At 42.2% G+C, this 72089-nt stretch overlaps 2 protein-coding genes across 5 annotated transcripts; one reads left to right on the top strand and one right to left on the bottom strand.

The window, feature by feature from the left end:
- Positions 1–23968: 23968 nt before the first annotated feature.
- LOC147605504 (uncharacterized) lies at positions 23969–25974 on the bottom strand. The gene is made up of 3 exons (XM_086793610.1): positions 25792–25974; positions 24714–25148; positions 23969–24532 (listed from the first exon to the last, which is right to left on the bottom strand). Exons 1-3 carry the CDS (start codon positions 25972–25974, stop codon positions 23969–23971), a joined length of 1182 nt encoding a protein of 393 aa, XP_086649736.1.
- Positions 25975–35213: 9239 nt separating this feature from the next.
- LOC147605503 (S-adenosyl-L-methionine-dependent methyltransferases superfamily protein) lies at positions 35214–59046 on the top strand. 4 transcript variants are annotated; one of them, XM_086793254.1, is made up of 9 exons: positions 35214–35294; positions 35632–35753; positions 35852–35978; positions 55703–55764; positions 55958–56119; positions 56780–56924; positions 57044–57115; positions 58494–58602; positions 58726–59046. In XM_086793254.1, the coding sequence occupies exons 1-9, from the start codon at positions 35248–35250 to the stop codon at positions 58825–58827; spliced, it is 948 nt and encodes a 315-aa protein (XP_086649380.1). In that variant the 5' UTR covers positions 35214–35247; the 3' UTR covers positions 58828–59046. The 4 variants fall into 4 exon arrangements, with proteins under 4 accessions (XP_086649380.1, XP_086649381.1, XP_086649379.1 ...); XM_086793255.1 differs by having other exon boundaries at positions 35217–35294; positions 35635–35753; XM_086793253.1 differs by lacking the exon at positions 35214–35294 and adding an exon at positions 35301–35496 and having other exon boundaries at positions 35635–35753.
- The last annotated feature ends 13043 nt before the right edge of the window (positions 59047–72089 follow it).

The following is a 72089-nucleotide window of genomic DNA, read 5'->3' as shown; positions in this document are numbered from 1 at the left end:
TTCATAACATGATAATAACATCTTATTGTTTTACCTTAGTCAACTTTCTCCATTGTTGATGTTTTTTTCCTTAAGAGACCTCTAGCAATGAATTAATTCTTTCTTGAATGCACACTTAAAATTTGGCCCTCCTCCATTGTCTTTTGACACCTCTTGTGCTAGTTGAGTACCTCACTCAAATGTGTGTGATATTCCTTTGTGCCAAATTCCTTAAGTAGAATGTTGAAAGTTGACACTATAATTTTCATGATCATGTTGAATGCATGTAGTCAATCAAAGATGCCAGCCTTCTTCTTTAACTCCTACTCTTTTTACGTGTCTTTGAATTCCAAATGAGGCCTTGTCTATGGTGTTAAGATCTTTTTGTTTTTTGTTTTTTGGAGAAACTCCAAAGCAGTACGACTTGTCTATATAAGTGCTTAGGTGGATTGTTCATCTATTTAGAAAAGGTATTTTTACAAGGGCTTTGTGAAGAAAACATAAGGTAACCTACCAAATAGTCGTAAAACTCATTTGTTATGATTACCATTGTATTAGCAACCTTGGATTGAGGTTTTCTATCTGAGCATATTTAGCAAAGTTTTTCTTTCAAATTCCTTTTTTTTTTTTTAAATTGCGAGGGGTATTTTAGAGACAAAATTGACAAACCACATGCCATTAGGCATGCAGGAGAAGGGGGAGGGTATTGAACGCGGGCTATCACGGTGTAGGGCAAGAGCCCTTACCATATGTGAGTATATTTAGCAAAGTTTTTCTTTCAAATTCTTGAAAAGCAATAAGCTTGGTACCTATATTATTAACAAATACTTTATAGAAAGATATTTCTTGAATGTTAATAGAAAAAGAGCAGATGCATTCTCTAAAGACAATGAAATTCAATATTTGGCCATGCAAATAGTTAAAAAAAGTCAAATATTCAAGCCATTTGGATCAACTATTAACACAAGGATCCCCATCTAGGAATTTGCAGAAGACAATATCTCGAGAAAAATAGTTATTCAACCATTCAACTTAAGCTATTGCTATAAATTCAACATAAATCAAGCTTTAGAAATTAGCACATGAAAATACATGAAAATACTTAGCTCTTGTATGACACAAACAATGGGTGCAATCTTTTCCCCTCATGTGTGTAGCATATTCCCCACACATGTGTATTTATAAGTTTTCAATTGCTAAAATAGGCCATAGCCTCCAAAAATATAAAAGATATGCTTTTTCTTGCACGTTGCTGCTCTGTCTCTTTTCCCAAAATAGAGAGCTCTTCGATATTAGATTACTTGGAACTAGGGGAAAGCTTTTAAGCTTTAAAAAATAAATATTTGCAAGTCTATGCTTCAAGTACGAGCTTGTAAAAATAAATAAATGGATGTGCACAAGCTATCATAAAAATACAAAACTTGTCTAAAATAATGAATGCCTTCTAAAATTATTAATTTATGTGCTTTCACCTCAATCTTTTAAGTCCTCTTCACCTATAAAATATCCAACAATAAACTGGTAAATAATTATTCCATAGGCATACAAACCATCACCATACACATGTTCATCAAGTGTAAGTACTCCAAGAATCACCATGTCATATAAAGCAACTACAACAAACATAGGCAAAGTCGCATACATCAATGTGCACTAAACGTATTAATATTTAAAATGGCATCACCCATGATATTAAGATAATTTGGCATGATGCAAAGATAATCCAAGCGTCCCCAAATTATCTAAGCGGGTAAATTTTTTAAGAGGGCTTAAAATACATTATCATAACATTCCCTCTTGCTCTTGAGTTTGCAATTGCCCTCAATTGTAGGTTTGTTGAAAAGAATGGAGGATCTCAGAGAAGGAATGGAAATATTTCTCACACACCCATCTTGCATCTTCACATGGATGATTTTGAAAAGTCATTAAATATTTAATATATTGATTACCAGAATGGGTCAACATAATCTGTTGGTCAATGATAATATCTGGAATCAAAACTTCTTCCTCACCCTTAATAAGAGGTGAATCCTCATATATAGGATGAGTGGGAAGTGATCCCCTAAAAGGTTTAAGCAAACTAACATGAAATGAATTATGAATCTACCAATGAGAAGGTAATTCTATTCTGTAATAAGTAACATCATTAATTTTGTGAATTACCTTAAAAGGTCCATAAAATCTTGGGGCGAGCTTAACATCTAGGAATTTTCCAATCGTCTTAAGTCTACGTTTCCGAATTAGCAAAAGTACATAATCTCTAATTTCAAAAGAGATAGCTTTACGTTTGCGGTTTACTTTCTTAACATATTGCTCTTGAGCATGTGCAATAGAATATCTTACGTCATTCAAAATGCTACTAAAATCAATAATGAATTGATCAGCAGCTTTAATTTTATGGGAAAGTCTAGTAGCCAAAATAGACAAATATTTTCCATATATAATCTCAAAAGGTGCTTGAGTGGTAGCCAAATGAGGAGTATTATTGTATGCAAACTGCAGAAGATGAATGCAATTATCCCATGAACTAGGCTATTGGGCAACATAGGCTCTAAGTAGATCTAAGATAGTGCTATTAGTAACCTCAATTTGTCCATTCGTTTTTGGATGGAAAGCAATGGAGGAGCCTATCTTAGTGCCTAAGCTGGAAAAAAGAGTGATCCGAAAATGACTGTAAAATCTAGAGTCTCTGTCAGAAACAATGACTTTTGGCAACCCGTGATGCACAAAGATCTGCTTGATAAACATAATCACGACTTACTGAGAAATCAATGTTTTCTTACAAGGTAAGAAATAGGCTTGCTTCCTTAGATGGTCCATTATAGTCCAAATTATGTAATTATGACTAGATATAGTAGGCAAACCCATGATGAAGTCCATTGATACATGTTTCCAAGTATCATTAGGGATTGATAGAGTTGTGAGAAGTCATTGGGTCTTACCTTTATAGCTTTTAATTTTCTAACAAATAGAACATTCAACCACAAATTTTGCTACATCTTGTTTAAGATAAGGCTAAAAGAATTCTCTAGACACTATTGTAAAGTAACAGAAACACTTGCATGACCCATGTATGATGGTTGATGCATTTCCTCTAATATAAACTGTCTAAATGGTTGTGTAGCACATAATCTCTTTTGAAAGAAAAGGTAATCATCATTATACGAGTAATCACCAAGAAGGTTCCAATTATTGTCTCTAAACCTGATCCAAACCTTAGAGACATTAGGACCATTCTTATAGGACTCAAGGGTAAACTCTCAATCAGAGAGATGTTATGGACATTAGGACGTCTACTTAAAGCATTTTCCACAACGTTTTCCTTCCCTGGTTGATATTTAATCATGGGTTGAAAACTTTGGATAAATGAAGCCCATTTAATATGGCGATCAAAAATCAAAGGTTAGGTCAGTAAATGACGAATGCTTTGTTGGTCAATTTTGATTAAAAATTCAAATCCCATTAAATAAATAATGTTTTCAAAGTCTCAAGGCATGAACGACAGTAGCTAATTCTTTGTCATATGTACTATAATTTCTTCCTATTGGTTTAAGCTTACAATTCTCATTGGCAATGGGATGTCCATCTTGCATGAGAAGGGCACCAAAACCTTGTCCACTTGCATCAGTAAAATAACTACCACAAAGAATGGTCCTTGAAAACCCGATAGTGTAAGAGTTGGTGTATAAATCAAAGCTTTCTTAAGCTCAAAAAAGGAACGATCATGTCTACTAGTCCAATCAAAGTGTCTAGCTTTCTTAAGAAGTTCGGTTAAAGGATGTGCAATACATTTAAGATTTCTAACGAACTTCCTATAGTAGCTACATAAGCCAAGAAAAGATCGAAGTTTGTGAATATCATGCAATTTGGGCCGATTAACAATGCTTTCGATCTTTTTAGGATCTACTCGAATACCATCAACAGATACAATATGTCCTAAGTATTCAATTTCCTCTTGAAATAAATTGCTCTTATCAGGATTGACATAGAGCTGATTCTCTCAAAAAAGTGAGCACTTTTTCCAAAATGCAGTTCGTGCTCTTGACAATTCTTAATGAAAACTAAGATTTAAAAAAAACAACAAAATTTTGATGTTTCAAGAATATTCTATTTATCATTTTGTTGAAAGTAGTCGGGATATTAGTCAAACCACACAGCATAACTAAAAAATCATAGTGACCGGTTTGGGTTCTAAAAAATCATAGTGACCGGTTTGGGTCCTAAAAGTAGTCTTGAAAATGTCTCCTTCATCTATACAAATCTGATGGTAACCAGACTTGAGGTCAATTTTGCTAAAAACTTGTGCTCCCTTGAGCTTGTCTAGCAAGTCATCTAGTCGTGGTATCGGATATCAGTTCTTCACGATAATCTTGTTTAAAGCACGATAATCAATACACATTTGATATGTCCCATTCTTCTTTTTGTGACGAGAAGAACTAGAGCACCAAATGGAGAACTGTTGGGTCTAATCAGTCCTTTCTCTACAATTCTTCTACTTGTTTCTGAATCTCTTTCTCCATGTTAACTCGATAAGAAGCTCTACATGGCGAAGAGCTTCCAGGGTTTATCTCAATTTTATGATCTTTTAGACGAGATTTAGGTAAACAAGGAGGGAGGTTATCTATAAAATAGTTAGAGAACTTAGAAATAAAAGGATCATGAGACATGTTTGGTTTGGAGTCAGCCCCTGAGCACTAAGCTAGTTGTTGTTGTTGGCAAGAATAAAAAATGTCTTCTCCTTCTTTCTTATAGCTCTTTAACTTGAGTATGATTTAAAAGAGGACCTAAATCATCCTTAGTTTGATACACACTGAAGACAAATTTCTTTATCATCTTTCATTAACCATATGGTATGGGTGTCATAATCAATATGAGGGTTATGTTCATGTCTCTATGACATTCCTAATATGGCATCAACACCTTGCAAAGGAGAAACTAAAAATGTTATGTTTTCTTTCAATGAGTTCATTTCCAATTCTAGATTCTTAACCTTTTTAGTGTAATTGCATTTAGTTCCTTGAAATAAAACTTTCACTTTATAGCTAGAGTGCGATGTATCTAGGTTAAGTGCAATGTATTTAGTTCCTTGAAATGCAGCTTTCACTTTATAGCTAGAGTGCGATGTATCTAGGTTAAGTGCTTTTAATGCCTTTTTTAAAATGAAATCATGACAACTACCATAATCATGTAAAATATAAATTTATTTTTCTTTTATTCTTCCTTGAATTCTCAACAAAGCATAAATAGGAATCTTACCTTCATCCGAATAGTCAAGATCAGAATTACCCTCTTACTTGAGTGAATCATTGTTGTCATCTTCAACCATGGTGGCACAAGCCACATGTGTGGAGTTCTTTTCCTTCTTTGGATATTTGGTGCAATGTGCCCTCCCTCCTTGTGACATTTGTAACACCTGATGATATGATCCTTCAACTTGCCATTTGAGGGTTTGTCAATGTTATTATCTTTTGAACATCTCCTTTGGCTACATCTTTACCCTTATTGTTAATCTCATTTGGATTAACAAAATGATCCTCAATTAGAGGACATTAATAAGTGTCATGAAAAGGCATTATAAAATGTTATACATTATGAGATATTGGCCACCCAAGGCCTAGTAAGTAAGTTTTGGGTGCCCAAGTGTGAATAAGGGCCAATTGTATATAAGGGCCAAGTTTTGGGCGCCCAAGTGTGAATAAGGGCCAATTGTATATAAGGGCCAAGTTTTGGGCGCCCAAGTGTGAATAAGGGCCAATTGTATATAAGGCATTTTCTCATAATGAAAAGGACACAATTCCCTTTGTGCTATTGAGAGCTCTCCCCTTGCTACTTGAGAGAGAGAGTGAGGAGTGAGAGAATTCTAGCATTGTGCCTCTTTCATGCTTGTATGAGAGAGTGAGAGAGAGGGCGATTGGTCTATGTGATGGTGTGAGCGACTCCATGGTGACAGTGTGGAGGTGGAGCTTGGAGTTTGGAGCTTGACAAGAGAGCTTGGAGGCCAAGGGACTCGAGATCCAAGCATTGGAAGCACCCCACGACGGTTGAAATCTATTTCTCATCCATTAGGTGAATGTGTAGAGTTCCCTCTTGGAGGTGTGGTAGCCCATAACATTTTTGGCATCGCTGTCGGGGGGGGGGGGGGGGGGGAAACACCTTTGTTTCTTCCATCCTCTTGAGTTTCAGCTCCCATTGCATAGTATTCATTATTGCCTTTGCATTCTGGTAGTGCATTGTGTGAAAAATGAAGGGATAAGGTATGTGTGGTAGAAAAAAAAGATATGGTTTTGATGCTGTGAATGTTGTGGTGGAGTAGTTTAGGAAAGGATTCATTGGTTACTTTTGATAATTTTGAAGTTAGCATCACTAAAAACACCAACGTGAAGGAGCAGGTTGAGTGTTGTTTTCTTCTTTTTTCAAAAATTTTATAAAAATCAAAAACATAAAGGACCATTGATTGAGCTAGGAACTTGTATTTCATTCCTTAGGAGTGGCACAATCTAATTTTCATCATTTGGATAAGTATTATGCACCCAAAACCACAGACTGCCGACGCGGGAATTCCACATGAAAGTGCAAGAAAGTTGTTCACGTTGTGAACCATTTCTTTGAAACGATCCAGCCATGGACCTTAATGTGGCCACAAGGGCAGACCTATTAAATATGGCAGCAGAGATGGGCCGGGGGATGGTCAGGGAACTAGGCTCTACTCTAGAACCCCGACCTTCCCAGATGAAACCCCATATCATTTCAAAGCTTGTTCAAAAGTTCTCTCGAGACGGGGATCCTATCCAACATGTAGAGATTTTTGAATCCACATGTCTGCAGAATCACGTCCTGCTGATTCACGTCCCACTGTTTCACGTGGTTGTGTTTCACATCGCACAGTTTCATGTCATGATGTTTCACGACGCACAATTTCATGTCATGATGATTCACGTCATTGTGTTTCACGTCCCACAATTTCACGTCATTGTGTTTCACGACTTGCTGTTTCACGTCTGCACAACCACACCGCTAAGTTTCACGACTGCAGATTCACGTCTTGCTAATTCACGTCTTGTTATTTCACGTCTGCACATTCAGGTGGTTGTGTTTCACGTCGCACAGTTTCACGTCTACAACTTCACGTTCCACTGTTTCACGTTTGCACATTCACATCATGGTGATTCATGTCCCCTCCACTGTTTCACGTCATGCTATTTCACATTGCACAATTTCACATCTGCTGCAACTTCACGTTCCACTGTTTCACGCGTATATTTTTCACGTCTGTATATTCACAGGAATGGGTTTCACGTCATTTTCACACCTAGTAACTAATCACTAGCATACCAATACACTAACATTCTCTTCATCTAGACTACTCCCACTAAATTTCTAACCAAAAAAAAGAGAGAAAAAAGGGAGAAAAAGAAAAAGAAAAAAGAAAAAGTAACTACCCACCAGTCATTCGAGTGATTGTATATGCTGATATACAGATGTCGGTCTTCGAATCCAAAGCCCGCGAGCAACCATCCACCATGCAAGCAGTGCTACGGGGTCCCCAGCCAGCCACCACCGACAACAAGGATCAAGCAAGCTCAAGACAAATTTCTTGGGCCCTTATGCCCAATCATTCCAGGGAACCCTCGTCAAGAAAGAAATCATCACACCCCCCACGGGAAGGTGACTACGCCACAGCCCAGAATGTCTCCACTTGCTAGAAGATGCGGAAGTCAAGGCAAAACTTGACAAAGTAGGCCTCGACAGAATGGCAGAGGTACTGCCCCGTGTAGTCGACACAGGCCTCTGCGCCGAATACCTGAAGACATACGACAAGCAAACAAAGAGAGGAAAGATTACAAAGGCTGATGTCACCATAGAATAGCTCCTCATCACAGAGGACTTAATCAGAGAAGCCTTATAGCTCCCAGCTGCATTGAAAGCCCACAAGCACAACATTGATACGATGCCTATAAATGATATGCTCAAGAAAGATTCTTACAATTCAAATGGATCAAAATACGACAATATCAAAGATGAAGCTACAGAGAAGGCATGCAGAGCGATGTCCCTCCTGCTGCTGTAAATAAAGCCTGTAGACAGGTACAACAACAGAGTGGGCTTAAACAAGATCGCAAAATCTTATGAGGAAAAGGAGGAGGATTGGGCTTTCTATATGCATAAAGAGATGGAAAATTACTTGAAGGCCCATCAATCAAAGATCAGCAATCCATCCTCCTTACACAGGTACTTAACCATGTAGCAAAGAGGCCTCTGAAAGAGCCTGAACTAGAAGAGCACATGCAGTTAGCACTCATACCCGACCAACCTCAAGAAGCTACTGGCAAGTTAGAAGAGGAGCAGGCAATAGTAATGGAAACACAGGATCTCATCAAGAAAATCAAAAAAGACTGCAAAAAGAAAACAGAAAAAAAGATGAGAGGAATACTTGTTAATGTAGCAGCAGAATCACAACAACTGGAAGCAGTGGTGGCAATAGAAATCCGCACATACCAAGAGGCCCTTCAAGAAAAGATACTTGGCCCTCCTGTACAGAACCACAGCAACAACTCACCCCTCCAGCAAGCCCCGCACAACTTATTTTTAAAGACCTCTCTCCTCTAAACAAGCCTAGAAGATACACCAACAGAGGCAACTGAGGAACAAGCACTGAGGAACCAAGTTGCAGAGGGGCGAGTAGTAGAAGAAGCAACAGTCACAGTACAAGAACTCGAGGCTCCCCAAGAGTCAAGTAAGAGACAACAAACGCCAGAACCTTCAAGTCCAAGTAGAAGGACAAAGTTGGAAGATAAAGAGCAACTGCCCTAGCTAGCCTCCTTTCAAGACATGGATTCTCAACAATTTATCCAGGAAACCATGGAAAGCCTAGAAGCGCTCCTTCATGATCCACTTAAAGAACTAGAAGCTGAGTCAAGAACAAACTGAGAACAAGAGCAAAAGGTATGGTGTTGCCACTCTGATTAACAACACACATGTTACATGACAGGAACGTCGTCCTATGATGGAAGCAACTGAAAGATGCAAATACACAAGTACAAAGCGTAAAGGCAATCCTTGAGGCAGCAGAGTCAACTCATAGGGAGGTTATCATGAAGATTTTAAAGGCTGCAAAGAAACAAGAACAGAGGTACAATTCCTTGGAAAGTAATAACCTTGTCTTAAGCCAAACAATTGTACAGAAGATCAACGAAAATGCTGACTTAAACGCAAAGCTAGAGCAAGCAAAAGATCAACTTCAAAAAGAGATCGCGCACACACAAAACCTCACAACTCTGCATGCCCGACAAATCAAAGAGTGCCAAGACAATGCAAAGGCTAATGAAGATGTGCTTCACCAACAAATCGAGCAACTAACAACCCAACTCAAGGCAAAGCAAGAAAGAGTGCACAATTTGCAACAAGAAAGAGAAAACAAGTGAACAAAGCATATGCAGAAAAGATCAAAGCCCTCAACGAAACCATAAGTGCAAACCAGGCAAAGGTGCAAAAGAATGAATTGGAGCATCAAGAGGCCATATCTCTTAGCTTACAGTGCAACTACAAGACACTCAAAGATTGGCGGCACAAAGGCTCAATCAAATTACTGAAGCACAACAAAGGGAAGGCACTACCCGCGATGAGCACAAGAAGATGCAACAAGGAGATTTGAAGAGATGGATGCTGAAAGGACGATCCGCTAAATGACCATCTCCAACCACCTCAGCAATGCCGACTCTCTCCTACATGATCTGGCACGTCAACTAGCGGCCCAAGAAAGGAATCAATGCCCAGAGCCGATCGATGATCTGCGTATCCTCCTTGAGTGCACCTCATAGTTGGGCCAGCTCTACCAGTAACTCCTCGGGCCCCTCCTCACACTCTTACTTTGGTTTTATCTACACTAACACTCTCATTACTTTAGTATGATATAAACGTAGCTGAAGATATAGGCCTAGGTGAATTGACACTAATTAAACAAAATATTGAACGCGATGCTAACCCAACAATCATCATGGGCATTTTGAGGGGCGACCTTATATTAACTAACCCTCAGGACATCTTCTTCTACCCCTTACATCCTATAGTGCTAAACCTCCGTAGTTGGTGTGGTGTGCTCCAAAATTCAGAAATCTTGGATCGAAAAACTTGACCTATTTGTTCCAGATGACATACCAGAGACGCCAGCCAACTATGAGGTGGTTGCAAATACTTATCAATGGGTAATTAGTCATGGGTGGCTGGAAGTGTACAATACTCACCAACATTTGAATCTCTGTGAGTCTACATTATATCACCCTGTCGGCATCCTTAAACTCTATACTAATATCCACAAGCATTTAGAAGCTATGATCACTAATGTAAGATATAATTTTGATGCCACTCACATAAACTACATTAATCGTGTTCATCAGCCTTTGGAACATGGCTGGTACATTGGTTAGGCTGAATAGCATAACACGATAAGCATACACCCCACCTTCTATAGAAAATATTGTTTATCTTGGTCCTCAGGTGGTGTAATGGAAATTTGATTAGCCTAAAAGTCCATCAAAAAAGCTATAAGCTTCCTTGCATGTAGCTTACTCTAGCACATGTTCATAATAAGGCAAGGGGTAGTGATCTCTGTGGCAGCAAGTGGTAGCATTCACCTTCTTGAGATCCACACACACTCTAAGTTTACCATTTTTCTTAGGCACAACCACAATAGGTGAAACCCACTCTGAGTGTTTGATCTCATAAATGAATCCGCATTCAATAAGTTTGTCAATTTCTTCCTTCACAATTTTGGCTTACTTAGGATTCATTGGATAGGGTCATTGCTAAACTGGTCTCACATTTAGTACCATTGGGATGGTGTGTTGTACAACACTAGTAGGCACTCCCTTCATGTCATAAGAATTCCATGCAAAGCAGTCCCTATACTCCTTGAGAAGAGCTATAAGTTCAGCCTCCTCGGCCTTATTTAAGTCCTTGGCTATGTAGACAAGCATAGTCTACTTGCTTGACCTCTGTAGGTCCGTCACACTCCTCCACTCTCACTTGTGGGGTTACGTTTGGCATTATCAAACACTAACTTCTGTTCCCCTATGGTGTATGACTTGTAATGCTCATGTGCTAAGCGTAAATCAAGTTCATTTTCCTTTCCTTCATCAGCTGCTTCTTCAACTGCAATCTTAGCTTCTCACACCTTCTATGCAAGTTCACGATTTTATTTCCTCTTGGCTGTGTGACTCAATTTTGGTTCATCAGAGACTTTCACCTTAGCTATATCAATTAGGGGTAGCCTACAATACTTGACCTTTTCTATCTCCTCTCCCCAATCATCTATAAACATTTGATGTAAGTCTACTGGATCCATGTACTAGAGCCATTGGGTGGTAATTGTTCTTTCTTACAGCCTTCTATGATGATTCGATGCATAGCATTTATGTCTCTACCATCTTCAGAGATGCTCCTTGGTGTTTTGAAGAACTTCATCCCTTTCTTCAAATTGGGAATCCGTATCAGATTCGGAGCTATTCCTTGTAGTTTCTTTTTATGTTAACTCTATTTTTCTTGTGGTAACTGAGGAGTTGGTGTCGCTTTCAGTATCTCTTTAAAACTCCTCACCACTATTGGTTCTTGAGCTTGAGTCATCCCATGTGGACTCAAGTTCACTATAACAAATCCCCTTGGTATCAGAAGGTAGAGCACGAATCATTCATAGGTGCACAACCTCAGGGAGCTCCTCACCATTAGGTGTAACCCATGTAGATCCTCTAGCTGGGCATCTATTGATTGTAGCTATCATATGTATTAAGTTTTGATCATCTCAGGCTTAATTGCTTGTTTTTTAGCATCTTTGTAGGGTGGGTCCTTCCCTACATTGGTCTCCTCTGCAAGTATAGTAATATTGCAAAGGGGTTGAATGGATGGTCGTATCAGATCTCTGCAAAGTATAATAATATTGCAAAGGGATTGAATGGATGGTAGTATCAGATCTCTAGTCGAATAGTCCACCACTACCCATTGGATGTGTGTGACTAGTCAAGAGGTCTACTCTAAGGATTAAGTCATCAAATTGTAGGAAGACATGGTTTTTGGACCAATCATGGACCATTTTAGCTTCACGCATAAATGGTCTTCCTAAGATCATTTCATAAGAATTGGGTTGCTTGGAAAAGTCCATCATAATGAATGTATGCCTCACTTGATGTTTGAACACCTTGTTTTTTAGATTGCATAACATTCCCATTGGTTTGATACCATTTTTTCCAGCATTTTTTGGTGATTATACTTGTAAGATTTCTCCCTCCATCTTTTAAGGTGTAAAGGTATAAGAACATCCCCTTCTGTTCTTGTAATTATTCCCCTCTCTGAAATAGAAGAAAGATCTTGTTTTACCCTGTTTTGGCATAGAGAGAGAAAATGTCTAGAGAGAGAAAATTCTAAATTGAGATATCTTTGGATATAAAAATCCCCCTAGTGTATAAAATGGATTCCCCTGAAAGAGAAATTCAAAATAAACTCTCCAATGTGCATTTGGAATTAATTGAAAATGTGTATAAAGGACCTTAGCCTAAGGGTCTACATTTTCAGAAATTTTTGGATTATAGTCCAATTAAGGTTCCAATGGGCCAATTGGATTAATCCAAGTGTGGGGATGAGATAAATCCAAAAGAATAAAATAAAATATCCAAAAATGAGTAAATGCTCACATAAGATGAAGAGTTGACTGAGTACAAGGTTTATTAGTTAAAAACTATGAGATATTACTAAAAAATGAGTATTTTAAAATAATGATGCGTTTTTGACACCTTGGTAAGGAGAGGGGGACTCTTGAGGTAGGCACCTATTTCACATGTGTGGAAGGGTTTTTAATTCAAATAAATTGTGATATTTTTATCTCTCCTCTCTCTTGGATCAAACCAAATCAAAATGGGAGCCAAACTGATCCAAATCTTGTCCAAATTGAGTCAAACTGAACGTGGAAAATTCTAGAACCCAGTTGGACTTAGTTAGTGGCCTCCCTCACCTATAAATAGATCCTTCGTCTTTTGTGTGGAGCTATACCATGCCAGTATTATATTAAAATAATATTTTCTATTATCCCTTAAATTTTTCTCTCTCTTGGGAGCTTGGAGCTCTCTCTCTCTACAACAACTCTTGGAGTTGCTCTTCTCCTCTTGGTGGACCAATTGATTGGTCGGGGGCTTCACTGTAATTAGAGAATCAAGCCAAACTTGGAGGTAAAATCAAATTTTATAGTTTTTGTTAATATTCTCAAATGATTTCACTTCTCAACCCCTCTCAAGCTTGAGAAGTTTCTAATTAGTTGTTTTAAGTTCAAATCAAGCTTCCCCTAAGAATTTTAATGAGTAATCAAGAAAAAGTTAATCTTTATGCTTAATTAGAATGTTTTCTTATGTATATCTCTCTCTCCAAAAAGAATAGTCATTCCTATGGCTAGTTCTTTAGCAAAAGAATGCTTGTCATTGATAAATTCTTATTACAAAACCAAACTCTAAGCTTGTTAAGCTAGAGGATAAGAAAATGGTATTTTTATGCTTTAATGTTAACAAAATAATGGTGAATTTTTTTAGATTATTATAAGTAGTTAAAAAGCTACTTTAATTGATTCTAAATGTGAAAGAGATAATCCTATCATTTTGGGAAAAGAGGACTAATAGAAATAGCTTAATCTAGTAGAATAATCATAATTAAGTTTATGATTATGGTTAATTTATGATTTAATTTCATAATTTAGATTTAAGTTTAAGAATAGATCTTCTATCATAATTGTATTACAATGTCTTATTCATTTTTAGAAAAATTGAAAATTATCAGTAATAGTAGCAAAGCTATGGCAAAAAAATTTAGAAAATAATACGTATCTTATTTTTATGCATAATGCTAAAAGAGGACTTCCTACCATATTCTAGGATTGGACATCCTATGCAAAAAGAATGATTTTCATCATATTCATGAGAAATAATTTTTTTATAATTATGCATAATTAATTGATTATAAGAAAATAATAAATTTTGAAAAATTTATTTTTATGCAAAAAGAGGAATTTTCATAATAATTGAGATCCAAGTAATTAAATGGTAAAAGAGGAATTTTTGATAAATTTATTTTATGCAAAAAGAGAAATTTCCATGATAATTGAGATCCAAGTAATTAAATGGTAAAAGAGGAATTTTTGATAAATTTATTTTATGCAAAATTCCCATGATATTTGAGATCCAAGAAATCAAATTGGTAAAAGAGGAATTTTTAGCATAATTCAAATTATGAGCATTTATCAAAAGTGGAATTTTGAGCATTATTAATTTTATTAGGGAATATGGGTAGAATTGATTTTTGTAAATCCCATGAATTTTTTACTCAAAAGAAGAATATTGAATATATTTCACTTGAGAAATTTGAGAAAGAATATGAAAATATCCATCGAGAAAAAGTATCTTTATCTAGGCCAAGTAATTGGCAGAAATTTAGAAAAGTCCCATCGGTATCAAAAGTAAAAAATGTTACTAAATGTGAATAGATGTGAATACGATGTGAATAAGATGTGAATACGATGTGATAAGATGTGAATGCGATGTGATAAGATGTGAGTGGATGTGATAAGATGTGAATGCGATGTGATAGGATGTGAGTGGATGTGATAAGATGTGAGTGGATGTGATAGGATGTGAGTGGATGTGAATGCGATGTGATAGGATGTGATAGGATGTGAGTGGATGTGATAAGATGTGAGTGGATGTGATAAGATGTGAATGTGATGTGATGTAAATGGATGTGGACATGAATGTGGTTGTGATGAGATCTGGATGAGATGTGATGTGATGTAAATGGATGTGGATGTGGATGTGATGAGATGTGGATGGGATGTGATGTGATGTAAATGGATATGAATGTGGATGTGAAGAGTTATGGATGGGATGTGATGTGATGTAAATGGATGTGGAAGTGAATGTGATGAGATGAGATTGAGATGTGATGATATGTGAAAGGATGTGATGTGATGTAAATGGATGAGAATGAGATGTGGATGTGATGTAATGTGGATGGAATGTATGTGATGTGATGTGGATGCAATGAATGATAATATCTAAATGGATGTGATGTGATGTGGATAATATCTAAATGGATGTGATGCGATGTGAATATGATATGATGAGATGAAAATGGATGTTAGTATGATGTGACGTGAATGGATGAGATGTGATGTGGATGGATGTGATGTGATGAGATGTGGATCTGAATGAATATAAATGAATGTGATGTAATGTGAATGGATGGATGAGATGTAAGGTGGATGAATGTGATGTGATGTGGATCTAGGTAGATGTGAATGGATGGGATGTGACGTGATGTGATGTGGATATGAGGGTAAATGTGAATGGATGAGATGTGATGAGGATAGATGTGATGAGATGTAATATGATGTGATGAGATGTAATATGATGTGATTGGATGGATGTGATTGGATGAGAATGGATGAAGACAATGGATGAGAATGGATGAAGACAATGGAAATACATATGACTGGATGTGGAATAAGTAATGTGAATTGATGTAGAAGAATGTGGAATAATGAGAAATGATGTGGAACAATGTGGAAAGATGAGAGTTTGTTAGAAACTGTATTTATGACCTATTTTTAAATGACTGTTTTATGTCAAGAATGTTGGGGAAGCATTTTGACCATCTTATGAATGAGGTCATGGAGACCTAAGTGATAAAGTTGCAACAGCTGACAGAGAGTCAACGGAGAATGTCTCGCGTAGCAAGGTCGGTAGAGGTCTTGACCAGCCTCGGTTCAATTTAAATGGTGAGCATTCTCGGTCGGTGGATGAGGGACCAAGTAAGCGGCCTATGAGTGAAGCGCTAGGTGACCTACGAAGGAACCTAGAGGGTGCTGACCATACGGTGCTCGGGCTCTGGGTCGCCGAAGATACCCACACGTACGTCGAGGAAGAAAATAGAATAAGGAGTTAGAGTTGTTTTCTGAACTCGGGCATGGATCTGGTTGATTGTCCTTGCTGGTCCTCAACGGATGAGTCCATGGCTCTTTTATATGGATCTGTTGGTTGATCTTGCTGATCTTCAACGGAGAGTCCATCTGGATTTTCTTATGTGATTATATTGCCGAGTACTATGAGCTAGGAACTATTGAAAAGGCCCCTGAGTGAATAGGTGGTGAGCGTTCTAGTTGCCAATGATGCCATAGGTACACCGATGAAGGAATGATTGGAAATTAGAATTCAAGCTGGATATTTTGGAGGATTATGATCAATGATACTATGGTTTCATTAAAAGATTGTTTTAAAGACAACTGAATCTGTGAAACATGCAATTTCATATTGGGTGTGTACGTGGTGTGACTATCTTGAAGTTTGCTTGAAGCGCCGCTAGGGGGCCTGGGAACTCTTTTCCTTGGTACCCGGGGCAAAACATAACCAAATTTCTAAATGGATCCTATCACTACAGTGGTTGGGTGGTTGGCTAACCCATGGGATTGGATGGGGTTATAGGCTGGACTAATGGATCCCTAAAATAAGACTCAATTCTGTTAAGTTACGATAGTTGAAGTAAATCCCGGATAACCCCTTGTTCTATGAAAAAGAATCAACGGCTGTGCCTCTTGATGAGGAAAAAAGTGTTGGACTCTATGATCCAAGTGCAAGACTCTTCCTTGATCTGACCATGAGACTTACGGGTTTGGTCGAATCAGTTTGGTTAGTGATGACCCTGACTACGTTAGAATAAATTTATATCTTGGAGGAATCACCTATGTCTGCTAGACGAGGGAAGTTTTTTCGGGTTCAGTTTTGGAAGAACCGAGGGATTAGTCTCTTGTCCGGATATCCGTGGGCGAGGCCCTGAGTGAGAGGTTCTGCCCTGTACAAGAAGTGCTACTTTCGCTGCTAGCACCCCGGAATTCGTTGCGCCCGCACCACCATCAAGGACTCCCATTACTGTGATGCCCTTGGCGGTAACTAGTAGTAATGCATTGGATTCATCACCTTTAAAGCATTGACCCAATTTATTCAATGGAATTTTGACCATTGATTTGGCATACTCATCCTCACTTGGGTTACTCGATCTTCTATGACTTAAGTCATCAAAATTCCATAGTAGGGTTGAGTCTTGTGGGTTTCTACAAATGGTGATAGTCCTATGTTGAGTTCTCCATTTAAAAGAGCTTTCAATGCTCTAAAGAGTTTGAGATCTCCACACAAGCACATAGTCATTGTTGTCTTTGTTTCAGAAGCCATGAACTCCAACAATTTAGGGATGTTCAAGGGAGTATCCGTCACCTCGCTACAATATGAGGGTGCTGGTGATATTGGAATTTCCACCTCTTGAATGGGTTCAAGGTTCTCATACTCAAACATTCTCCTAAAGAGTTGTTCTAAAGAGTTGAGAATCCATGCTTGGGGCAAGTGAGTTCTCACTGACCTCAAGGATGACACTAGGTATATCCAAGGGTTTGTGGGTTATCAGATAGGCTTTAGGTTGTTTTTATAAACAATGTCAAAGATGTTTACTTGTTTTGGTCTTGGTTCTAACTCCTCATGAGTATGTGTTCCAATTCTTTTATGGGGTCAAAGTATAAACCAACTTTCTCTTTGTTTGGTTTCTTAAGGGCGTGCATCCTTTCCTTTTTAGTCTCCTTAGTTTTTGTTTAAGTGTCTCTAGTTTTCTCAAAACCAGCATGTGTGTCCACATCGAATCAGAATCCTCATCAGTATCATTCATGTAGACTGGTTCATAATGTGTTCCTAAGTTTACTCATTCCGTTTTCTCCATATTTCCCCATTTTATGGATTTCTTTCTTCTATGGCCCCTCTTCTTTTTGGATCCCACTACTACTGAAGTAGCTTGGTTTTCTACTTTCTTTTCCATAGTGGGTGTGTTTTGATCCATGAGTGAGTCTTGTTATTGCATTTACAAGTGGGTTAGGAATTCTCAAAATTGATCTCTGAGTTTGACCACCCAGTCAAATCATGTTGAGAGGTGTGATGGTAGGAACATTCTCCTAATTTGCAACCACCATTTTCATTGGGCAATCTTTAATCCAATGATCTATGCCACGATAATTACAGGTTGTAGGTGACATGCTGGAAGATACAACTTGGGTGATTGGTTGGTTTTTGATGGACACTCAAAGACTCGGTGTGGTCCCTGATAGCATTGAAGAGGCATTCTCTTGACAATAGAGTTGATGTCTCGACCTCTTCCTACTACAGCTAGTTGGTATATGGGTTTGACTCTGCCTCTTGCATCGACTACATAGTAGTCCGGATAAAGCTCCGTGGACTCCTCAACAACATGTGAGGCACTCTCCAAGTCAACCTTGTATTTTGGACACTTAGAAGGTTCCTCGAAACCTAATTTATTCAATGGTGTGATCCTCAAGGGTGGAGATTGAGGTCCCAAAACTGGTGGAGGTAACGATTTGTGCATTGTAAATCCCCCTTGCAACAATAGGTTGTTGTGCAATTTGCTCAGTATTGGGTTAAGGTGTTGTAGTAGGCATTATGGCTTGTGGCTATGGTGGAGTTGGTAAAGCTAGCTTTTGAGGTGGTCTGAAAGCATTAGCAAGGGTTTGCAAATGCATGTGGCACTATGAAGCCTCATGACCATAACATCCACAAAAAGTATAATTACCATTATAACGTGCCCTTAGGACTGGGCACTCACTAGTAGAATGCCCTTGTTGGAAAATCAAGCACCATTCAAGCTCTCTCCTTGGATACATATGTGTGTTTTTTGGAGCTCTATTGGCCTTCATTGCCTCTTGGAGTGCTTTCATAAAATTTGTGAACTTCATCAAAATTAATCTCTGCTAAAGTGTTACCATTAACCATGGGTTTAAATGTAAGAGTGCTATGTCTCCTAACTCCAAAAGCAACAAATTTAGAATCCAATGCTTTGTCTCCCTTGACCATCATATTATCTTTTAGTTGGATGGCATTTTTTGTGACTTCATCCCCATGTAGTGATCCTTCTAATGACTAAGCCATTATAGATCACTTCATGTTTAAGCCCATGGATGAATCTATCAAGCATTTGATTATTCAAATAGTTTTCATGTGGAAGGAAACAAGAGTTCAAATGCTTGAGACGGCTAATGAAATCTCTAATCGAATCCTCTTCTTCCTCATTGGCTACACCCCATAAGACTCCTTCACGCAAAAATTTCTTCAAGAAAAATCTCCTAAGAGCAGTGAAGTTTAAGCGTTCCTCGACCTTGAGAGTTTTATACCAATCCCCAACCTTACCATCTAATGTTAGACTAAAGGCATTGGTCTTGGAGACTTCATTTTGTTCTCCTAGTGCCTCACACACTTGATCAAATACCTCCAAATGTCTCCTAGGATCACCATCTCTAATGAATTTATGAGCTAGCTTGGCTATCTGGGCATCATTTCCATGGCTATGTCGGCCCCACCATCTCTCACAATAGATGCTATGCTCTCCACTACCGCTCTTCCCAAGGCTTGTGCAAAAGAAACTTGGTTTGTGTGTAGAGCTGGTGCTAGCATAACAGGAGCAATGATAGGAGTAGGTGGAGGTGCAACACGTGGCACTACATGACGATGCATTGGTCTAAACCTTGGTGTGGGGGTAGATGTGCTACATAAGATATGTGTCCTGTTAGCACCCCAATAGGTGCTTTAGTTATATGGGCATTAAGTGCAATCCGTTTCTGCAGGAGTTGGTAGCACAATCACTCTAGGGAAGGGATGTTTCATGGGTGCACTAGAATGAGATGTGACCCCTCTAGGAATGGCAATACTAGATATGCCGGGCGCAAGGGGGTCCATGTGTGAAGTGGTGATGGCTACCGTGGTAACCGTGGTAACCATGGGCATGTGTGGCTCAAAGGTAATAATGTGTCAATCATAGTAGGTGCCATAGTTGGTAGTGTGGTGCTTACCACTAGATGAGGCAGTATACTAGCAGTGTCTTAGTAGGTGGGGAAACTCTAGGATCTAAGAAGGTGAAGCTCATGCTAGAATGCTCTTGAGTCCCGGCATGGCCTTGTGGGTTAGATGATGTGGGTTGGTCTATAATCGCATTTACTTCTTGCAGACATAAGCGATTACGAGACTGGTTACCTTCATTCACAGCATACTTATCTTACAAATGGATAAAAGATTAAGTCAACAGCATGACAGATTGAAGACAAGTATGGAGAAATTACACAGAACATTGCAATAGATTTGATTGATTGATAATTCCCCTTGATTCGTACATACAGTTACATCCATATATAGGAATAGTATCCTGTGATCCGAATAGATACATCTACCAATGACATCCCCTGGAATCCCTAACTGATTATTGCGCTTTACAGTTTACCCAGTGCGGTTGCAGTGTGCAGTTAATGCCGCAACACTTGGCATGCACGATGGACTTGCACGAACCCAAAGAATGGCCCTTGATGATAGAAGTCAAGTGCCTTATCCATCCAACCGCATTTGCATCTCTCTTTAAGCTTCATCATCTGAATCCAAAGTTTCCACTTGTTCTCTCTTTAAGCTTCATCATCTGAATCCAAAGTTTCCACTTGTTCTCCTGCAAAACCAAAAACAGCTGCATCCTCCGCAGTAGTAACTGCAACATGCTCTCCCGTAGACTGTGGAACTCTAGCTCTATGTAATTCATCAATTTCCTGCACCAGATCCGTGTATCTTTCTGTTACTACTACTGGCCGTGTTGCAGGCCACTGCGTGCAAGGAATCCATTGTTGCACATATTCATTCTGACCGGCCCTCCGTTCTTCAGGTGTAGGTTCCCTAAGAATGACCCTTTCAACAAGAGGGGCTTGAAGCTGAGCAAAAGGCACTTGGTGCTCATAATGCTGGCTAAGATATGAATCAGCTTCAATCCAATACGGTGGTTGAGGGGGTAATGCTAAGGAAAATGAGTGTCCCATCTGCTCCAGCCAGAAACATAGGCGCTGAATTTGTTCCTTCTGCCTATTCACCAATGAAGAAGCTCTGCGCCTCTTAGCAGTTTGCTCTGCCAAAGCACAGACTGCATCGTCATGTTCCTGGACAAGCTTGGCAATATCTACATCTAACCAAGCAACAGCCAAAAGAACAGACTGTGAAGCAGAACCTTCTTCCATAGGAGCCTTACCCCGATCATTCTGTGCAATGGGCACAGAAACAGTACTAACATTGGAAACTTATGATGGCTGTTGTTATGAAACACTGGTCTTCCACAGAGCAATTTGCTCTTCCCATTGATGAGCAACTTCAAAACTGAGCGTTAAAGCTAAGGACTCTAAATCTTCCATATTAATCAGAACATCCCTTGGATGCTGCTCTGCAAATAATTAGCTAAGGCCTCATTAGTGCGGTGTCTGGCTAGTTCTTCATTAATAGCTCTGCAAAATACTTCATGATTGTCTCTTGTTGCCTCCTCAACACTGCTTTCAGCCACCTCTACAACCGCTGCTCCAGAGCAGAAATTCTATTCTGAAGACCTGGAATACTATTAGATTCATGTGCAACAAATTATCATTTTGAGACTAAAGCCGCGCCACCTGTGCTTCAAGAGCAGTTATGCGAGTAGCTTGAGCACTAGCTTGAGGAACATTGCGATAAAAGTCTACGGTACGCTGAAGTAACCGCACAACACTTTCCAGGTGTGCTGGTTGAACCTCCACAATATGTAAATGTAAATCATATATTGCAAGTGTTAGAAGATTGAAGTTTTACCTGGAATACGTAGGGTTTCCTAGGGAAAAGGGAGAACTGTGGTAACCATCGCATCAGTTAAGACTGCGGTCCCCACCCTGAAAGCTGAAACAGCAGGCGCGCCGTGAGCTCAATACTGGAAGGGTAGTATTCGGCACAAGTACCACTGTCGTGCTTACCAGTGACCGCTCCTGAATCTGTTGGCGTCACCAGTGAAAAGCAGAAACCCCTTGTGGTGACATTGCGACCGCAGGGTGCACAGGAGTACCCACTGCTGGCACAGCCGTAGTGACAGAAACAGTGCCATCAACCCGTTCAGCCTCACTGGCCACTTCTACATGTGGGCGCTTTTGGCCTCTAGAACTGCTACTGGCAACTAGTACTCCATCAGAAATGATGACTGTTACTGAAGCACTCGTAGAGAATGGAGCCGAAAAATGATAGGCAAGCCGAAGAGAAACCGAAAAATTGGCGGGCAGAGGAAATAGGATCTGCAGTATCTGCCCCACCTTAGAGTGTACTACCTGCCCTTTCTGCACCACCTGAGAGCATACCCTCTGAGCCTCAAATCTAATTCTATCCTTCAGAATGCGAGCCCAAGAAACAAGGCCTCAGAGGTTTTGATAAGCTGTTTCACCTTCACTGACATAGTGTAAGTCTTTGCTTGGAGCTAAATGGCTTCTAAAAACCATCTGTAGCATTCCTTTGCAGCCAAATCAGTGCATCCAGAAAGTTTATACTCCCCACTAATTTTTGGACCAAACTCTGCCTCCATCTCGGCTGCAAGAACCGCCACCGTTTTGCTAGCAGCAATAGCTCCGTCTATGGGCAAGTGTAGCTTCTGCTGAATGTATTCCACGGTGAGCTCCACCGCTGCATCCTGTAGGTCCACCACATCACTGATAGGCTAATTGCCGTAACAAGGGCAATGACTGTGGGTGTACCTGCACACGCTCCTAATGGAAATCAAAGTAAACGCGGATGCGCTTATCCTTGAGCCATGCATCAATAGCACGCCGCTCAAGGTGAACGATCGGCGTTACCGAAAAGAACTGCGCAAGAGAGGCAGTCATGGGTGGCTGCCAGAAGAAAAGAGCGCAAGGAAGAAAAACAAAAGGCAGGCAGAAAAAAGAGAGAGAAAATAGAATGCCTTTCCACAAAAGAGAGGGAATTGTTGCATGCAAAACCCCAAACGCTTTTCGATGCATGAATGTATGACACCTGGAAAAAACCACAAAAATGAATTAACGAAAGCCGCCTTTGATGTGGAATGACTGAAACCATCATGAAAGAAAGTGTATCCTTCTCAGAAACCAAAAAAGGGCATTGAATAGGAACTGCCGAAAAATAATGACGCATCTGAAATTATTGATCGGAGAAGAAAGAACTTCCCCATGAAGATTTGCGAGGAAATAAAAGGTGTGACCGCCGCAAGAAGCATACACCCAAAATGGCCCGGTCCACCGCACCTTCAATTTTGCGGGTTTCTTGAACATGCGGGAAGAAAACACCAACACCAATTGCCCTCTTTGGAAAAATTTCTTCTTCGAATGCCAATCCACTTGCCACTTTCTGTGACTTTGAATTTCCTGCGCCCAATAAAAGCTTTTCATCCTCTCTTCATATAATTCCTGGATGACATCCAGTCTGTATGCCAATGAATCCGCTGGCAGCAACAATCTGTCCGTAAACCGCAAGGCGCAAACTAGGAAACCACAAATTCGACCGGTGTGATGGCCTCCATGCCAAAAGCAAGTTTGAATGGTGTCAACCCAGTTGCGACTTTAAATGCTGTGCGGTAAGCCCAAAGTGCGCTCAGAAGCTTCACATCCCAATCTGTCCGATTAAGACTGACCACTTTAGTCAGAATGCGGATTATCTGCTTATTAGAAGATTTCATCTGCCCATTGGCCTGAGATAATACAAGGACAATTTGCGATGCAGCACAAAGTAAAACCCCGTCATTTATTTGATGACTTTATTAATAAAATGACCGCCCCGATCACTGACCAACTCCACTGGACAACCAAACTTGGTAAAAACATCCTTAAAGAGACACTTGCCACAAAGAAAGCAGTATTATCTCGCAAAGCCCATGCTTCTACCCACTTCGTACAGTAATCCGTGGCGGTGAGAATATACCTGTTCCTGGTTAGAGCCACTACGGGTTTGATTGGGCCTATAAAGTCCAGACCCCATTTTTGAAATGGTTCCAAAGGAAGAATCTTATGGAGAGGCATTCAATCCCGCTGGGACGGTTGTCCCATGCGCTGACAAACATCGCATTGCCTCACAAATTGCTATGCATCCGCATGAACAGATGGCCACCATAATCCACTTTGTATGACCTTCTTTGCGATGAATTTACTTGAGAAATGCCCACTAGTAACTCTGCAATGGGCTTCCCACAACACTGTCTCGTGCTCATGGGGCAAGATGCATCGCAACAGTGCGTCTGCAACATTGCGATAATAAAGTTCCCCCACACAGACTTCAAATGAGCGGCTCCGCAAAGCACGGCGCCGCCGCTGGTCCCTGGTTAAATGAGCAGGCATCTCACCACTAGAGATAAAAGAAAACATTTCTTCATACCAGGTCCATGGGATGCTCAGGAGAGTTGCTCCTTCCTCTTCAGACTGTACCCCCCCAGCATTTGGCCGAACCGTAAACAGTGAAGCATCCAGAAATTCATCATCCACGTCGACTGCTAGCACCCCTGAATCCAATCGAGAAAGGTAATCTGCCACCACATGCTGAGCACCAGGGCAATGGATGACTTCAAAATCAAATTCCTGTAATAATAGAATCCATCGAGCCAATCTGCCTGTTAAATTTTGTTGCCGCACCAAGTAAAGAAGAGCAAACTGATCCACATGGAAGAAAAATCATTGGCCCAGAAGATAGTGTCGAAACTTCTGCACAAAGTACACCATTCCAAGGCCTTCCCGCTCTGTAACCGAATAATTCTTTTCAGTAGAAGACAACCGACGACTGGCATAAAAAATTAGGCGCAGTCTACTCGTGCATCAAAACACTGCCAATTGCCACATCCGAAGCATCCACAAAAACATGAAAATCAACCCCCCAATCAGGAGGAATCATCACTGGTGCTTGTGAAAGTTGAATCTTGAGCCAGCGACGATAAGCCAAATCACAGTCTTCAGACCAACGAAAATCCTTGCGGTCAGAATGAGCGGCTGCATTTAAAGGAATTGCCAAATGTGCCAAAAACCGCAAATGACGACCATGCCATTGAATTTGGCCCAGAATTCGCATACAGCCTTTAGGATCCACAGGTGCAGGTACTTGCATAATAGCCGCCACTTTGTCTGGATCTACCGCAATGCCATCATGGGAAATGATGTGACCCAGCAATTTGCCACTTCGCACCGCAAAAACACACTTGAGCGGATTAAGACTGAAGGACACCTCCCGACACAGCACTGAAAACAGAGCCGCAAGTGCCCCAAATGCAACACACTAGTGCCAAAGACACTCAGATCATCCAAAAAAATGCGCATGAAATCAGTGAGAAAGGGCCCAAAGATTTCATACGTCGCGCTGGAAGGTGGAATGTGCATTGCGCAATCCGAACCACATGACTGTGCACAGAAACACCCCCCATGCGGTGATGAATGCAGTTTTGGCTTGATCCTCTGGTGCCATCCGGATTTGATTGTAGCCGCTGAATCCATCAAGAAACGAGTACATTTCATGCCCTACTACATCATCCAGAATGGAATCCATGTAGGGCAAGGGAAAAGGGTCCGGGACTGTGGCCGCATTAAGCTTTCTGTAATCCACACAGATGCGTGATTTTTTGTTCCTTTGAGACAATGACTATAGGAGAAATCTAGTCCGGGTTTTCAATAGGTGCTATGAATCCCACCCTCAGCAAGCGGTCTAGCTCTTCCTTGACTTGCTTGGCTACATGCGGGTTTATACGATAACGCTGCTACCTAGAGGGTGTCGCATCCGGCTTCAAGTAAATGCTATGTTGGTAAAACTTCGGGTCCAAACCTTTCATGTCAGCATAATCCCAGGCAAACACATCTCAAAATTCTCGTAGAAGTTCCACTAGATTAGTTTTAAATGCGAGTTCCAGCAAGGTACTAATTTTCACCGGCTTAGTCTCCTTGTCATCTCCTAAGAAAATGGTCTCCAAGACATCTCCTTTAACATGGGTAACGCAGCTCATTTGCGCCTCAAAGGTGCTCTCCTTTTCCAGAATGTCTTTCATGTTATCTTCAGGCGCATACTCCTCAGTACTCAGCAATTTTTCCCCAAAGAGTTCCCCTTTGTCCATGGTGACTGAACACACCGCAGATGTAGGCCTGAGGTATCCCGCAGCAATATATGCCACATCCACTGAGAAGAATGGAATCAAATCCTCATTTTCTTGAAAGAATTTTCCCTCTTTCATCCAAGCCAACTGCCATATTCACTGTTTCCGCAATGACAGGCCAAACTAAATTGCTCAGTTGACGGCGTTCCCTTAGAGCAAATTTAACCTTCCTATGACCCCGATGGATAGTCATCAGATTATGCTCCCAATTATGCCGGACCTTTGCCTAGCGCAACCAAGGACAACCCAGCAGCAAATTGCACTCCTCAACAGAATCCTCCATGCTCAGCACTACAAAGGACATGACGAAGGATATGCCGGCCACCTCAATCACCACACCTTTCAAGACGCCCAAGGGTCAGACTCCAGGAAACTACTTTCCCTTATACTCTTATCTCTTTATGTTAATGGTTGTAGAGAAGAGAAGAAGATAGAAGAAAATTCAACCATCCATCTCTTTCGTGTGTCTTGCTCTCTCTTGTGTGTGTGTGTGTGTGTGTGTGTGTGTGTGTGTGTGTGTGTGTGTGTGTGTGTTTGCTCTCTCTCCCCTCTCCCCCACATTCTCTTTATGTGACAGCAGAGCCATTTTGTTTTACTAGTTATGGCATAGTTATAGCATCGGCTTATGTAGTCAGATTCACACTATGGATTGACCTTTGTATGTTAAAGTAGGAGAGTACTTTCCTTTATAGTATGTACTCTTATCTTCTCTATATATCTAACCCGGCTAATGCCCCCCTCCACGTGGAGGATTTTTTAGGCATCTCCCTCTTTTCTAGACTAAACTAGCCTTTACACGTCCTCCTCCGTCCCTCTTTTTCCCTCATTAAATGAGACCTTGGGCCCTCATCACCTGCCATGTGTCAAAAGCTTCTATTTCAAATTTTGAACTCCATGCTAGCTCATTTTGAGAGAGAGAGAGAGTCGTTTGGTTTCTCTGACGTTAGAAGAGGAGGTGCAAAGAAGCATCTTCTAAGATTAGGTTTAAGCTTAGCGAGGCTTGGCTGTTTGGTTGGAGTTGCTGTTGTTGGCTGTGCAGGCCCCTCTTGAGTCCCATTAGGTAAGTGCTATCAGCTCAAGTAACACGAGGACGACCACGCTTTTAGCCTGCAAGCAACCCATCCTCTGCACATGCTCATCTTCACAAGATGGACGGCCACACTTTCAGCCTGCGGCAACCCATGCTTTGTGCCCACAAGAAGGTACTTAATCTTATAATTAATGTGTGTATAATCACTCATTTAGTGATCTAATCTACACCTTAATCTCTATGATCACCGCAACTGATTATTAGCATGCACGACAAGTGGGGAGGTCTTTGGGCATTTTTCGTTTCCCAATTTGAAAATCAATTAAGAAATTAAATTTTTCTTATAATTTCTTTTTTTTCTCGTTTATTTATTTTTCAAAATTACCCCCAGGTTCTTTCTTTTCAACGAGATCTTTATAGGACCTTTTTTTGTCTTGGGTGTTTTCACTCTAATTGAGCCATTTTTTGAAAAAAAATAAAATTTGAAGCTTCTCAAATCAAAATGATGGGGTGATGTGTGACATGGGCTCACTGCATAAAGTCGTCAATAGAAAGAGGGGCATCTATATCTTGTTGGACACCAAGGCCAAGTTTATTAAAGGTTATCCAAGAAGCTCCATAGTAGCAGGAGAGCAAAACACCCTCTATGTGTCCATATTTTGATCTACAATAGATTGCAAATATATGGCCTTTCCTCTCATGACCATGTGTAATCGTCTCCTCGCAACATCCTCTCTCTCTCCACCTCCTAGTGGGAGCATCTCCGTTACCACCAATTGGAGTCCCGTTACCACCAATTGGCGTCACACACCTCCTAGTGGGAGCATCTCCCTTACCACCAATTGGAGTCACACACCTCCAATTGTCTCTACACAATGGTATTTGAGATTGAAAATAGTAATCTCTATTTTGTGACTTTAAGTGTTGCCAACAAATTTATTGTGAGTTCTATTTGCATAAATGCATTTGTCTCTTCATGTGAAGTGTAAAAGTAGTTTTTAAGAGCGTTATTAATGTCCCAATAGCCTTCTTTGGGCATACTCTATGGTATCCGTACTCTATGAGAGAGAGAGAGAGAGAGAGAGAGAGTCGCGAGAGAGAGAGATAGAGATAGAGAGAGAGAGAGAGAGAGAGAGAGAGAGAGAGAGAGAGAGAGAGAGAGAGAGTCGCGAGAGAGAGAGAGAGTCGCGAGAGAGAGAGAGAGAGAGAGAGAGAGAGGGAGTGTGTTGATTTGTTTTTGAAAGAGCTTCTCTCTCTCTCTCTCTACGCTTTATCTCTCTCACACTCTTACTCTCTCTTTACATAGGAAATGCAAAGAGAGTCTGTGTCGATCTGTCTATGTGTGTGGAGAAGAGAGAGAGAGATCAAAGAGAGAAAGAGGGAGGGAGAGCTATGTATTTTTGCATAAATGCATTTGTCTCTTAATGTGAAGTGTAAAAGTAGTTTTTAAGAGTGTTAGTAAACCATAATAGTAATATCCCAATAGCCTTCTTTGGGCATACTCTATGGTATCCATACTCTAAGAGAGAGAGAGAGAGAGAGAGAGAGAGAGAGAGAGAGAGGTGTGTGTGTGTGTGTGTGTAAACGAGAGGAAGAGAGAGAGATGTGTGTAAAGGAGAGAGGGACACTCGCCCATATATATAGACATAGCTTCTCTCTCACTCTCACCCTCCAGTTTATCTATCTCACTTACTCTCTCTCTACATAGAAAATGCAGAGAGAGAGAGAGAGGGGGGAGTCTTCTCTCTCTCTCTCACTCCCCCCTCTCTCTCTCTCTCTCTCTCTCTCTCTCTCTCTCTCTCTCTCTCTCTCTCTCTCTCCATGTGCTTTATCTCTCACTCTTACTCCCTCTTTACATAGAAAATGCAAAGAGAGACTGTGTCGATCTGTCTATGTGTGTGGAGAAGAGAGAGAGATATCAAAGAGAGAAAGAGGGAGGGGGAGCTATGTATTTTTGCATAAACGCATTTGCCTCTTCATGTGAAGTGTAAAAGTAGTTTTATAAGAGCGATGTCCCTATAACCTTTGTCGGGCATACTCTATGGTATCCATACTCTATGAGAGAGAGAGAGAGAGAGAGAGAGAGAGAGAGAGAGTGAGAGGTACCTGTATGTGTGTAAACGCGAGAGAGAGAGAGAGAGAGAGAGAGAGAGAGAGAGAGAGAGAGAGAGAGAGAGGTACCTGTATGTGTGTAAACACGAGAGAGAGAGAGAGAGAGAGAGAGAGAGAGAGAGAGATGTCTGTAAAGGAGAGAGAGAGAGGCTCGCCCATATATATAGACATAGCTTCTCTCTCTCACTCTCTCCCTGTGGCTTATCTATCCCACTCTTACTCTCTCTCTACATAGAAAATGCAGAGAGAAAGAGAGAGAGAGAGAGAGAGGGAGGGAGGGAGGGGGAGTGTGTTGATTTGTTTTTGAAAGAGCTTCTCTCTCTCTCTCTCTCTACCTTTGCGCTTATACAAAGAGAGATTGTGTTGGTTTGTCTATGTGTGTGGAGAAGAGAGACAAAGGGACATCAAAGAGAGAAAGATGGAGAGAGACCTATGTATTTTTGCATAAATGCATTTCTCTCTTCATATGAAGTGTAAAAGTGGTTTTTAAGAGCATTAGTCCCAATAGCCTTCTTTGGGCATACTCTATGGTATCCATACTCTATGAGAGAGAGAGAGAGATAGAGAGGTGTAAAGGAGGGAGAGAGAAACTCGCCCATATATATAGACATAACTTCTCTCTCTCACTCTCCCCCTACGGTTTATCTATCTCACTCTTACTCTCTCTCTACATAGAAAATGCAAAGAGAGAGAAAGAGGGAGTGTGTTGATTTGTTTTTGAAAGAGCTTCTCTCTCTCTCTCTCTCTCTCTCTCTCTCTCTCTCTTTACATAGTATATGTATGTGTATATGTATATACATTATATATGTTTATGTTTGTGCCTATTCCTAAAGTATACATGTATGTGTGTATGTATATGCATCTCTATATTATTTTGTCTCCGCATGTATGTATACACAGAATTGCATGTATATATATTTATATGTGTGTATATTTTGGCTAGTCAATAGCTTTCGCATAAGCAAAGAGATTTTGAGTGCGTGTGTAAACATGAGAGAGAGAGAGAGAGAGAGAGAGAGAGAGAGAGAGAGAGGTGTAAAGGAGCTTCCCATTGTATAACTCCACAAAAATGTATCCTAGGTTCATCACAAAGACCGGGGCGAAACAAGAAGGTAGCTTTGTTGCTGATATCTCTCAGAGTCCATGGCGTTGGACAAGATTGCGTTCAGGGGAGGTGACGATGTGCTTTGGAGCATCTCTTTACATCAGCTCGATTTCTCCGCGGTGATGGTGTGGACACCGGTCTGAAAGCAGAGCGGTGAAGAGGCTTGCTCCGAAAGAGATGAAGAAATGCTCTGTGAGAGAGTTTAGAGAGAGAGAGAGAGAGAGAGAGAGAGAGAGAGAGAGAGAGAGAGAGAGAGAGAGAGAGAGAGAGAGAGAGAGAGAGAGAGAGAGAGAGAGAGAGAGAGAGAGATTAAGCGTCTACTTAAGACCCAATGGGCCTATGAGACCAAATTGGTACAATAATGTCCATGGCATATCTCATCATGGAATGGAAAATAAAACAGAATGAAAACATAAATATAGCTATCTCCCTGGGGTGATACAAAACTGTCCATGGAAACTCGTCATGGAATAATAAAAACATAAAAACATGGGAGCAACATCAGCTCTGAGTAGATGGTATACCACTCTCCAAAATGTCAAGCATGGGGTTGACAGGTATGGCCGAGAGGTCTCCCTCAGCTATGTCATGTGGAAAGGTAGCTCGATGGCAATGGAGCATGTCCTGGATCTGGAGCTGATGAGGTGATCGTGGGCCAACGGGGAGGTCAAGGGCGTTGGGCACACTGGAGTGCAGAGGCTCGGTCCGAGGTAACTCCTCTCGAGCGAGGTAGGTCCATAGCAGCTCATGGAGGGTCCATAGCAGCTCATGGAGGGTCCACAAGATCCACTATATCGGTCTCCTCCACCTCCTGGGTCCGGAAGAAACTGGTGATGGTTGGCTGCGGAGGGAGGGGGCGGGGTGGCTGGGGCCTGTGTCTCAAGAAGGTGTCCCTGTGGCTGCGAAGCTCAAGCAGGAAGAGGCCCAGGCAACGCTGGTCCTGGAAGTCAATGATCCTGGAGAGTGGACCGAATCCCTCATGAAATAGACAGTGAAACCTCCCGCGAATCTCATAGTATACTGGGCAGCGGCATATGTAATGCTCCTCCGTCTCAACCTCTATGTGGCATAGTCGACAGATCCTCTCCTCTTTGGGTGTCCGTACGCGCTTCCCGGCCCACTCAGCTCTACCTGTCTCCACTCTGAGGCGGTGGGAAGAAACCCGCATCTGGCCAATCACAATCCGCATGGCATGGGACATGTGAACACTTAAGTAGCCCGGTTGTTGCTGGATGAATCCATCCTCAGTGAGTGTGAGGAAGTGGTCTCTGTAAAAGTGCATCTTCGTGGTGGGGAGCTCCGGGGGTGTGATCCATGTGCAATGTGTGTAGAGGCTAAGAAGATCTGACCGGATAACCCGGTTGGTATCCTCGTGAGACAGCCAGAAAAAAGGGGGGTAGGCGGTCCATGTAGAGCCCATATACTGAGAACCAAGTGGAAACTAGTGCATACCATACTCCAAAGTGCCCCTCAAGTGCTAGCTATCTGGAGGACTCCAGGGCAAGCCTCGGGTACCCATGGGGATCCATGTGATTGATGCGATGAAGGTATGTGACTGTCTGGAAGAGTGCCTCCACTACCATCGGGGCTGTAGCAAACTCTGCTTGGATAATCTGGTGTGGGAATGATGGGGATCATACGGGAGAATATCATGACCTGGGGCCTCTCAAGTCGCTGCTGCCAATCCTCATCAGATAAATCTGGCCCCCAGAAAGCTGCTCCATACATCAAGGCTGGTGTGACGAGGGTGTCAAAAATCCAACCCTTCATCCTGGGCTCCTGGAAATGTGCCTGGAAGCACTGCCGCTCAAGTAAGCTCAAGGTTGCATATCCCCGCGTCACTCTGGCATGTGCTACGGGAAGCATGGTAAAGCGTGGGACACTGAAAGTGACACCAAGGTAGACATAGGATGAGACAATCTCCAGAGGATCCCCTCTATATGTGAAGCTCAATCTAGATTTGACGGGGCGAGAGGTATTGAAGACCATTACCTTGGTTTTACCAAGGTTAATAGAGAGGTCTTGCGCTGAGTGCAAAAGTCATTTAAGGCATCCAACTGTCTCTGAAGCCCTTCGATTGAGTCTGAGAGGAGGACGATGTCATTTGCATAAAGTAGTATGGGGATCAATATGCCTGCCAATGTGGGACCAGCCCACCTAATCCATCAATGAAGCTTGAGATCTCATCAATGTAGAGGCCGAAAAGAGTGGGTGATAGAGGGCAGCCCTGTTTCACCCCAAAGGTGCTGGAAATCTCATGTGATGTACCTCCTGGCAATATCACTCGTTCGGTGACAGACTCATGGAGGGCGATGATGCTCCAAACCATGTCAGATGGGACTCCGATCTCCTGTAGACGGTGTAAGAGGTGGGCTCGGGGTACAGTATCAAAAGCTTTGCGGAAATCCACAAAGCAGCAGTAAATCCTTTGGTGTCGTGCTCTACCCTCCTCGATGATGGTGGCAGGGAGGGTGAAGATGTGGTCAAGGTTAGAGTAGCTCCTCCGAAAGCCAGCCTATCCTAAGGCTCTGCATCCTTGGCTCTCTGTCTGCAAATGAAGTGAGCTCCGCCTCTAGCAGTAAATCCTTTGGTGTCGTGCTCTACCCTCCTCGATGATGGTGGCAGGGAGGGTGAAGATGTGGTCAAGGTTAGAGTAGCTCCTCCGAAAGCCAGCCTATCCTAAGGCTCTGCATCCTTGGCTCTCTGTTTGCAAATGAACTGAGCTCCGCCTCTAGCACTGATCCATAGAGTTTGGCCAATGTGTGGCCAATCATGATTGTCATGTAGTTATTAGGATCAAGTGGATCTCCGGCTTTGAGGATGGGGGTGATGGTGTTGGTGGACCACGAGGGTGGAAATCCTTCACAAAGGGCTCTATTGAACATGTAGGCTAGTAGGGGCGCTAGGGTATCATGGCCTTGAGGACCATGCCCTTTGTGAAGAAGGTGGAGGTGGTGGGGCGGGGGTTTGGTGGTGGGGATAGGGGTGGCTGATGGGGGATATGATAGAGGGAGCGTGCATAGGAGTGCCATGTGTTTGGGCAGGTGATAGGTCTGGGAGGGTGATGTTCTCAGAGTTTCCCCCATGCCTCTTTGTAGTTCGGCCCTAAGAAAAGTCGGTATAACTCATCCTCTTTTCGAGCATAGAACTCCCTTTTCTTGCGCTGGGTGAGCCGTGGAGAAATTCGTTACGCTTGGTGCTTTGTGATTTGCCCAATCCGTACCTCATGCTTAAGACGGGAGCGTGTGGCCTGACATTCGTCATCATACCAACATGGAACCGCAAGGTGGCTTGGCAGTAGACCGCCGCGTGCAGATGAAATAAGCTGTGGCGGATGTGTGGAGTATGGTGGTGAGTTGTGTTGTGAGGGTGGAAAGGGGGACAATAGGTTCCACATCCTGGAGTTGGCGGTAGATGTGGTTGGAGTAAACAGGGTCAAGCTCATGGATCAAAGAGGACCTGAGTGTAATGTGAGATGGGGGGGTGGTGGAGGGATGGGTGGTGTGCAGGTAAGAGTGAAAGAGAGGTAGGCACGGTCAGCTTCAAAAGGGGGTGGCGGAATGGAGAAGTCGGGGATAAGGTGTGCCAAAGTTGGAGATCCCATAAGGTAGTCCACAGTGCTAGTACCTCCTAAGCGAGGGAAGGAGGTGAGGGCGCTGGAGGAGGGCCATCGGGACATCACGTTATAAATAACGAGATCATGTGCAACTCCCTGCTCTAAGAAATATCTCCCGGACACTGTGACCTCCTCACGGTCCTGTGATGATCGTTGTAGCCCTGTGTCAGTGATGTCCAGCTCCTGTAGTCTGATAGGGTCGTCTAGATCGAGTAGTGGGACCTGCTGACTTCCCGTCGTCATGGCGTTGAAATCCCCAGGCAGGAGGACTTCCCCCAACTGTGAGAACTCCATGATATCCTCATATAATGGTAAGTACGGTGACTGGCCATGCTGTGCGGCATAAGGGGAGTGGCGTGGTGCAAAATAAGAGAGAGAGAGAGAGAGAGAGAGAGAGAGAGAGAGAGAGAGAGAGAGAGAGAGATAGAGAGAGCTCTTCCCTCTTGTCCATCACACAAATTTGAGAGGCCTCTCTTCTCTTCCTTATGCCTCAACATCGGCCATCAATCTTCCTCGTTATAGAACATCGAGAAGAGTTGAATGGGTTGGAGCCTAGTGGAGGAACTACATGACAAATCCTCTCTTGTCAACCATGCTATTTTTATAAAGATTTCTTTCTATCAAGGACCTCTAACAAAACTTTGAAGCCAAAAAAAGTAGGAGAGAATCTCATGAACAAGTTAATGAATACTCACCAAAAGAGCTTTTCTGTGCCATATATTATATTCACTCTAATAACAGTTATTTTTTTCAATGAATTGATTACTCATTACTATCTGTTCACTCTATAGTACTAATTAAATTCACTTCAATGCAGTTCATTAATTTATTGAGCTTTTATCAAGGTTGAACCTTAGCTGAACCTTAGCTCTAAGAGAGAGACTCCTTGCTTTGCCTCTTGCATAGTAGAAAACAAAGCGAAAATCATTTCACACGACCCTCCTCCCACCCCCCGCCCAGCCAATCCCCCCCACCACCTCTCATGCAGTGGAGATTCATAGAGAGGTCGAAGCTTGGAGGACATAAGAGGGAGGGAGACAACTTTGGCACATGAGAATGTCATACAAGCTCAACAAGACGCAAGAAAGACAAGCAGATCAAACATTAGCGGGGAGAGAGAGAGAGAGAGAGAGAGAGAGAGAGAGAGAGAGAGACCTCCCTATTGTGCATGCATGCCACATATATTAAAGAGGGGATATGTTATTATCATCATCATCATGACACAAATCTCCCGTGTAAAGGTCAAAAACCTTAACACCCAAGAAACACCTAAGGTCTAATAAATTTTTAATGTACAAATAAACTAATTAATCCCCAAAAAACGATGTTGGCTAGGCTAAAAAAGTTTATTGTGTAAAAATATTTTACCCGATGAACCGAGCGCGCGCGCTCTCTGAGTATCAGGCGATGATGCGGGGGTAAGGCTCACTTTCTCTCTCTGCAAACCATGCACCGGAGCAACACCACACGGATGACCCATTTTCTATGCAGTTAGGGTTTCCAATTAGGGGAAAGTCATTACCAGTGGGGGCCTACAGAGGAGGCGGAGGCAAGGGCCATGCAGGTTTATACAGTAGAGGACCTCTGTAATTGGCGCAATTATGCAGTGCTTGCAGCGAAGTATGATCTGCATAGGCAGCATACAGGGCAAATTTGACCTTAGTTTTTTATATATTAAAATTCTGATTATGCACTCTCATCATTTTCAATATAGTATGCATGTTTGTACGGGACCATGATGCTTCAATGTTGCAGCAGAAGCTTGAAGGCCATCGCTGGAAGGGGGATCACTGCATTCAGGACTCGTTGCCTACATGCTGCTTCTTCTGCTACCTCTGAATCGCAGGCGCACCCCCAATCTCGTACTGCTAGCTTCGGTAAGCTCTCCCAAACACAGAGAAGCTCCGTACAGTATTGGGTTTCCATAGCCCTAGAAATTAGCCTTTTTTTCCCCCTTAAACTTTTGTGAACACAGGGTTCAGAGAAGTTCCAGAAGAGGAGAAAGAAAGACTCGTTGGGGATGTGTTCAAAAGTGTGGCTTCCAATTATGATGTCATGAATGACATAATGAGTGTGGGGTTACATCGCCTTTGGAAAGACAGGTTAGGCCGTGTATACTTGTTAACAGATATAGGCCAGGAGAAAGTTTGTAAAATCTTCTGAATTTATAACCTCTGAATCCCTGGAGATTCAGAGAGAAACCAATTGATCAACCTTGGGTGTAAGCTTTGGTTAAACATGCCTTTGGAGAGAATTTTGTTGAGTTGATCAATCGTTCGTTTAGAGGATTTGATTCACTATGTTTCACAAGATCTAGAATGGATTGTGGATTTTCATGAGTTTGCGAGAGGAATAGGATTATTTTGAAGTTGCTAATCAAGTGGAAAATTCTTACTGAAGATGATCGCTCTTAGAATCTTTGGTTAGCCCCTTGACTTTTTTGTTTGTTTCTGCTTCAAGAAGGGGGTGGGGATTATGTTATGGCCTTAAAGGTCATAACATGGTTGGTGTGTATTTTGAGGCTAGGCTTATATCTAAGGTGGCCGAGATGGATGTGTAGGAAACAAGTGAGTTTTGGGCGCTTATCGGCAAGAGTTAATGTGAAAAGCTGTAATTAATTATATTTATTAATAAGTGTCTTTTCTTGCTTTATCACTAGCCAAAGCCTATATAGGCTCATAAGTGCACATCCCCACTAGGGAGGACTCTCTAGGGGATCAAGACCCAAGGCCTAGGCGATGGCTCTAGCCACACTTTGGTTGGTGGGATGTGCATCTGTCATCCTCTAAGTTCCCAACATATTCTCTTTTAGCAAAAGAGGAGACTCACAACAAATTCTTCTTTATTCTAGGAACATACAATACATTTGTAGTGCATAGATTCGAACCATCGGCGCTTGTGAGTATAATCTCATCAATGCCTTGGACTAGATTGTTTGCACTGTGACTTTCTTGCCATCTGGGGTAGCGCTTATTGAAATGAACGAATCCATCTTAGAGGTAATGTGATTGGAGGTGTAACATGCGGAAGCTTCGGGAGAGATCGGTAACTTCAATGCTCAAAAATCAGCACACTTTTCACGACGGAACTAACGCACAAAACTGAATGAAGATGTGCAGAAAATAGAGAGAGAGAGGGGGAGAGGAAAGGACACAGTATTGGGTCCCAAATACCCTCTGTAGGGCCCCCACCACGGATGGTGTATTTGCTTTATTAGAATGATGTAAATCTGAAAAGAAAATACAAAAATCTTGACCTTTCTTGGCTGAGAAATCTTTGCCCTTGACCTGCAGTCCTTCACCCCTTTGCGTTAGCAACTTCTTGGCTGTCCTGGCCCTTGTTTGCTTGAGCACTTTGTGAATTATGAGTTAACACAATGACTTGTGGGCTCACCTATTTATACTCCCAATACATAAAAAGCTGTGCTTTTCTTCATGGCTGGCTGGGCATCATGCGCCTGAATCTCTAGGGGCTGGGCACTGAATCCCCTCTGTTTTGAGGGCTGGGCAGCCTATGTGGGCTGCCCCACACTTGCCCTACAGCCATCATAACACTAGATGTCCTGTCGGCTGCCCTTGGCATGCCCCTAGGGCTGTCCTACAGCCTCTCCATGGCTGGTGGGTTCAGCCAGGGCCTTCCTGGCCCTCATGGGGGTGGTTTTACCCTATCCCCATGCCCTCACAATGACTTGGGGTAGCCCTATGGGCTGGCCCCTCTTCCTAAAAGCAAAACCTAACTATCTACACAATGATCGGGCATCCGGTACCATACCAGATACACAGAATCACTGGCATCATTCCAGAGGGACACTCACAGCGCGGACTGGCACTGTTTCATGTGCAGGATAGTGCACACCTGACCTTGGACTCCTGTGCAGGACAATGCACACCTGACCTCGGACGACTAAGATGGATCCCTGGCTGACTTGTCCCGGACTGGGCTCACATGGGACCAGTTTACCATCCCAGGTTCTGCACCTTCTGTACAGATATGTCTACGTGGCATCCAAGTGCGGGATGCACGTGACATCCCCTTATGCTTAACTTGACGGAAGCTGCATAGCCTCCAAATAATCCGTCAATAATGCCGGATAGTCTTCGAAAAACTCTTTGTCAAGCCATACCGCTTCGTGGGTCCCTCGGTCCTAAAACTTCGTGCGGAACTGTCTTTGTCTTCGGCTTGAGCCATTGTCACCATTTGGTCCATCTCCATTTCTGGAGCCACTTCTATGGGATTGTCGCTCTATAGAGCGGCCAGATTTGTGCCATGTTCACATGGGGCCAGGCTAGTGTCCCATGTGAAAGGGCCAGTTTTGTGGTGTCACATGGACGGGAGCCAGATTAGTGCCACCCGTATGCGACCAGTGCTGTGTCACATGGACAGGAACCAGTTTTTTGTCACCCGTGTGTGATTTGCTTCGTGCTGTATGGACGGGAGCCTGTTGGTGCCACCCGTGTATAGCCAAGATAGTGTCTTACCTATGGGACTGTCACTCCATAGGAAGACCAGGACATATTTATTTATATTTGTCGCGCCAGTTTTGTGCCCGACAGGAATCTCTTGTACAAGTTTCATGAAAGGGAGATTTCGTCCACTATTTGTGCACATGCATTTATGCCTGCATGCATAAACTTGTTTTTGCATGACTTGTTTGCGTGTGTCTGCTTGTTATGCCGTGCCAGTACACTGGATGGGGCCGCCCCCAGTGTACCGTGGAATGCTGTTTGCTGACTTGGTGGTGTGGCGTGTGAACAGGTGGTAAGTATTGTCATTTTGCCCTTATTAAAATGTAAAATCCATAAGCTAAAGTTAACTTTATAAGCTAATGTGTTCACACACATTTCAAACAAGGGCTGGACATTTCCTTTTGATGGTGCCCATAGTATTAAATTGAATCTAAGGTTTTATAACCTTTGATAAGGCTTTTGCATGGAACATTTATTGAAAATTCCCCACGTGGTGGGTTGGTGGTTTCTTTCTCTCCATCGCCTGCAGCCTACTCCCCATCGCCTGTATCCGCCTGAGGTTGCCCACACCTGAATTTTGCTGTGGTACCTACCTGCTGTACACGCCTGTTGGCTGCTGAATCTTCAGTACTTGCTGTCCACGGCTGTGCCAGCCCCTGGTGTACCTGCTGTCCACGGTTGTACCAGCCCTTGTGTACTTGCTGTCCATGCCTGTTGGCTGCTGAACTTGCAGTACTTGCTGTCCACGCCTATACCAGCCCCTGGTGTACCTGCTGTCCACGGCTGTACCAGCCCTTGTGTACCTGGTGTCTCCATGCCTGTTGGCTGTTGAACCTGGAGTACTTGCTGTCCACGCCTGTACCAGCCTCTGGTGTACTTGCTATCCACGATTGTACCAGCCCTTGTGTACTTGCTGTCCACGCCTGTTGGCTGCTGAATCTACAGTACCTGTTGTACCCGCCTATACCAGCCCTTGGTGTACTTACTGTACCTGTTGGCTGCCCCTGGTGTACCCCTCGTACCTGCTGGTTGTCCCTGGTGTACCTACTGTACCTGCTGGCTGCCTTGCTATACCTGTTGTACTTGCTGCTGCATGTACAGGTACCTAATTTGAGAAAGCTAGGCTTCGGAAGAGGCCAGGACGAGAGGGATCATATCCAAAGCTTTCTACTCGATATTATGGACCCTTCCAAGTGATTGACAAGATCAATGAAGTGTCCTTTAGGCTTGCTTTACCTAGCCATTGGAAGATTCACAATGCTTTTCATGTGAGTCTTTTGCGGAAGTATGTGGGGCCAGATCCACAGGAGCGTGTTTCACAAAAGATCCGCCAGAAGTTGATGAGCTTGAGGAGATCCTTCAGCCAAAGCAGATTGTATTTCACAAGGAGAGAAAGTTACCGCATGGGAAGCTTTCCAGGAGATACCTTGTGAAATTTAAAAATTATTTACCAATTGATGCAAAGTGGGTAGATGAGGATTATTTTGTTGACTACCCTCAGCTTCTACAGGCATATCTTGAGGCTTTTCAGTTGAGGTCAACTGTTTAGAAGCCCGAGGGGATGTCACCATTTGGTCCATCTCCATTTTTGGAGCCACTTCTATGGGATCGTCACTCCATAGAGCGGCCAGATTTGTGCCATGTTCACATGGGGCCAGGCCAGTGTCCCATGTGAAAGGGCCAGTTTTGTGGTGTCACATGGACGGGAGCCAGATCAGTGCCACTCGTGTGCAACCAGTGCTGCGTCACATGGACGGGAACCAGTTTCGTGTCACCCGTGTGTGATTTGCTTCATGCTGTATGGACGGGAGCCTGTTGGTGCCACCCGTGTATAGTCAGGATGGTGTCTTACCTATGGGATTGTCACTCCATAGGAAGACTAGGACATATTTATTTATATTTGTCACGCTAGTTTTGTGCCCGACAGGAACTTCTTGTACAAGTTTCATGAAAGGGAGATTTCGTCCACTATTTGTGCACATGCATTTATGCCTGCATGCATAAATTTGTTTTTGCATGACTTGTTTGCGTGTGTCTGCTTATTATGCCGTGCCAGTACACTGGACGGGGATGCCCCTAGGGTACCGTGGAATGCTGTTTGCTGACTTGGTGGTGTGGCGTGTGAACAGGTGGTAAGTATTGTCATTTTGCCCCTTTTAAAATGTAAAATCCATAAGCTATAGTTAAGTTTAATGTTTATAAGCTAATGTGTTTACACATTTAAAAGAAGGGCTGGACATTTCCTTTTGATGGTGCCCATAGTATTAAATTGAATCTAAGGTTTTATAACCTTTGATAAGGCTTTTGCATGGAACATTTATTGAAAATTCCCCATGTGGTGGGTTGGTGGTTTCTTTCTCTCCATCGCCTGCAACCTACTCCCCATTGCCTGGATCCGCATGAGGCTGCCCACGCCTGAATTTTGCTGTGGTACCTACCTGCTGTACACGCCTGTTGGCTGCTGAATCTGCAGTACTTGCTGTCCACACCTGTACCAGCCCCTGGTGTACCTGCTGTCCACGGCTGTACCAGCCCTTGTGCACTTGCTGTCCACGCCTGTTGGCTGCTGAACCTGCAGTACTTGCTGTCCACGCCTGTACCAGCCCCTGGTGTACCTGCTGTCCATGGCTGTACCAGCCCTTGTGTACTTGCTGTCCACGCCTGTTGGCTGCTGAACCTGCAGTACTTGCTGTCCACGCTTGTACCAGTCCCTGGTGTACTTGCTGTCCACGGCTGTACCAGCCCTTGTGTACTTGCTGTCCACGCCTGTTGGCTGCTGAATCTGCAGTACCTATTGTACCGGCCTGTACCAGCCCCTGGTGTACCTACTATACCTGTTGGCTGTCCCTGGTGTACCCACTGTACCTGCTGGTTGTCCCTGGTGTACCTGCTGTAAGTACAGGTACTTGGCTGGTTGTACTTGCACACTTGTGAAGTACCTAAAGTGCTTGATTGTACCTGCTACAAATAGTACTGGTTGTATCTGGAAGCAGTGGCCACCGTCTGGGCTGTCCGGATGTATATCATCGCACAATGTGCGCCTTTCCTGACTACTCGCTTAGCCTGCAAGTGGCTTATGAGCGGAAAGTTCGGAATTCCTGCCTCACACTTAATGGTCACTGGGGCGTTCGACACATTCTGATTGATGTGGAACGTGTGCTTGTCCCACTTAACATCATGAAGAAACTTGTGAAACCACTGAATGCCCAAAATTATGTCTGCTCCTACAAGAGGGGCAACCATAATCACGCACAAATTCTATGCCCTGAATAACTAACTTAGCACCTAGAGCTTCATACTCGACGCTCGTTGTCATGCCTGTGCTAAAACCCTCAACCTGTTTGTCCACCGAAGTCAAGATGAAACGGGCACGCCTAACGGCCTTCGTGACCACATCCTCCGTGCTGCCGTTGTCAAACAAGACGGCGACTCTCTGGCCACCTATGTAGCCAAAGGACTTGAGCAATTCGTTGCGCTCATACTCCTAATCATGGGCGCCCTTCTCCTTATCTTCGAGCTCCCGGCTAATAATTGCTCCAACTGAAGCACCGGGATTTGAAGAACTAGGGGCAGCCACTGGGGTCTGTGTGGGAGCTGAGCTCACCACGGAAGCTGTGTAGACAGTGGCGGCGGGCTTTGGAGGCTTCTTAGGACACTCCCGAGAAGTATGTCCTTTTGTACGACAAAAGAAACATCTACCCTCCTCCTTGTACTGAGAAAGCTCCTCAGCACTCAACTTGCACCTGTCTTGCCTGCCTCCGCTTTCTGGTCTGGAGTAAGCTTTGACGCATTGTTCGAGTTCTTGGAGCTAGAGGCTCCCGAGCTTTGTCCTGGGGAAGACCCCGTCTGGTTCTGGCTTTTGCCCCCCGAGGCAGGAGCCCTGGGAGAAGCCGGCTGGGAAGTCTTGGGCTTGCCACCATTATGTTTCATTTCTGCACTCTGCGCAAGCGAGAGTGCGTCCTCAAAGGTGGCTGGCCTAAACATACGCACCTCCCATTGGATTTGTGTGTCCAGGCCATACAAAAACTGCCCTTTCTTGTCCGTATCAGATAAGCCTAATTGCAGACATAAAGTCGAAATTCTATTGGCAAACTGAAGGACTGGTTGCGCGTTCTGACGCGCTCCCCTGAACTCGTCTTCGAGTCACTCAAGGTAGTGGGGCGGTAGAAACCGCTGCTTAATGTCGCGGACAAACTCGTCCCACACATAAGCTGCCATACCTGCTCTGGTGTGGGCATGAGCCCACTGAGTCCACCAAGAAATGGCCTCACTTTCCAAGTACCAATTGGCTAAGATCACTCTGTCAATATCTGTCTTTCTAACTGCGGCAAAGTAAGCTTCAAATTGATGCAACCATGAATAGAGAGTTGTGGGGTCGAGTTTACCATTATGCTTACTGAAATTCATTTTCTCGAGAAAATGATTTGAGGGCGCCACTGGTGTCAATCTGGCATCCAAAGCTTTGAGGTAACGCTCATGTTCCACGCTATGTCAGGAGTAGGGTTCTACCTCTGAGGGGGGATCTCGTATTCCCAATTGGTTGTACCAGACGTTGCGGGACTCAGGGGTAACAAGGTTGCCTTCACCTACAGCAAGGGCTCCCCAACTATTGGAGCGGTTGCGTACCACTGAAGGGAGAGAGTTAGGGTTTCATGTGGGAGACACACACAGAGAAGAAGGGAGAGAGAGAGAGAGAGACATGTGGGGATAAGTCAACTCACAGTATGAGTGTGTGACTCCCCTATCACACATGTACTAAGTGCACTATGTGTACTAGAGCAAATATACATGTGTGATAGGGGAGTCACACATTCATACTGTGAGTTAACTTATCCCCACATGTAGCAGATGCACATATCCTGTGTGCCCTTCAGGTATCTCATGACACCTTTCACTGCTTCCCAATGCTTCTTGCCAGGTTTGGCATGTATCTAGTAACCACTCCCACTGCAAATGCAATGTCCGGCCTGGTAGCAACCATGGCATACATGAGACTGCCACAAGCTGAAGCATACGGAATCTTGGCCATATCATCCCTGTCACTATCCGACTGTGGGCTGTCCATAGCACTAATTTCACATATGAAGGCAAAGGAGTACTAGTCTTCTTCCCCCCATCCATATTGAACCTCTGCAAAACTTTGCCAATGTATTCCTTCTGAGACAAATACAACACATGCTGATTTCTGTCCCGAAGTATCCGCATACCCAAAATGTGATTTGCATCACCCAAATCCTTTATGTCAAAGGTCTGATGCAACCTCTTCTTCAAGGCATCCATCTCTTTACGAGATTTCCCGGCAATCAACATATCATCAACATACAAGATGAGGAGAAGTACTCGGCTCTCCATGAAAAGTTCCAGAAGATTTTTCTTCGGGACAGTCTCCCTCCCTAGCTCCCCCCGTCCAGACCGGAGGACCACAAGATTGACCTCCTCCCAGGCGCGGAACCCCCGAGCAAGTTTCCGTATCGCCTTTCCAAGGCAATGGAATCAGAGTTGGACCGCCAACTCCAAGAATTGTTGCAATCTGGCTTCATCCGCCCGAGCGTGTCGCCATTTACAGCCTCGATCTTATTTGTCAAGAAGAAAGATGGGTCTTCTCGATTGTGTGTCGATTATCGTGCACTCAATAAGCTAACTATCAAGAGTAGATTCCCGATGCCTCGAATAGATTATATTCTCGAGAGGCTGAATGGAGCAAAGGTGTTCTCGAAACTTGATTTAAAGAGTGGGTACCACCAGGTGAGGATTGTGGAGGGGGATATCCCCAGGACAGCCTTCCGTACAGAACGGGCCCACTATGAATTTGTGGTCATCCCATTTGGCTTGACGAACGCCCCAGCTACATTTAACCGCATGATGATGCGTGTTTTCCGGGACTTGATTGGAAAGTGTGTGTTCATATTTTTGGACAACATACTGGTTTTTTCAACTACGGTTAAGCAGCATGACATTGATGTGGAGAAAGTCCTTAAGTTGCTGGAAAGCAACGAGCTCTATGTCATTGAAAAGAAGTCGGAATTTTATCTGTTCTAGGTGCATTACTTGGGATACATAATTAGTGCTGAAGGCATTCGATGTGAGGTGGGATTTCTATCCGAAGGGACATGGTGCCTTGAGGGTATGCTAGCCCACCCCCAATAGTTTGCCTCTATATGGGGAGGAGGTGCAAGGAGAGGCAAAGCACGGACCCATGGTAGGCACCTTAGGAACGCACTCACGCACCGGGTAGGCACGTTAGGCCTTCCCGGGTGCGGGCGAGGTTCCGTGGGTGCTAAGTGCCCCGGGGGGTGCTCTCCCCGCCTTGACGGTGATCGGTCCCTAACGTGCCTACCCGGTGCGTGAGTGCGTTCCTAAGGTGCCTACCATGGGTCCGTGCTTTGCCTCTCCTTGCACCTCCTCCTCATATAGAGGCAAACTATTGGGGGCGGGCTAGCATACCCTCAAGGCACCATTTCCCTTCGGATAGAAATCCCACCTCACATTCGACTTGATCCGGCTAAAGTGACCGAGATTGTCAATTGGAAAATACCTCACACAGCCTATGACATCAGATCCTTTGTGGGTATATGCCAGGCATACTCCACCCACATAGACAAGTTTTCTGATCTCTCAACGGATCTTACCGATCTGCTAAAGGGTGTGACGACAAGAAGGCAAAAGATTCGAATTACTCCACGAGCGTTGGAGGCATTCAAGAACCTCAAGGTGGCTTTGTTAGAAGCACCTTGTTTAGCACTTGCCTCGTGGGACGAGCCATTTCAGGTGATCACCGATGCGAGTAACATCGCAATTGGAGGTGTTACAACAGAATGGTCATCAAGTAGCTTACATGTCTCGTAAGTTACTGCCCGCAGAGAAACTTTACTCAGTCTACGATCGTGAACTCCTAGCAGTTATACAGGCCTTGAAACATTGGAAACATTTTCTTTATGGCCGTGACTTTGAGATTCGCACGACCATCAGGCATTACCCTAGATTTAGACAATGCCAAGTGCACAGTGGAGTGATCGACAACATTGCTGGAGCCAAATATTCCAACAATTCGGTGGTATGATTGAGTATCTTCCAGGAAAGGCCAATCCAATGGCCGATGCTTTGAGCAGGAAGAGACAAGTGACTTCGATTTAGACCATTAGACTCGATCTTGTTGGTACAGGACTCGATGACATGAAGCACACGTATGCGGATTCCGAGGAATTCAGTACAAAGTGGGAACAGGCATTGGATGCCACAGGACCATGCCACTTTCTGATACGCGATGGTTGGCTTTTCTACAAAGGCCGACTGTGTGTCATGAAGTTACTCGGGACAGCTCTTCTCCATGATGCTGTCACCAGCCTGGACATTTCCTAGTATGAAAGGGGTCTGGTGGACTCCAAGATGTCTGAATATTTGGAAAGTACAAGCTTTGGGAATGGGGGATTATCCTAGAATACAAAGGACCACACTCCTAAAATTTAGGAGAGTTGCTATTTTTGGCCCGACTCCGATGGAAATTCTGTTCGCGTCATTACATCTGGAATTGAGCAGATACCAAGAGTTGGCAAAGTGGCTATGACAGAATGTCTACCAGTTGGGATATTTTTAGAGATAAAGTTTATGAAAGGACCCATCTCTTAGATTGGGACATGTGGCAAGAAAGTGGACCCAAGTGAGACAAGTGGCCTGACACTTGTTAGAAAGTGGATCAAAGTGAGACAAGTGGCCTCACACTTGTCACTTCAGCTATTGTGTGGCTCTCCACTTGTCATTGTAGCCTTCTCTTGCCATTTTAGCTCATGGGAGGCCCAAATCTATAAATTGGAGCCCTCTCTCTTCATTAATGGAGGCACTCTTGCTGCACACTAGCCTCTACCACCGTTACAGGCTGCCCTAATGATGGCTACTCTCTTTCTCTCTCTCTTGAAGGCTGCCCATGAAGAATACCGGCTGTTGGGGACTGTTTTGGAGGCTTCCATCGCGAAGAAATACTGAAGGCAAGGGTATTTAATAATTTATTATGATTTCTAACCTTTGTACTTGTTGTACCAGTCCTTGTACCGGCTGTATCAACTTTTGTACTTACTGTACCTACCACCGTACCAGCTGTACCAACCATTGTACCAGTTGTACCTACTATACCGGCTAAATGGAGAGTTGTACTTGCTGTACCAGCTCTATTGCATGAAGACCCGTGGTTTTTGGGGAAGAATCAGTACCCACACGGAGGTATATGGATTATGTTGTTGGCTTTTTTCTACAGCCTATGTTCCGGCTTGGTAGCCTCGTGTTGGGCTGTGTTATATCATTTGTATATGGATAATCCGGCATCTCCCGTGGGGAGAGTAAGGCCCTCAAAGCTTGTACATGATATTATTCTCCTTGGGTAATAAAATACTCCAAGGGGGGGGGTCGGCCCATTCCAGCCTCTATGTGGTGTCACATGTGCAAGATCCATTTTCAGCATTTGTGGATGTTTTGTCCAGCTTTTATGTTTTATGCAAAGTGATGATGGATATGTGTTAAGGTTGTGGCCATGTTTAAGTGTTTTGATATGCATTGATGGTATCAACAAGTGTGTCAAAGGCCATAGTCCCCCGGGCACCCGCCACGAGTTACAGATGCCCATGACGCCATTACTGGTGGTCATAAGGGCATGAACTCGACTCTGGAGAAATTGGAACGGCAATATTATTGGCCAAAGATGAGGCGAGATGTGTTTACATATGTACAACGCTGTGACATTTGTCAAAAGGTGAAAGCTAGTGGAAAGAAGATAGGGTTGTTACAGCCCTTGCCAATTCCTGAGGGTCCTTTCCAAAATATTTCAATGGACTTTGTCACGAATCTGTCTCCCAGTCCGCGTAAGCGTAATACGCAGTGCTTAACTATTGTTGATAGATTTAGCAAGTTTGTTATGCTTATTCCTTGCAAGGCCAATGTGACCGCCGAGGATGTTGCTCAATTGTTCATTCGACATTGGTACCCGATTTGCGGGATTCCTAGGACCATAGTGTCAAACCGAGATACCAAGTTTACCAGTCATTTTTGGAGGGCATTGTTTGATAACTTTGGTACTAAATTGAATTTTTCTAGTGCATTCTACCCACAGACGGACGGCTAGACAGAGATATACAACCAGTTGGCCTTTGATGTGCTGAAGTGTTATGTCCACAATCGGCAAAGTAAGTGGGAATCTTATTTGCCTTTAGTTCAAGCTGTTTTGAATGATTCTTTTTCTTCAGCTATTGGCAAGACTCCATATGAGGCAACGTTTGTAAGACCTTTCCAATCGTTTTTGACCCGTCTTCAGTACCTGAAGCGAACAGAGTGACGGAGTCTTACCAGGAGATTTTAGAATCAGTAAAAGACAGATTGGCTAAAGTGCAAGATGCCTACACTCGACAGGCTAATAAAGACCGAAGGGATATGAAGTTCTCGGAAGGGGATTGGATTTATCTTCGGATTATGAAGCAAAGGTTGAAACAGGTGGGCAAGTGATGCCCAAAGTTGTCTTTCAGGAGCTTCGGACCTTTTCCCATCCAGAAGAAGATTAATGAGGTGTCTATGCAGTTAAAGCTACCTCCAAGCTGCACGATGTGTTTCACGTCAATTGGTTAAAGCCATATGCAGGTCCTATTCCTTCAGAAGTTAAAGACGAGGTGGAACCAGATATTGTTGATGAAGCAGAAGTTATGGTTCCAGAACAAATCCTTTTGCACCGTTTCAAGCATGGCTGTGACCGCTCCCTACTGGAGGCCTACAGATCGGAAGACAATATACACATATTTAGAACACTTAATTTAACTGTTATTAAACAATGGAAATAACATCAGCAACACAAATACTGGAAATACTAAAAATACAAATGACACCAGTACTGGGGCCGGAAAGGGCCGCCCCCCCTCCTCCCCCCCTCAGTACTTTTTTGTATTTCTTGGAGTATTTATATTTGTACAAGTGTCACGGGCCTGACAAGCTAGATTTCTCCACAAGGGAGTGAAAACAACCAAAAAGAACTGGTTCAAGTCGATGAAGAGGTGTTGGGCAGAGTAGCCCCAAATCACAGGCTCATTCCCACCTTCACTGGGTGGACACCTGCCTTTCACTGGTCTTCCAAGACTGTGCACCAACAGGCACGCCCGTACTGATGCAAGCCAAGGAGTACACCGCAGAGGGAACGTGGCCTGGTTCTCCCCAATGAGCTTTGCTCCCAAATTCCCTGGTGAGTCTAACCTTCACTGGCTCCCAGAAGCTCTGAGAGCGCGGTTAACAACACCACACAGGGAAATATACTAACCACACCAGGAAGAATTTCCTGAACATGGTCAGCATATACATGCCATGCTCCTGCACAACACAACTTAAAGCATTTTTTGAATTTAAATTAGCAAATTTCAGATTTATTCAAATGAGAAAAAGAATAAGAGAGCACCTGGTACGATGAGTACAATCCAGATACAACCGGTACTATTTGTAGCAGGTACAATCAATCACTTTAGGTACTTCACAAGTGTGCAAGTACAACCAGCCAGGTACTATGCAGGTACCTGTACTTGCAGCAGGTACATCAGGTACACCTGGGCAGCCAGCAGGTACAGTAGGTACACCAGGGGCTTGTACAGGCGGGTACAACAGGTACTGCAGATTCAGCAGCCAACAGGCGTGGACAGCAAGTACACAAGGGCTGGTACAGCCGTGGACAGCAGGTACACCAGGGGCTGGTACAGGCGTGGACAGCAAGTACTGCAGGTTCAGCAGCCAACAGGCGTGGACAGCAAGTACACAAGGGCTGGTACAACCATGGACAGCAGGTACACCAGGGGCTGGTACAAGCATGGACAGCAAGTACTGCAGATTCAGCAGCCAACAGGCGTGTACAGCAGGTAGGTACCACAGCAAAATTCAGGCGTGGGCAGCCTCAGGCGGATACAGGCGATGGGGAGTAGGCTGCAGGCGATGGAGAGAAAGAAACCACCAACCCACCACGTGGGGAATTTTCAATAAATGTTTCATGCAAAAGCCTTATCAAAGGTTATAAAACCTTAGATTCAATTTAATACTATGAGCACCATCAAAAGGAAATGTCCAGCTCTTCTTTTAAATGTGTGTGAACACATTAGCTTATAAACATTAAATTTAACTATAGCTTATGGATTTTACATTTTAAAAGGGGCAAAATGACAATACTTACCACCTGTTCACACGCCATACCACCAAGTCAGCAAACAGCATTCCACGGTACACTGGGGGCATCCCCGTCCAGTGTACTGGCACGGCATAACAAGCAGACACACGCAAACAAGTCATACAAAAACAAATTTATGCATGCAGGCATAAATGCATGTGCACAAATAGTGGACGAAATCTCCCTTTCATGAAACTTGTACAAGAGGTTCCTGTCAGGCACAAAACTAGCGCGACAAATATAAATAAATATGTCATGGTCTTCCTATGGAATGACAGTCCCATAGGTAAGACACCATCCTGGCTATACACGGGTGGCACCAACAAGCTCCCGTCCATATAGCACAAAGCAAATCACACACGGGTGACACAAAACTGGTTCCCGTCCATGTGACGCAGCACTGGTCGCACACGGGTGGCACTGATCTGGCTCCCGTCCATGTGACACCACAAAATTGGTCCTTTCACATGGGACACTGGCCTGGCCCCATGTGAACATGGCACAAATCTAGCCGCTCTATGGAGTGACAATCCCATAGAAGTGGCTCCAGAAATGGAGATGGACCAAATGGTGACATCCCCCCGGGCTTCTAAACAGTTGACCTCAACTGAAAAGCCTCAAGATATGTCTGTAGAAGCTGAGGGTAGTCAGCAAAATAATCCTCATCTACCCACTTTGCATCAATTGGTAAATAATTTTTAAATTTCACAAGGTATCTCCTGGAAAGCTTCCCATGAACTTTCTCTCCTTGTTAAATACAATCTGCTCTGGCTGAAGGATCTCCTCAAGCTCATCAACTTCTGGCGGATCTTCTGTGACAGGCTCCTGTGGATCTAGCCTAACATACTTCCGCAAAAGACTCACATGAAAAGCATTGTGAATCTTCCAATGGCTGGGTAAAGCAAGCCTGAAGGACACTTCATTGATCTTGTCAATCACTTGGAAGGATCCATAATATCGAGTAGAAAGCTTTGGATATAATCCCTCTCGTCCTAGCCTCTTCTGAAGCCTAGCTTTCTCAAATTTCAGCAATACCCAATCACCTTCCTTGACTTGCATGTCTCTCCTATGCCTATCAGCAGCCCTTTTATGCTTATCTTGTGACCTTGCAATGGCTGTCCGCACCTGAGCAAAGGCTACATCCAAGTCACGCCATACTCATCAACTGCGAAAATCTCATCCTTTGTACGAAGGATGGGTGGCAAGACCACTCTGCCATAAATAATCTCAAACGGGGCCTTTCCCGTGGAGGCATGAACTGTGTTGTTGTAGGCAAACTCTACAAGTGGAAGATACTTCTCCCATGCAGTCTTTTGGTCAGCCACATAACACTTCAACAAATCGCCACCAACAGAGACTGTTCGGGGGATCTGGCAGGAGTTGATTCACACCCTGCGAGGACAGTATGACCGCATCCGGGGCGACTCGGATCAAGCGATCTTGCGGCGCCCCTTCCACACCACTTGGCGCAACGGCTCCTTCTATACTCTACACGCGGGTATCCCCGCTGGCACTACAGGCCACCTGTTTGGATTTTCCCCCCTCCTATTGTATGATATAGCCTCTCAGTTATTTGTACTGTTATTTGTACTTATTTGCACCTAGGGAGAGTCTCCCTAGCTGCCTTGATTGGCTCTCTACTCTGCCTTCTTATGAGCAGGAGAGGGGTTTTGTAGCCCAGTGGGCGTTTTTTTATAACTAATGAAAGGATCTTTTCTCGGAAAAAAAAAACACTTCAACAAATCCAACACGGCTGAAGTTGCAGCTTCACTTTGGCCATCCGTTTGGGGATGATAAGCTGATGAAAACTCAAGTTTAGTGTCCATATTATCAAATAAAGCTCTCCAGAAGAGGCTCGTAGTTATGGGATCTCTATCCCCAACAATGGACTTAGGCATACCATGATACTTGAAGATGTTAGCAAGAAAAAGCTTCACCATATGAACAACTTTAATGGTTTTCTTGACGGGCAAGAAGTGAGCTTGCTTGCTAAACCTGTCCACAATGGTCCAAATAGCATCATTCCCATGCTGGGATCTAGGCAAGTCCATAATAAAGTCCATAGTAATACTTTCCCATGGTTGCGAGGGAATAGCAATGGTTGAAGCAAACTTGGAGGCTTTTGCCTGTCAAATTTCACCTTTTGGCAAGTAAGACATGCACGCATGCTTGGCCAAAAGAATTATCTCTCAATCATGCGTGTAATAAGCATGATACCTCTATGACCAACATAAGGTGGAGCGTGACATTCCTCCATAATCTTTGGACGCATTTCCTTCACCACACATAAGCAGTTATCCTTCATAAGATAACCCTCTTTGATCACATAAGAGGCCTGCGAGTGACCAGCCATCAAATCAGTCCATATATGGCAAAAATCAGCATCCAAATGATACAAATCTCGCATGGCAGATAAGTCTCCATGAGAGGCCACTGAAACTGCAGCCACATGAGGCCTCTTGGATAATGCATCTGCCACTACATTTTTCTTTCCCGGAATATGTACAATCTGAATATGAAACATGGAAAGAAAGTTTGCCATTCTCATCTGCTTCTCCGAAAGCTTTGTTTGAGATAGAAAGTATCTCAAGCTTTGATGATCTGTTTTGACTACAAATTCAGTCCCAAGAAGATAATGTTTCCATATCTTTAAGGCATGAATTACAGCCAAGAGCTCTTTCTCATAGATATCCATATGAAGCTCGGCATCATGCAATCGACGGCTCTCATATGCAACTGCATGACCTTCTTGATTTAGGACAGCCCTTATATACAATCGCCACAAGCATCACATTCCACTATGAATGATCTTTGCAAGTCGGGAACAATCAATACGAGTCCACATATGATAGCATTCTTGAGTTGCAAGAAGGCATCCTGCTCCTTTGGAGTCCATTTAAAAGTGGCTTTCTTCTTTGTGAGATCATGTAGAGGGGTGGCTATCATAGCAAAATGCCTTATGAAACGCCTATAATATGAACATAATCCCAGAAAACTACGTACTTGATGTACATTTTGCAACTCTCGCCAATTCCGAATGGTTTCTATCTTGGCAGGATCCATTCTTACACTATCCTTGGATACAATGTGACCCAAATAATGTATCTCTGAAAGGAAGAACTCACTTTTCTTGGCATTAATGAAGAGTTTATGCTTCCGGAGCTCTTCAAACACTGTGGCCAAATGAGTCCTATGCTTCTGGTCATTCTTGGAGAAAACCAAGGTGTCATCAAAGAATACACCTGTGAATTTTCGATGGGGTCGGAATATCCTATCCATCATACGATTGAATGTGGCTGGGGCATTGGTGAGACCAAAAGGCATCACCAAAAATTCATGAAGGGAGAGAGTTAGGGTTTCATGTGGGAGACATACACAGAGAAGAAGGTAGAGAGAGAGAGAGAGAGACATGTGGGGATAAGTCAACTCACAGTATGAGTGTGTGACTCCCCTATCACACATGTATATTTGCTCTAGTACACATAGTGCACTTAGTACATTAAAAGTACTAAGTGTACTATGTACTATAAAACTTAAAGGCATTATGCCCACCCTTGTAGTGTGTACAAGCCCATAAGTTTTATAGTACATAGTACACTTAGTACTTTTAATGTACTAAGTGCACTATGTGTACTAGAGCAAATATACATGTGTGATAGGGAAGTCACACACTCATACACTGTGAGTTGACTTATCCCCACATGTCTCTCTCTCTCTCTCTCTCCCTTCTTCTCTGTGTATGTCTCCCACATGAAACCCTAACTCCCTCCTTTGCCTCTATATGTGAAACTCAGTGCTATGGACAGCCCACAGTCGGATAGTGACAGGGCTGATATCGCCAAGATTCCGTATGCTTCAGCTTGTGGCAGTCTCATGTATGCCATGGTTGCTACCAGGCCGGACATTGCATTTGCAGTGGGAGTGGTTACTATATACATGGCCAAACCTGGTAAGAAGCATTGGGAAGCAGTGAAAGGTGTCATGAGATACCTGAAGGGCACACAGGATATGTGCATCTGCTTTGGCAAACAGGATGCATTAGTGCATGGTTACACGGATTCGGATTATGCCGGTCATCCAGATAACCGGAAGTCTACTACCGGTTATGTGTTTACATTCACAGGAGGTGCTGTGTCATGGATATCCAGCTGTGTCATGGATATCCAGGATGCAGAAGTGCACTGCCTTATCTACTACAGAGGCCGAGTAAATTGCAGCCACAGAGGCTTGCAAGGAGGCATTATGGCTATCTCGGTTAGTGGTTGATTTGGGTTATACAAGGAATATTCCATTGTTGCATTGTGACAGTCAGAGTGCCATCCAGTTGGCAAAGAACCCTGTCTTTCATGCAAAGACGAAGCATGTGGATGTGAAATATCACTTCATCGGAGAGGTGATAGAGAACAAGCTGATTCAGCTTGTCAAGATTCACACGGATGACAACCCGGCTGATCTGTTGACAAAGAGTTTGCCTCCAGAGTGGTTTGCTCATTGCAGACACTTGATGGGCATTGGATGAGGCCAGTTTTAGCCTTGATATGGCCTTGTATATTATCATGTACATGCTGATTTTTCTTTTCCTTCATTTAAGGGCTCTTTGCCTTTAAGTGGGAGGTTGTTGGGGTAAAGGCATTATGCCCACCCTTGTAGTGTGTACAAGCCCATAAGTTTTATAGTACATAGTACACTTAGTACTTTTAATGTACTAAGTGCACTATGTGTACTAGAGCAAATATACATGTGTGATAGGGGAGTCACACACTCATACTGTGAGTTGACTTATCCCCACGTCTCTCTCTCTCTCTCTCCCTTCTTCTCTGTGTGTGTCTCCCACATGAAACCCTAACTCTCTCCCTTCAACCACGACATCACCTCAGGAGAACCTGTGCATCAACTATGCACTGATGTCACGCATCCAGGACTTGGAACCTACTCATATTGGGGAGGCACTTTACAAACCGACTTGGAATGAAATCAGACTTGGGAGCTGGTTCCTAGACCGACAAAGCTAAAGGTGATTAGTGTCAAATGGGTCTTACAGATCAAGTACAAATCGGATGGGACTGTGGATGAGCAAAAGGCTAGGCTTGTGGCCAAAGGCTATTCTTAGAAAGCTGGCGTGGATTTTGATGATACTTTTGCACGGACTGCTCGAAGGCAATTGCTACTGTTTTTTGTTTACATTCTCAATCGGTTTTCTACTACTGCTATTCCAGGGCAGACCCCCTTTCAGGCCTACCTAGGAAGAAAATCCTTGGTTTCACACATTTGGGTTTTTGGGTCAGATGCATTTTTACTTATACGTGATTTTTACTTATACGTGATGGTGACAGGGGAAAGCTGGACGCCAAGTCCAGGCACCATATTTTGGTTGGTTATAGCTCTGAATCCAAAGGTTATCGGCTCTGAATCCTACAACTTCGAAGATCATCATTAGCAGAGGTGTGGTGGTTGATGAGACTTCATCTTCCACTGCAGAGGGGGTTTCTTCATCACCAGGGGCTGATTCGACTCAGCCTCTCCTTGGTTCCTCGTTGGATTCTCCTTTTCCTCTTCCTTGACTTGAACCGGCACATCCTCCACCACCTTAGGAGGAGGAATCATCCACCAATGATTAGGAGGAGGAGATTTGGGTGGATGCTCCTGTTACATGCGGAAGCTCTGAGAGTCTTCTTTCAGCCCTAAACACCTCAAGCTGATGCAAAAATGCAGACAGAAGAGAGAGTAGAGAGAGAGAGATGGCTGGAAATTCAGTATCTTCATATGGTACAAAAAGGTACATAGGTACTTGCAGCCATGGGCTGCCTTCCATGAAAAGGTGGAAACACCCAAAACAGTTCTAAATCCTTGACCCACTCCGTAAGGGAGTGAATGACTCTAACTATGAGCTTTAGTGCCCTTATATAGGCCCTTGAAGTGACTAGAGAGCTGGCCGACTGCTGGTCGGCCAGCTGACTGGACATCATCATAATAAATGCAGCTCCCGACCTGCTCTCCATGCAGCCGACAGCAGCTTCCTGCACCTCTACGCAGACGACAGGTCATCCTTGTCCTTCTCCTAGTCCAACATGGTATGAGCTGATGTCGATGCAGCGCGGTGTGTGTGTGTGTGTGTGTGAGAGAGAGAGAGAGAGAGAGAGAGAGAGAGAGAGAGAGAGAGAGAGAATATTCAATTATTGTCTTGCAGACTAGTCTCAAAGCTTAGGCCCTTTCCTGGTATGCAACATCTGGATGTGGCTGGTGGTACAGGTATTTATCAACTATCAACATATGGCCTAGCATCTTGATGCTTAAAATACAGTATGAATGATCCATAACATTTACATTTTAAAAGCTTATTTTCTAAAAGAAGATGTTACATCAATACCGGATTGCTACTACTGGACCCGCATTGGGAGTTGCATCATATACTCACTGGATTTTCATGTTTTTTGGTGAATAGGTGATGTTGCATTTCGTGTTATAGACGCCATCCATTCATGTGAACGGATGGGCATGCCTGTAAAGTCCTCTGATATAGAGGCAGAAGATGATACCCGTGTCTATATCTGTGACATCAATCCAACTATGCTAAATGTTGGCAAACAAAGGGCCCAAGAAAGGGGTAAGAACTGAGTCGCACCTTATTCTTTGTGGTGTGTGATGTGCAGTGCTGGTAGTTTTAGGGAGTCTCAAACACATGTAAGCCTTCACTTATGTCCAGAAGCACTTTCTGCATTACATCTAATAAACTGATTTTGAAGGCTTGTGTCAAAGATAGTAAGTTAGTGAGTGGTATCTGGCTGCTCCTTGGGGAGCACTCTTCATAATGATTGGGAGATGCACGTGCGTGCACACACATATGTAGGCACGCATACACGCTCACAAGCATCTGGGCGCGCACATGCACACATGCATGCTTGCTCGCTTGCTCGTGCATGCATACACAGCAGGATCTCTCTCGAATGTAGTGTCTTTGTCATGCTCATCCTTTGACTTATAGAACTACACCAGCCTTTTCTGGAAAAAAGAGGAGAATCTTTAGTTTTTAATCTTTTTATCAATGTATAACAGGCTAGCAAGGCATAGCTTCCAATATACACTATATTGGTTCTTTTGCATCTCATCCCGCAGATTCTGGAAAGATCCCGTTTCTTCTGTGCAGTAGTCACAAGAATATTGTTTTCTTTTGAGGAGGTTTTTGATAAGCCTCTCTGCATGCACAAGTTAATTTTTATCATTTTCTATGTTTCTAGACTGAGCCCTACAATTGTTTTGTTGACAGGGCTTGGCAAAGCACACTCATTGGTGTGGGTTGAAGGGGATGCAGAAGCTCTAAGCTTCAGAGATGACTCCTTTGACGGCTATACTGTTGCATTTGGTATTAGGAATGTGACCCATATCGACAAGGCCTTGAAAGAGGCATATAGGTCAGATGTTTTCAAAATGTTACATCACTATATTTTTGTTTTTGGAATGTGATGCCACTCATGCAGCAGACCACATGCCTTTGACAGAGACTTGATCTTTACTTGTTTACTTGTCACAGAGTGTTACGACGTGGAGGCCACTTCCTGTGTTTGGAGCTTAGTCATGTAGAAAATCCAATTTTTAAGCAATTGTAAGTGCGATTGTGGCAAATGCCATATTACCAGATGTGAGTGTTTGAGTCCTTTGGATTGTTTGGCTTTCATATGTAGTCTGTCGTATATAAAGATTCTGTAAATTGGTCATTTTGTCATTTTTAAAGACAGTTTTGTACCTTCAAAAGGGTTTAATTTTGGAAGAAGTTTATGTTATTGTTTTCCTCGTGTTTTAGATGCTTTTCTTCTCTCCTTTGCTTGTTTTCAGAAAAAAAAAACCCCGAGCATACCTGAGTTACGAGTACCACAACAGGGTACCAACCTTTCAAATATTGCCAGCCAAGGCTTCTAACACATGAGCTGTTTGGCTGGTTGGAATGAACTTTGTTAGAACTGTGCATTGGAGAATAGTCGCAGTCTTTGATGTCATGGCAGCCAATATCTATACGCAAGGGTTAATGAAGCTTTTGAGGAGTTAGATTGCATGCTGTTGTCACACAGTTGCCATAGAGGAAGGTGGAGAGTGGTGGACATCCAACGTGTAGGTGTAGTGTCCACCATCACTAGATGATGTGAAATCCCTCTTGTGAGGGGCGTGTCCTCCAAGAGATCCACAGCCTCCCTTGTGGGAGTTAATGGGCTGAGGGCTCTAATCAGCAGGTTAATGCCTTGGCTGGAAACAAAAGAGTCCGTTTCTAAGGTCAGAAACCTCTGAAATGTTCCTAGCTAGAAACGTTTTCAAAATGCAAAAAGCCTCTGGCAAGAAACATTTTGCCTTCTCTTCAATTTCAAGATGGAAAAGTTTGCTGTTTTTTTTGTTTCCTTCACGCATGCTGGTTTCTTCATGCTTTCGCCTTCCTACTGCAGTGTGCAACCTCCTCCTTTGTCGTTGCTAATTAGTCATTCAAAATTTATTTAGCTTGTTTGTTAGAAATTCATTTGTTGTGGTTCGTGTGTGTGATTTGGTTACAGTGTTATTACATTAGGCACACTCTCCTCGAGGCATCAGAGCACCTTCATTGTATCACACTATCTCATCAGTGAATTGTTACCCTGTATGCCATGGCCAACAGTCAGTTCCGCAGTGATCGTTTAATCAGTCGAGCCGAGCATGCCACTTTCCAGGCTCGAGAGTAGAGGCAGCTGAGGTGCCCCATGCAGATGTGCTTCAGTCATTGTAAGAGCATGAGGCAGCTGAGGTGCCCCATGCAGATGTGCTTCAGTGATTGTTAGAGCATGAGGCAACTGAGGTGGCCCATGTGTGATATTTGTTGTTGACATCAGGCATGAACGTGTCCAGTAAACATTGTTTGATTTTCATTTTTCTCTGCTGCAAGGTCACTGCTTTTTAATTTCCCTGTGCATTGTTTTCTGTAATTTTATGACAACTAATCCATTTCTTTTTGTCCTTAACAGGTATGACTTCTACTCCTTTTCAGTCATTCCAAGCATTGGAGATCTTGTTGCTGGTGATCGAAGCTCTTACCAATACCTTGTTGAAAGCATTCGAAAGTTCCCTACACAGGTTCTGATTTTGATATTTTTCGGGAAAGATTAACAGGCCCAAAAGTCTTCTGTTTGTTTAAGTGGTCGTTGCCTAGCAAGCTGGTGGTTATTCTTATGGTTTCTTTAATTTTGGTTGGTCTAGGAAAGCTTTGCTCTTATGATCCAACAAGCCGGTTTTCAGAAGGTGGAGTATGAGAACCTTGTTGGTGGGGTTGTAGCCATTCACTCTGGCTATAAATTGTAGGCAGAAACATCTCGTGTTTCAGTGCCTTGTTAAAGCAATTATAATTTGAGACCCTGTTTGGGTTCAAATTTTGCCCAAGTACTTTTGTAAAATGAGTGTAGAAAAAACCACAGAATGGAGATGATCCACATAAATCAATTTGAGAAAAAAAAAGCCTTTTGCAAATTTAGTTCCTTACTTTCAATAAGAATTGGGAATATTGTTGATTTTTCCTTAAAATGCATAGAGCTACTTGTTTGCTACTTGAATCAATTTCAAAGGTCTTGTGTTTAATTGTTTACTAGGAGGTCCCTGAACTTTTTGAGGAAATGGCTCATTTACTTAAAATTTTTCTGTCACTTTAAAAGTTTCCCATCATTTCTTTTTTAAAATGGCTTCTTTTTTCCCAATTTATGAGAAAAAGTTTCCCAAAATTCTAGAAAGAGGGTAAGAAGATTTGATGGATTTTTAGGTAGAAGCTCATGAGGTAAAGGCTTGATGAACAAGGATTAGGCATTTGAAAAGGCAAAAGTTTTGATGAGATTTTAAGGCTTGCAAATAAGAGAGATTTGAATTATGGATTTTTGAAAGAGTTTATAAGCCTTATAATACTTTAGAGAGCAGAAAAAGCTTGACCTTGGCATAATACCTTATGGTAGTGTAAGCCTTTTAGAAGAAAAAAAACAAATTTCAAGTGCCAATGCAGTCAATAGATTGAAGGATTAAAAACAGAACTTAGCTCTTTTGTTCCTGGTTGTTTGACTCGAATTTATATTGAAGCTAAGCATGAGATTTTTGTTTAAAGGTGAAATTTTTTGTCATACTTCATTCCTTCCCATCAACTTGTGGTGGGTAGTCCATAGCATAAATCCTTCACTTGACAAGAGGCAAAAAAAGTTCACTTTAAGAGAGATTTAAAGTATGGATTGCAAATAAGAGAGATTTGAAGTATGGATTTCTCACTTTAAGAGAGTTTTTTAAGGCTTGCAAATAAGAGAGATTTGGCAGGTGGCTGATTAGCTTAAGAGTGAGTTTAGCAAAACCATTTTTGCCCATAAGAGGGTTTTTAACATGGTTTGCCATCTCCAAAATCACTTGCTTTGGAATTGATCATTGCTTAATTTCGTTGGTCTTTACCTTTAAATTGAAACCTTGAATCCTTTGATAAATTAATTAAAGCTCTCTATCACTCCAAGTCTTCCTTTCTTAGACCTATGCTCCAATACCATTGACACATGAGGATCTATTTATTAGGAAGAGAAATTAACATAAACCAAAATTATATACACATTAATAAAACCCATTGCTCAAAATATTCAACATAAACTAAAGTAATGGAGATAAATAACTGCACACAAGATTGGGTACAATCTACCCCCTGCCCCCGCAGTCTCTGTAACTAAGACCGTGCATTTATTTTTACAAAGGAGTGGCTTGTATGAATTCCACTTTTGCATGCATAAATTTTTGACTTGCATGCTTTACCTTTAAAAGTTCAAGCATGGCTCTTGCTTTTCCAAAAAGGAAAGATAACTATAACTTATTTTAGGCTTAGAAATTCAAACTTTGAATGTACAAGGGTATTAGTCAAGATGAAAGTTTACACTTAACTAAGGTAAACTAATGTGCACAAGCTCTTCTTTGCCATAGACACCCCCAAGATACCCAAAGATGTTGATACAGATGCAGAGGTGGACAAGTACAAAGAATCCTATGTGTGCAAAGCCTCACCTAAAAGAGACAAAATCAAAGAACTGCTATGCATGGAAGAACATGTAGATTACAAGTAGTTCTGCAAGTAGTTCTAGAAGCTATCTAGCACCCAAAAGATGATTCAAAGGGAGGATTAAACGTGTCGAATCTGGAGAGCTTTTAGTTTGGAAGTTGGCCCAAGCACGTCTGGTAAACTAGTTGTGAAATTCAATGTTGAAGTCTCCTAGTTCTTTATATTGTAGAAATTGGGGAAATGTTTTTATGAATGTTTGAGATTAACAATAAATGAACATGGTGGTAAAATCTTTTGTTTTGTTGGGGCAAATATTATTTCTACAACTTGACGGTTTTGCATATGAGTATATTTTTTAATAGAAGAGATGATCCACGGATTTCATATACATCAATTAATTAGAAATCATGTTGAATTAGTCCAGTGTAGTTTTTTTACAAAAGTAATATGTTGGATACTTTTAAGTTTTGTGAGCTCGTTAGATACCTATTAGTGTGAACTAATAGGTATCTACCTTGACTTATTATTAAGTTTTCTGAGCTCATTAGATACCTATTAGTGTGAAATTATTGGATGTCTAGCTTGACTTATGTGAAAACTTCTTCTAAAGACATATCATATACAACCATTATTCACACATCACAAGCTACTACCTCATTCCAATATAGTGGAATATCAAGAGGGCTCTTAAAATCTCTTCTCCATGCTGTTTATTCCTCTTAACTACCCCACTTCATTAAGAGGTGTAAAGTCTCTTGTGTAATCCAATGATCCAATAAGTACTATCATCCCACATACCTACTTGAAGGCCATTGAACCATTTTCCATGTCATGCGCTCGAGTTAATGTCCATTATTGTCTTGCTTTAATGCTACTACACACGTGTCTTGGCAAACAAATTTTTAGCTTTGTTGTTTGATTAATCACTTTGTTATTGTCCAAATATACTAGCATCGTTCTCTCTTTGTAATTATCTTTCTCTTCAAATTCTCTCCATGCCCATTCTCTCTTTGCAAATCTCTTTCTCTTCCAATTCTCTTCTTAAAGCACTTTCTCTCATGCATGACACAAAAACAAATTGATGTATATTTGCATGCTTTTACATAAAGATGAATATTGTTCATAGTTAAATCAATTTAGATACTCAATAAAGTGTTGTTAGATTGTAGCTTATAATGGATTTAAAAACCTAATATTGGAGTGATAACACATTTATGAAAACTAAATCTTCAAATTTCTTAGTGTTTTTCATATTAAACTAAATTGGAAATATAACAATAATTTAAGAAAAAGGTTTGACATCATTAGTGACTTTGATTCTTCAAAATAGAGACTTTGATTCTTGGAAAAAGTTAACCATAATGATATTGGAAAAAAAGGTTGACATCATTAGTGACTTTGATTCTTCAAAGGAATGCTTATATATAGCAATAGATATTTTAATGCTTATTATTATGTAACAATTTTCTATACTTGCTTGTTCAAATTCGACACAATTGAATTGAATATTCTATTGTACACTTGTTCAACAGTTGTTCAATTGAATTCAAATGTACATGGAAAAATGTGATTAATACTTGTTCAATTCAATTGCACATGGAAGAATGTGATTAAAAGTGATTAAAGCGGCAATAATTCAATTGTGAACTCTCTCTCTCTCTCTCTCTCTCTCTCTCTCTCTCTCTCTCTCTCTCTCTCTCTCTCTCTCTCTCTCTCTCTCTCTCTCTCTCTCAATACTTGTTCAATTTAGATACTCAATAAAGTGTTGTTAGATTGTAGCTTATAATGGATTTAAAAACCTAATATTGGAGTGATAAGAACACACATTTATGGAAACTAAATCTTCAAATTTCTTAGTGTTTTCCATATTAAACTAAATTGGATATACAACCATAATTTAAGAAAAAGGTTTGACATCATTAGTGACTTTGATTCTTCAAAATAGAGACTTTGATTCTTGGAAAAAGTTAACATCATTAGTGACTTTGATTCAAATTTCTTAGTGTTTTCCATATTAAACTAATTTGGATATACAACCATAATTTAAGAAAAAGGTTTGACATCATTAGTGACTTTGATTCTTCAAAATGGAGACTTTGATTCTTGGAAAAAGTTAACCATAATGTTATTGGAAAAAAAGGTTGACATCATTAGTGACTTTGATTCTTCAAAGGAATGCTTATATATAGTAATAGACATTTTAATGCTTATTATTAAAAGGATGCAAAAAATTTATATACTTATTCAATATTTGTTCAATTGCACTCAATTCGACACAATTGAATTGAATATTCTATTGTACACTTGTTCATCAACAGTTGTTCAATTGAATTCAAATGTACATGGAAAAGTGTGATTAATACTTGTCAATTCAATTGCACATGGAAGAATGTGATTAAAAGTGATTAAAGCGGCAATAATTCAATTGTGAACTCTCTCTCTCTCTCTCTCTCTCTCTCTCTCTCTCTCTCTCTCTCTCTCTCTCTCTCTCTCTCTCTCTCTCTCTCTCTCTCTCTCTCTCTCTCTCTCTCTCTCTCTCTTACTTGTTCAATTTTGATACTCAATAAAGTGTTGTTAGATTGTAGCTTATAATGGATTTAAAAACCTAATATTAGAGTGATAAGAACACACATTTATGAAAACTAAATCTTCAAATTTCTTAGTGTTTTCCATATTAAACTAAATTGGAAATACAACCATAATTTAAGAAAAATGTTTGACATCATTAGTGACTTTGATTCTTCAAAATGGAGACTTTGATTCTTGGAAAAAGTTAACCATAATGTTATTGGAAAAAAAGGTTGACATCATTAGTGACTTTGATTCTTCAAAGGAATGCTTATATATAGCAATAGATATTTTAATGCTTATTATTAAAAGGATGCAAAAATTTTCTATACTTGTTCAATATTTGTTCAATTGCACTCAATTCGACACAATTGAATTGAATATTTTATTGTACACTTGTTCAACAGTTGTTCAATTGAATTAATGTACATGGAAAAATGTGATTAATACTTGTTCAATTCACTTGCACATGGAAGAATGTGATTAAAAGTGATTAAAGCAGCAATAATTCAATTGTCTCTCTCTCTCTCTCTCTCTCTCTCTCTCTCTCTCTCTCTCTCTCTCTCTCTCTCTCTCTCTCTCTCTCTCTCTCTCTCTCTCAAATGTCATTTTACATAAAAGTTATTCTACATGAGCACTATTTTGCATAAATGTCATTTTGCATGAATACTCTTCCATTGAACACTATTTCACATAAACACCTTCCATTACAAGTACTTTTCTCTTGCACAAATTTCATTTTGCATGAATACTCTTCAATTGAACACTATTTCAAATAAACATCTTCCATTACAAGTACTTTTCACTTGCACATAACTGTCATTTTGCATTGAATACTCTTCCATTGAACACTATTTCACACAAACACCTTCTATCACAAGTACTTTTCACTCGCACCATAAATGTTGTTCTGCATCATGAACACTCTTCCATTGAACACTATTTCACACAAACACCTTCCATCACAAGTACTTTTCACTCACCAACTTCACTTCACCCCACTCCTTTCACCCATTACATTTGAACCTCTTGAAGGTTCTCCATAACTAGGTGGTCCAAAATTCTTAAACACTATTTCACACAAACACATTCCATCACAAGTACTTTTCACTCACCAACTTCACCTTCACTCCACTTCATTCACCCATTACATTTGAAACTCTTGAAGATTCTCCATAACTAGGTGGTCCAAAATTCTTGAACACTATTCCACACAAACACCTTCCATCACAAGTACTTTTCACTCACCAACTTCACTTTCACCCCACTACATTTGAACCTCTTGAAGATTCTCCATAACTAGGTAGCCCAAAATTCTTGATTACAACATTGCTCTGAGGGATTTTTTTTTGGTGATTCTTCCTTTGTATTGAACACTTAGTTCCACTCAAGGATTTTGTATTGAACACTTAGTTCCACTCAAGGATTTTGCGCTGAAATCCATGGCCACTTTAATTGCTCATTATTTATTCTTGTTTTTTCACTCTCCATTAATTAGATATCTCATAGAGAGAGATAATCGAGAAATCCATGGCCACTTTAATTGCTCATTATTTATTCTTGTTTTTTTACTCTCCATTAATTAGATATCTCATAGAGAGAGATAATCGAGCAAGGGATTTAGGAGAGTGTTCATATATTTTTTAATGTGTGCTTATTTATAGTTTCACCTTGTACTTCAAGTGATGTGTTAAGTGAGAGGTTTACTTTGGACCATTTTCATTCGTTAAACCTACAAAGGAATTTTTTCTACAGGTCATAACAAAAGATATAAATGAAATGGAAAACTAAGGTGAGGTGTTAGGATCTTTGTAAAACTTGAAGAATTAATCCCTCACAACAACATATCAATAGAACTAAACCTTTAGCTTAAAACAAATTGACAAGTACAAGCATAGCATAAGGACATCACCATCAAATAGGTATTGGGTTGAATCTCCCCCTTTGTGTAAGTGGCTCCTCCTTCCTTATTACGAGAGTATCTTAATCATGTATTGAATCATCCATTAATAGTGTACCTTTTCCAAAAGTGGGCTTCTTTACACAAAAATAGATGGACTAACCATAAACCTTAGTACAACTAATAAACTAATGTGTGAACCCAAAATTAATTGCTAGCTCATATGTACAATGCTAGCACATGTATACAAAATATTGGGTACAAGGCCATAGTCTAAAATAATCAAAATTGTGGTATGAACCACTTAAAATAGATGCTCAATAAATAGAACCATGCGACACACGCATATACCATAAATGCCGGGAGACTAACTTGGCTGAGCATAGATCATCATCCATGGGAGACACATTTCAACCATGTGCTAGCATTGATGGGAGACACACTACAACCATGCAAATACTAACTGCTCATATACATCTACTTAAAATAAACAATAATGTTTGTTGTGGCACACATAAATAATCCTGTGACAAACACAAATAGCTGGGTCTGATAATACCACAACTCAGTACCAATCATGCATATACTATCCATGCGGATTAAGTGGCAATCACCCATGTACCGTAGGTAGTACAATGGTTTCACAAGCGTACATGATTGAGGATACTCCTCGGATTCTTGCATAAGGAGGTTGGTGTAATTCTTCCATCACAAATTACTGGTGAGGCTTTGTGATGCATAACCTCTTCTAAAAGAAAAGGTAACTGTTCATCATGATGTGAATAATCTGCATGAGAAATCCAACCACCGTCTCTCGTCATTCTACTCAACGTAGAAGATGAATCTGAATCCTAGTCATAAGTATCATAGTCTCAAAAAATGCACTTTCTAGCTGAGATGTTATTTATGCTAGGCCTTCTGCTGCTAAGAGCATTCGCTATACTACATCTTCTTTCCCAAGTTGGTGTTGAATTGTGGGTTGGAAATTTTGAATAAAGGCTACCCATTTTTATGCATGTCGGAGATTAAAGATTGCGTAAGAAAATGCTTTATGCTCCGTTGGATCAATTTTAATGATAAAATTTGATTCCATAAGATAGGGTTTCCATATCTTAAGAGCTTGTATGACAGCTATTAATTCCTTTTCATAAGTGTTATGCTTACTCTCAATAAGTTTGATTTTTCTACTTTCATAAGCCTATCGGATGAACATCTTGAGTAAATATTGCTCCTATTCCTTGTCCACTAGCATCAGTTAACAACTATAAAGAATGGTGAAGTAAAATCTGGTAGTTGTAAAACTGGTGTGTATGTAAGCTTATCGGATGGCCATCTTGAGTAAGTATTGCTCCTATTCGTTGTCCACTATCATCAATTAACAGCTACAAAGAATGGTTTAGTAGTTGTAAAACTAGTGCATCTGGTAGTTGTAAAACTAGTGCATGTGTAAGAGCTTCTTTCAAAGCTTGAAAGTTCTTTCTTGTTTTTCAGCTTATTGAAAGTTTTTAGCTTTCTTTAGAAGTTATGTGAGGTAATGTGCTTTATAAGAAAAATTCCTTACAAATCTCCTATAGTAGCTACATATTCCTAGAAATGATAGTAATTCATGAATGTCTTTAGGTCTAGGCCACATTGTTAACCACATATTGGGTAACACATTCCTATGACAACTATGTCCACACACTTATGTAATGGGCGCCTGTGCTATATTGTAAATCCTGTCATTTGATGAAGGAAACACCCTAAAGACGCTCCCAAGTATTAAGCTTCAAAGGACAGACAAGTGGATCTTGGTCAATTAGCCAAGCCATAGAGAAAAGCCTTGTAAGTATGTTTTGGGTGCCCCAAGTCACTCTCGGGTGGCCAAGTGGGAAAAGGCTTGGAACTATGAAAGCTCATTTCTCTTGTTTGTAACTCATTCTCCCATTTGTGTAATAGAAGTGGAGTGTTCTCTTTCTCCCTCTCTGTTGCAACTCTAATCTACCATGTGTGGTGTGCTTAGGGTTAGGGTTTGGGAGTGATTAGTGCTAAGCACTTGTTCCCTCTTGCTTCTTCTTCTTCTTCTCTCTCTCTCTCTCTCTCTCTCTCTCTCTCTCTCTCTCTCTCTCTCTCTCTCTCTCGATCTTCACAAGAGATCTTGAATCACCTGTTGGATTAAAGCAACCACCTCGGTGTGACAACGAGTGTGGGAGGACGGCAATGTGACGAGCGGCTACGGTGGTGTTCTTGAGCCATGCTCGAGCTCGACGGATAGGCAATTTTCCACACGATCTTCACAAGAGAGCTTGAATCACCCGTTGGATTAGAGCAACCACCTCAGTGTGACAACGAGTATGGGAGGACGGCGGTGACGAGCGGCTAGAGTGGAGCTCTTGAGCGATGCTCAGCTCGGCAGATAGGCACTTTTCCACGACACGGTTAGGGTAAGATTTCCTTAACATTTTTGGTACCGCTACTGGGGAGCGCTATCCGTTACTTGTCTATGCCATCTTTGATTTGAATCCGACGGAGCCCCCATAGCCCCGGTGCCAGGTAGGCTCTTTGGCATGCGGTTTTTTTTTTTTTTGTATTTTGATGTTTTGTTTAGTTGTTTTGATGTTTTTGTTAATATTCATGTATAGCTTTGTGTTTAGAGTAGGATGATTACTTGTTTGAGTAAAAAACTTGTGATTTGGGTGATTAGAGAGCCTAATCAAGAGGGTTTTTGCTTAACCTATACTCTTTTTGTTAATTTTTGACTTAATCTTTTTTTTGGCTTAATTCCTTTGCATAGGTGGGTTGGCATTACTCGATAGAACACTAATCAAACAAAAAAAACCATTAACTATCTCTTAAGTTTTACTAATTATCATTAACCTATTGCTTAGTGTGATTAGTAGACTTAAAGAGAGTAAAAAACTAAAAAATTAAGCCTAATTGCTTGCAATTGGGGTGGCAATTGGACTAATTAGAGTGGCATTAATGTTCTAAACACTTATCTTTACTCAAATCTATGCTTAGTTTACTCTAATTAGCAAATCTATGCTTAGTTCACTCTAATTAGCAAATCTATGCTTAGTTCACTCTAATTAGGTCTTAATTAGCAAATCTATGCTTAGTTCACTCTAATTAGGTCTTAATTAGTAAATCTATGCTTAGTTCACTCTAATTAGGCCTTAATTAGCAAAAATTAGCACTAATTTGGTCTCTTTTATTTAATTTTTTCTCTTTTGATGAGTGGATTAATTAGTGAAATTATTTGGGAGTAAGCACATCTTTGGATTAGCATAAACATTGCTAATCCACCTATCAAATCTCCATGCTTAAACTCCTCACCAATTAGGAGTAATTTAAGGGCAAAGAAGAGGGTTAAAGAGTGATTAATAATGGTATTAAGAGAATTAATCCTTTAGTTAAGCTAAAGGATCTCTAAATTAGTCAAAATCCACTAATTTAGACCTATCCCACCAAGCTAGAATTAAAGAGGGGGTCTTAGTTGTCTCCCACTCACTTCCCTCCAATTTGAAATTCAAATCAAAAATTTCAAATTTCAAGTTCAAACTCAAATTCCAACTTACAGCTGTTCCAACCTAAAGCCACAGGCGTTTGCTTGTAAGCATACTGCCATATAAAAAAAAATTTCGAAACGGTGGTTCCACACTTGCCACGGCCGCTCCAATCTAAAGCCATAGGCGCTCGCTTGTAAGCGTATGACTGTACCAAAAAAAAACTTTTTTTCTCAAAAAAAAAAAATCAAACGACCATTCCAACCTAAAGCCATGGGCGTTCTCTTGTAAGCATACGGTCGTACCCAAAAAAAATCCCTAAAAATAAAAATAAAAATTGAACGGCCATTTCAACCTAAAGCCACGGGTGCTCACTTCTAAGCGTACAACCGTACCAAAAAAAAATTTCGAACGATTGTTCCACACTTACCTCAGCCATTTCAACCTAAAGCCACGGGTATTTGTAAGCGTACGGCCGTACAAAAAAAAACTTTTTTTTTCAAAATAATAAAAATCGAACAGTCGTTCCACACTTGCCACGGCCGTTCCAACCTAAAGCCATGGGCGTTTGCTTGTAAGCGTACGACCGTACCAAACCCAAAAATAAAAATAAAAAAAATCAAAATTCCCAGGTACTTTTGGTCTACCTCCCTGACTCACTAGGGTCATTTTTACATGCATAAAACACCTCAAATGACCATTTTTAATCTTAAGGGTGTGTTCACGCGCAAGGCAAAAGTGAGATAAAACTCCTATTTTGGGCCTACACGCTTGAAGCTTCTTTAAGCTTCCCCACACACCATGGACACCTTTCGGTCATGGTTGCATGCCCCCAACGCCTCCATTCCATTCAACCGCACCCCGGCCTCGATTGCACATTCACATGTAGTCGCCACACCACACATCCTTGGCTGGGAGGGTGAAACGATCTTTGAAGAGCCCTCATCTAGTGGGGCCCCTCCATACATGCACCCCAACGTGGATAAACGCCCTGAGCACATTCACATACCCTTTGCAATCAGTTTCTCATTGCACAGTCGAAGGCATGCCATTCCCCACCGTGTTGAGCATTCAATATGGGAAGATATCCATTGTCCCATTGAATGTCGTCATGTTGGCCACGGAGATGATCAGTTAACATCTGTACGGGCTCAACAAAGACCACATCATCCTCCTCCAGGAACGATGATCGTGTCAAACTGCCACTCCCCCATGCAGCCCGACAAATACTCACCAAACAAGAAAAACGGCTGGCCACATATCCCAATGCCATCCTTGAGAAGTAATGTCTTTAGGCGGCCCAATCACACTGGTTAAGCAATACCAGGCTCAACTTGGAACTGCCACTCGTTATTATAACCTTTAACCTCATACCGGAGTGCGCTCCGTCACCCATTGAACCTGAACTTCCGCACCAGGTAAGGCACGAGCCCCTACAAACGATTAAGGCCGAGGACAATCCGTTCGCCAACATGATGTTGACAAACAATGATTTTTCCCATCCTGTGTCTCCTCATCTTCCAATGCATATTATTCCACAAAAGGCCAAGCCCAAATCCCCCGTTCACATTGAACAACTCGATATGCAAACACTGATACAGAGTTCGACAAAGACTCACGAGGTCTGCACACCAAATTTGCTGAGGTATTTTATCCTCCTATTGCAACCACCTCTCGAACTTCACACCTATCAAATAAGGACCTAATTGAACTTCCATAAACTATTGCTGGCCGACCCTATGATGCCCCACCCCTGAAGAAACCCCTACTCATCAATGCAACCAGGCCGGCCTCTCTACCTTCCTTTCCTCCCAAATCCACATGCCCATTGGACCCTTGTTTAAAGGTAGTCCAAATTTATAGAATGACCTTTGGGATTGGATAGAACACAAACTATAGGCTTATGTGGAGGAGGAAGCTCCAGATTCCTCGGATGAATTTGAGCCCCATCATCCAGACTTACTCCATCACCACTGCCCACAACACAGACGTGCACCAACAATTCGTGTCAATGCACTGGGACAATACTCTGAATGTGATGACACAAATGCAGCATTGCCCATTTTCTATAATGGACATGTGGTCAAAGGCATCCTGGATGGAGATGCTGGTGTAAGTATCCTCACACAAACACACTGGGAAAACTGGGGCCAACTTGATCCCACCAAATTGGTGATCAAGCTTACGAATGGAAACTCTGCAAAACCTATGGGCTGCATGACCTCAAGGTCAAAGTCTGTGACATGACATTCCACCTCACATTTGTGGTCATGGACTTTTGTAATGCCACCTAAAATGACATCTTGGGTCAATCCTTCATGAGACAAACCCGACTAATCCATGACTGGGACCTGCATCATGTCTACCTCCGCAAACAATTTCAAATGCTTGTCAATTTATATAACTGGCACTCACATCTCATGGCCAAATCTCCCCTTGCTGAAGACTTTGTGACCACCACCAGGACCAATGATCTCCTGGTTTATGATGCTTGTCTCATCATCAAGCCCTTGGTGATAACGCGCAGGTGCCATCCATGGCCACTTCCGTTAATAGTGACAAAGTCGACCACGATTGGCTTAAACTCCTTGCTACACTTGACACCCTCCAGGTCGCAAAATCGCACACAATTTGTGCTCCCAAAAGGCCAGACCATTCATGAATCCTACAAGGCCATTACCTTGCTTAACACCCTAAGTGTAAGTGTAGCTCCACAACTTGAAACAACCACCCTTTGGGTTTGGATAGATTTCCCCTGTGTGGTAGAAACATGGAAAGAAAACATGCCTTGTTGTCTCCCACAGCTAGCCACCATAATATTTTGCCACGGAAAACATGGGTCTCTCTAGGCAAACCCTCTCTTAAAACTACCCATGCCAAAGTTCAATTGCCTAGTGGAAATCACATACAAAGACTTGGGTCTTTTACACAAACTATACAGATTGTATCTAGCCCGGATGAAAAAATATCCCTTCTTATTAAAATAAATTCCCCTGTCCCTCCCCAACAATTGGTAAGTCTTCCACTGCCCCTGAATTATCATCAGAACTCAACCCACCAAAAATATGCATTGGACTCCCTACCGAGAATGGTCTACAATGGTGGCAAGCCCACATATATCCTATGGTCCACACCGATCTCATATTATTGGAGGCGTGGAAAGCTCTTGAAAAACCCACACTAACAATAGAAGACACTTACATTCAAATCTCACATAAAATGTGTCTAATGAGTGTTGGGTATTTCATTCCTAAAATTTCTATTGGAAATAACCAGTTGGAGTGCAAATTTCACGTTATAGATGCAAGAGCACTCCAAGGCCAAATTATCATTGGAAAAGAGTGGATTTATGCCACTCACTGCCATATCAATTGGCATGAAGAAACAGGCACTATGGAAATCAACGGCAAAAAGGCCGCCGTCCTATTGTGTCCCCAAGAGGAAACCATCCACACACCCTCACCCTCGACTGCCCTTCCACCTCACGTCCCCTCCTCACGGGAGTCTCCCCTATTTCCCCACCCCATGTCTCACCAAAGCCAGTCGATCGGCCACTTTCGACACCACCCACCAATGACAAACAAGCCTCGTCTCGTCGACATTG

This window comes from Cibotium barometz, chromosome 59, assembly GCF_041138505.1.
Source record: "Cibotium barometz isolate CiBa-2024 chromosome 59, ASM4113850v1, whole genome shotgun sequence".
NCBI classification, from domain to species: Eukaryota; Viridiplantae; Streptophyta; class Polypodiopsida; order Cyatheales; family Cibotiaceae; genus Cibotium; species Cibotium barometz.
The sequence above is the reverse complement of the archived record's forward strand: the minus strand, read 5'-3'. Positions and strand labels throughout refer to the sequence as shown.

Excerpts from the sequence above, each read along its gene's own strand:
- LOC147605504 (XM_086793610.1), bottom strand. The coding sequence starts at position 25,974 with ATGGACAAAGGGGAACTCTTTGGGGAAAAATTGCTGAGTACTGAGGAG. Across the intron at positions 25,149-25,791 it reads ATGACAAGGAGACTAAGCCG|TGTGTTGCATTTGGGGCACT; the intron begins GTGAAAATTAGT and ends CTTTGGCACTAG. Across the intron at positions 24,533-24,713 it reads TTGTGGATGCTTCGGATGTG|TTTGCTCTTCTTTACTTGGT; the intron begins GCAATTGGCAGT and ends CATGTGGATCAG.
- LOC147605503 (XM_086793253.1), top strand. The coding sequence starts at position 35,435 with ATGCAGGTTTATACAGTAGAGGACCTCTGTAATTGGCGCAATTATGCA. Across the intron at positions 35,754-35,851 it reads ATCTCGTACTGCTAGCTTCG|GGTTCAGAGAAGTTCCAGAA; the intron begins GTAAGCTCTCCC and ends TTGTGAACACAG. Across the intron at positions 56,925-57,043 it reads GCCTTGAAAGAGGCATATAG|AGTGTTACGACGTGGAGGCC; the intron begins GTCAGATGTTTT and ends TACTTGTCACAG.